Raw genomic sequence first — 72,089 nt, 5'->3', positions numbered from 1 at the left:
AGTACTGTTTAGTTTTGATTTGGCGGATTACGAAATAGCTTAATTTAATTTTCCATTTTTTTTATTTTTTTTCATTTTAATGCAACTTTTTATGCTACTTAATGGCTTTTTTTTTATTTTATCTTTAACAAATAATTTAAATATTTGTGGAACTTTTCATTCTTTTTTGTGCAATAATGTATTTATGTGGCGAAGTTTCTCCCCTTTAAATTTCCTCACAATGCGTAAACATTGAAATACCGTTTACTTTTTTAACAGGCTTGTTTTTATTTTTTAACTGTTATTATTATTTTTATTTATTTATTTTTTCAACAAGCAAAAGTTTTGCTCAAGAAAAAAAAGAAGGAATTAATATTATTATTTTTTTAAAGGCTGGAATGTATAGTTTTATAAAAATCTTTGAATGAAAAGCTGCCATGTTTTCCTTTTTTGAAATTTTTATTGGCATGTTTTTCCGGGTGAATTCATTTTTGTTTCAATGTACTTTTAAATGATTTAAATTTCTTGTTTTGTAACATACAACGTACTTCTTTATGATATAAATTGTAATTTTTAATGATCGATACTAACGATCAGTTTTATGGCAAAATTTTTATTTGATATGTTTTCTACTTACTTTTCTTTAGAAAAATTGTATCTCTATGCATTTTTTGTGCATTTTAATAGTTCTTATTGTAAAAAACTAAAGATATCAAATTGAGCTATTCACCATTTTCAGAATATGTTTTTAAGAAATAACTAATTTTGAATTAAACTTTAAAGTATAAGAAAAAAAAAATACTAAAAGCTCTTTGAATGTTTCCATAAATATATTTATCAACTAACAAAAATATCCGGCGTTGCCTGAGTTAGTAATAATTATGAGTAATAATCGCTACTTTCATTTGTTTTCTGTTTTAACTGATAAATATATTTATCAGTTGGGCTTGATTAAGCATATGTAATTAATTTTTGCATAATAAAATCAAAAAAATACTTATTCTTGATACAAATTATTAAGCATTGTTCATACGTTTAATAGACAGTATGGTTTCTTCCATAAGATATAATGTTTAATTATATAATATTACGCATTATTTCATTCAGAGCCAAATTTCCAATGTTTGTTTTTTATTAATTGGAAGCAGAAATTACCCCCGCCCCCCCCCCCAAAAAAAGAAAAAAATAACAGTATTTCCAAAACATTTATTTACATACGTTTTCGAACAGAAAACTTCTTTTTAAGCTCGTTTCAAATTGTTATTCAATGTATAAATTGCAATAAATGCTCACTCCTACTTATATTTATTGAAGGTTTGCAGTTACATTACTCAAATAATTTTGAAAATGCTTATTGCGAAAAGTTGGAATAATTAATCACAACATTTTTTCATACACGGAATTTACATTGATTTGTCTTCCTCAGCTTATATTCATCTGATTTTGTTTCCAAACTTAATTTTTCTTGAAAACAAAGTTTCATATTTTTTCACTTTTTGCCTAAAATATCTTTTCAAACACTTTTCCTCAGGAACAAAAAAAAAAAAAAAAAAAAAAAACGCTTTTAAATTAACTCAAATACTTTTTAACTCAATTTTGAATAACTATTCTCTTTAAGAATAATCTTATCTGTTGTTTATATAGTTAAAAGTTGCTACAAAATCCACCAGATGTCACTGGAGTCTGACCAGGTTTTTTTGTTTGATTGATTGGTTTCATACTACATCTTTTATTGAAATGACTGAATCTGATAAGACGCGTATCAAGTGAAGCCTTGGTTGCGTAATCTAAAATTAATTCTAAATGATGCAAATGATAGTATTATTTCTTGTACCGTATCTTCGTTTTCATTTCTTTTTTTTATTTGTTTTTATTGTTTCATGTTTAAAAAATATTAGATTACTATTTCTTCTATTAATTACATAAGGAGTGATGAATAAAAGTATCTTCAAATTATGGGTACTTTTAGAAATTGTAAATATTTTTTAACGTATAACTTGGTCTTCAAAAGTTTAAGTACATCATGTTTCCCGAATTTCTCTTGAATAGAAATGGAAGTAACAATAAAATTTTTTTTTTTTTTCCTTTCTAATTTTTGACTGTCGAGTAAGACTAAACCAATCTCCATAAACCTAAATTTCTGAATAAATTCCGGAAACAGCAGTGGATATCGGAGGTTTTCGTCTTAAGTAAAGCTCATATAATGTAATGCCGTGAGCTCTCTCGATCCGAACACTCTCTAATGTGAACATCCCGATGTTCTGAACACATTTTGATAGTCTCGGCGAAACTCCATAGACTTAACATAGGCTGCCCTCTCTGTACTCTGAACACCCTATAATGTGAACACCCCAGTATTATGAACGTTTTTTCTTAACCTCGTTCAATTATAATCTCTCTACATACTAAACATGTTTAGAATCGGTACTCAGAAATTCCTATTGAGCAAACTGGAGAGCCTGAAAACATTCACATTTTTATCACAATAATTGAAGGGCATTAAGTAGAAGGTGGAGAGAGGGAGGAGAAAAATTATTTTCTGGAAATCATTCGGCTAAGCAATATAAGCCTGAAGTTTCTGCCACTCATGTCAAGAGGCCAACCGTTGTATCAATCAATATTCAAGACCGTTAAAGCATGATTACCTTCATGCATAATGCTGCCAAGAATCACCCAGAAACATTTTTGACTTGGATGACAAATGAGAATACGCAGATAAAAAATAAAACATATAAAAAAATTACTTCTTTTTTCCCAGGTATTGTATCGATAGCTGTATTGTAATAGTTTGTTGTTGAATGTAATGTAAAACTTTTCAAATTGAAAGAGAAATAAATAAATGCAGATCCTACAAATGAATTAGACATTACACCAGCCACCAATCCAAAATTCAGCACTTCTATCTCAGTAACTGGGTATAGCTCACTAGTCAAAGTACTGAACACAGGCGCGGATCCAGGATTTGTCTCTGGAGGGGGCAAATTTTTTTCCAATTTTGGCGCCCCCACCCACTTGGCGCCCTCCCCCCGGGCCAAATGAATTCATAAGGAGGAAAAATCGCATTTTTGTTTGTTATCCACATCGTCTTTACTTTTGAACATTCAGCCATTTTTTTCGTTAGGGGAAAAAAATACAATAAAACCCCTCCAATGCAGACACTAACGGGACAATATTTTTTGCCCTCAATAGAGGGGTTTAATAATGTTACTTGCCTTGGAATCGGGGAATTAAAAATTGTCCGCATAAGAGGGGTGTCCGCATTTGAGGGGTGACCGTTAAGAGGGGTTTTACTGTATTTAGTGAAAATGTATTGCTACTGCAAGGGAAAAAAATTAAATAAACTAAGGGTACATAATAGAATTGTGTGTGTAGGACATAACACGATTGTATAGTGGAGTTTCCCAGAACGGGTGACACCTCGGATGTTAATTTGTGCCCCCCTCCCAACTCGCCCAGCCAAAAAAAAAAGTAGAACAAGGTATTGTGATTTATTATTGCAATAAAATTGCGCATAACGTTTTCAATGTAAACAATTGTTAAAGTACAGCCTTAATAACAAAATGCAAGCGCAACAATAATGCAAAAATGCAAGCGCGGATGCAAGGGAGAGGCGATAGGGGTGATCCTTTGAGGAACTGTCCACCAGCTATAAACGCAATTTCAGTCGATTTTCGGTGAAGTTAGCGGAGGAGGTAATGGGGATTCTTCAAAGATGTTTCAAAATTGTAGTCTTAAAATGGTGATTGCACTCAATCGTTATTGACGTAAGGGAAAGTAGAGGGTTCAGAACTCTCTCCGGAAAGTTGAAGTTCCAAAAAGAGCAGGTGCACAACGTGAAAATAATTTTTTTTTTTCATTTAAAAGGAGGGGAGGAGGGAGAGCATTTTTAAAAATTTTCCCTCAGACATATAGTATATGTAATATATACACACATACAAAAACTAACAGGTCCGTTCGGAGGTCAAAACTGGGAGATGATCTTTGGTTATGTTAAAGGAAGCAACTGTTCGGGAATTTTTTGGAAATTTATGTCGAAAAACGGGATTATAGAATGCATTTGTGGACGTTTAAGAAAGAACTGGGGTTCAAGAATGTCGCCTATGCAAATAGACTATTATCAAACTGTAAAAAACACACTAGAATACCCAGAATTCTTGAACTACTAGAATACCGATTTTTTTAGTCGATTTACGACACTCACCCAATGTTTCAAAATTGAAGCTCCAAAACGAAATTTTTGACAATCTGAAGATATTAAGGAGAGGAGAGTTCCGCGGGGGGGGGGGCACTCTCCTCTGGAAGTTTTTTGAAAGTCCTTAAAACAAAGGTTTTAGACTTTCTTCAATGATGTTAGAGAAAAATTCAGAGGTTCGTTCCCTTAAAACTAGCGAAGTTGCAGCTTTAAAAACACAATTTTCTTCATTCTTTATTGATATTAGAGGGACGGATTTCGAAAGCCCCTTTCCATGAACTTTTCGAAATTGAACTCTTAAAAATGCGGTTGTAGGCTATATTTGATAAGGTTAAAGGCCTGGTACTTTTTCGAAATTGAAGATTCTAAATCGCTACTTAGACGATCTTCGGTGCTGTTAGATGGCAAGGTGTTCGGGGCTCTTCCACCTAAATAATCTACAAAATTAAAGACCAGGAAACAAAATTTGAGACATCTGTAATAATTTTCGATGGGGGCTGGGGGGGGGGGGGGGCTTCGCACACAGCATTGTTTTTTCAGAAGGGAGGCGGAACAATTTAGCTGACCAAGAGTCTGCAACTGTTAAAGGTTTTTAACTTAAAGATTTGGGGCCGTGGTAGCCCGATAGTTAGAGTGTCGGATTCGGGGACGGAGGGTCCTGAGTTCGAACCTCGATGGTCGAAGACTCACCGTCGTCATTAAAGGGGACTGGGCGACGTTAAACATGCTCGTAGTCTCAATGTCCTCCAAGTGAAACGATACCTGTGGGGGTGCTAGCACCAGGTAGCTATTAGCTCCTGAACTAGTTCTAAATCCTCATTAACTGTTCGATAAAGTGATGGTGCTGCCATCTATCGGTATATAAAATAATGGAGGCAAGGCACTTAGTATGCAGTCCTCGACATAAATACAGTTGTAGTCAGTTGTGACTCTGAATAGGAATAGGAATAGAACTTAAAGATTTCTTTTGAAAATAATTAAGGTTTTTTCCTAACATTTCTTTTTCTTGCTAAAACAACTTTTCTTTCTCTAAGGCATGTTCAAAACAACTCTTCTTTCTCTAAGGCATGTTCATTTCTTCCTTTCAGTAAGAAAGAATGCTTCTGAAGAAAAAAAAAATACAACTCAGCATTCTGGGGTAGGTAGGGGGCCTGTGGACTCCTCCACTGGTTGCGCATAGGAAAAATGTAATTAAAGGCAAGACTGTCTTTGATGATATTAGGGGAATGAGTTGTTCGGCGTCCTACTTCCAGATATTTTCCAAAACTTAAGTCATAAAAACGCTATTGTAAATTATCTTTCGTAATGTTCATGTGCATTTTTTTTCAAACAGTTTCATGAACGCAATTTCAGACGATCTTCGATGATGCTTCGCAAAGAGAGGTTAGGCTCTCCCTTGGAAATTTTGTCGAAATTGAAATTCTAAAGAGTAATTGTAGTATCTCTTTGATGACGTTAGACGTTAGTGGAAAGGTTTGGATTTAGAACTTTCTCCCGAACATTTTTCGCAATTGAAATTTCAAAAACGCAATTTTTGACGATATTCGGCGATGGCAGAGAGGGAAGAGGTTCACCCTTTATTCCGGACATTTTTAAAAACTAAAATCATGAATAAAAATACAATCGCAAGCCAGCTTTAACGATAGACGAAAAAATGGAATTCTGAAACTTTTAGAAAACCTCTCCCGAATTCCCGAGAATTCGGGAAAAAATTCCGAAATCTCTCTTCCCGAAATTTTTCGAAATTGAAGTCCCAAAAATGCGATTTTTGCCAATCTTCGATGATGTTAGGAGGATGAATGAGGGTCGCCCCCGCTAGTAGTTTCCTCCAGCGCAGTTTTTTTATAATTAAATGTTAAAAAACGCAATTTTAGGTGATCTTCGATAATAGTTAGGGAAAGGGGGTGGGGTGTCAGATGTGTCAGAAATGTTTCAGAATGGAAGACCTAAACCTTTGTTATTAACATGTGTAACCAGGATATTTAGTAAAGGTTGAATGATTAAAATCAATCGCTCCTCACTTGAAAAATTTCTGTATCCGCTGTTGAGCACAAGCAATTCTCATGATATTGCGCCCCTAAGGAGACGCAGACGCGCCCCACTCTTCGCTGGTTGAGGAACGGTGAATGAAGTAAAAAAAAATTAAAATATCTTTCCTTTTCACCCAGTTCCAAAACTGCACCTAAATTTAGAGGGTCACTCATAAGATGCAGATATGCGCCCTCAAGGGGGCGCGGTAGCGCCACAGATTGAGAATCGGTAAATGAACCAAACAAATTTTCCAAATGTCTCTCTTTCTTTTGTACCCAATTCTAAAACTTTCTCAGTAGATGTATAGAGAAACTCATAAGTTGCAGATATTGCGCCTCCCGGGGAGCGCTGAGAACCGGTGAATGAATCAAATAAATTTTCGAATCTTTCTTTTGTACCAAATTTCAAAACTTTTTCCCCAAAATTTAGAGCGAAGTTGCGAGTAGTGTGCCCCCTAGAAGGGCACGGAAGCGGCCCACTTCCTACAGGTTGAGAATCGGTGAAAGGGACAAATAAATTTTCCAAGTATCTTTCTTCTGTATCTAATTCAAAAACTTCCTCCCTAAACTTTAAAGGAAAACTCATTAGTTGCGGATATTGCGCCCCTTAGGTAAACGCGCCCCACTTCCCACAGTTTGAGAACTGGTGACTGAACCAAATAACTTTTCTGAATGTCTTTCTTCTGTACCCAATTTCAAAACTTTCCCCCGAAATTTAGAGGGATAACTTATAAGTTGCTAATATTGCGCCCCTAAGAGGGGCGTGGAAGCACCCTACTTACTATTGGTTTAGAACCGGTATATGAAACAAATAAATTTTCTAAGTACTATCTTTCTTTCCTTTGTACCTAATCCCCCCCCCCTATATATAGAAGGAAAACTCATTAGGTGCAGATATTGCGACCCTAGGGGATGCATCCTACTCCCCACACATTGAGAACTGGTGTATGAACCAAATAAATTTCCCAAATGTCTTTCTTTCTTTTGTACCCAATACCAAAATTTCCCTACCAAATTCAGAAAGAAAGCTCATAACTAGCGGATATTGCGCCCCCTCGAAGGGCACGGGCGCTCCACTCAACACAGGTTGAGAACTGTGGTGAATGAGACAAATTTTCCAACTGTCTTTCGTTCATTCTGTTTGATATTAAATTATTCGTCCGGGGGCGCCGAAGGCGCCCCCTTCCTACTGGCGCCCCTGATTTTTCCGGGGAGGGGCAATTGCCCTCACTGCCCCCCCCCCTTTGTATCCGCGCCTGACTGAACATAGTCCATTAACGTAATAGAATGCATATAACATGCATTATCCAGTTTCCCTCTATAATGAACACCCGCATAATCTGAACACTTTTGTTTCCATGTGTGTTCAGAATAGAGAGAGTCCACTGTATATGGGGGGAGAACGTGTCAGCAGCACTCGAGTGGCAATCGAGGAAAATCTTGTGACTCTACTGATAAGTTAGGGCTTATAAAATTAAGTTATATGCACTTTTTAACGAAATTGAATTTTTGTCTCAGGGTAGTCATTAATAATTTAATTTACCTACATTTAATGTTTCTTGGTGATTTCATAATGCGAAATATTAAAAAGAGCCATAGAAGAAAGTGGTATCTGCTCATTTTTAACCGACTTCAAAAAGGAGGCGGTTATCAGTTCATCATATGTATGTTTTTTTTTTTTTTGTCTACTCACAGCGTCTCACCTAGTGAACCGATTTTGATGATTATTTTTTTAATGGATAGGGGATGGCTCAACTTAGGTCCCACCACTTTGTTTGACCACATTTGTCCTTTAGAAAAAAAAGTTATGGGCAAAAAACAATAAATTTCAAGCAATTTCCCTATTAAATGATTAAATTTAAAACCCATTGTTATGAAAGTTTGGTGCCTACGACAGTAACATTAATAGTAACTGTAATGATAATTTTGAATGAAGACTTCTCTGAAGCAAGAATCAAGTTACTTCAGGGGGATATTTCGATAATAATCGGGAATTTGGCGCTGTCGCCTCATTTTTGGCGTAAATAATTTTATTTTGGTAACCTTGCTGATTTATACTAACACGATGTGATTTATCGAAATCTTCCCTTCTTCGGTGCTATTGCTCCATAGTGGGGGTAAACCTAACCTGGAAGCGAGGTGATGCAGTGATTAGGATTTGCTTAGCCTTCACAATGCTACCATTAGATTTGCCTCAACTACAGTAGTATTTTTTTCGTTATCATCTATGCCAATAACAGATGATGGGGGCTAAGTAAGAAAATACAGAATTGCATCATGAGCAACTTAAATGCTGTGAAATGTAAATTAGTTAGGAAAAACGTAATACTTGAATGGTTATAATTAAATTAACTACACATTAATTCCAAAGAGGAACAAAGATAAGTTTTTAGTGCCAATCGCTTAAAGTTTAATGCGTGTTTATAGTTTTTTTTTTAGTATGGAGCATTTTTATGAAAAAAATAAGGTGAAGTTTCGTGATGGTAACTTCTTACTATTTTTGAACTACCTACATTTACACTAAAAAGAATGAAATAAAAAAATTAAAAAAAAAAATAAAAAATAGAACCGACTTCAAAATTGCTCTAAAATGTGAAAAATAATTTTATTCTTTAAACACCATCGATAATGCTTTTAAACATAATTTTTGAAGTTGGCGCAAAAACGATAGATAAAATCATTCACAGCCGTAACTCAACTACAACTATAAATTTAAACAGGCCCAGTTTCTTCACTATCACATACATTATGCATTGATGACAGCATATTTGAATAATGATATAAATCTTTCATTCGTAACTTTGGATGCTTTTCTGAAAAAAATATGAACGAAGCATGGTTACACTGGATTTTACGTTTTGTTTTTGCACCAACTTAAAAAATTATGTTTAAAAGCATTATGATGGTGTTTAAAGAATAAAATAATTTTTCACTTTTTAGAGCAATTTTGAAGTCGGTTCTATTTTTTTTTTCAAAATTTTTTTGTATAATTTCCTTGGGATATTAGAGCGTAAATGACATACTAAGCATTTGAAAAGGTATCTGTGTACACTTATCTCTTCTTTTCTTAGCAATCATGTAGATAGATATTTTATACTTTAGTAACGCTGCATTTAATAATGTAGTTGTCGTTTATTGTAACAGAGGGCTAAAAATTACTTAAAAGTTTTGTTTTAGCATTATCTGATGTCCGAATTGTCTTCAAGTTCAAGTAGTAAATCTAGAAAAAAAAACATATATATTTGCTAATATAAAGGCAATATGCCTTTTGTCTGCCTTATTGTTCTTTAACAAAGCATATTTCGTTAGATTTGTGTCAGTGAAATAAAACGATAGCTATGTCTGTAAGTAAAAGAAAGATTTTTTTTTTACTATTAATTATTAATGCAGTACTAAGCTATTTCTGTCGTCTCTGAGCAGATACCACGAAAGATAACTAGCAATTGTTACTTACGGCTAAAACAGCTTAGTATATAAGACCGTTTTTAAGTGAAAATTTGCAGTAACTGCATTCATTAGTTTTAAATAAAAGCTTTTACAAAAACAGTTACACACTATTGTAAGTTACACCAATTATTTACAAAACGATTACATTGAATTCAACAATATATTAGATCGCAAATCAAAGAAACGAGTTGTAAAACTTTAAATAATGAATTTCTCAATTTGAGCTTATTTGCAGACACCACATTTGTGCTTAGCAGGCAGTGTAGCTACCACTTTTATTTTACAGAAAAGAGCAGGCACGAGTGAGAGAAATGTTTACAAAAACACAGCTCTTGTAATTTCGTGTGTAAATTTTGTTAATTTTCAACCGTTGTTGGTGGATTTGTTGACAGGTTGTCAGGATTTGGGTTTGTCAATGATTTGTAGGGATTTGTCAGTAGTTTCTAGCAATATCTAAACAGGTGATGTTGTTTGTCCGATTTGTTAAGGCGGCGGACGATCCGACGAATGGGAATGAGGTTATTGCAGGCTAATACCGATAGATGGCTCAATGTGACTCACAGTGCGTTCTAACGACTAAGAAACTAATATCAATCAAAAAACTCTGTGTATGGAAGATCTGTTCCAGGCCGACCATGAACTACAACACTTACATTAGACCGCTGTCTTATCTCTTTCGGCTCGAAGGATAAGTGTCACTACTGTGCTGCAATTCTCTGCAGAAATTATTCTAGCGTCTTTTTGTGCACAAGAGAACACATTTTTTTGACCGAAAAGCAATGAGCTTCTGTACTCTTCACACAAGAGTCCAGTAAGAATGCGGGATACATCAATGTATCACCAAAACCCGGTTTGGATTTCACACCAACAACCCGGTTTTGAATGTTTCTCTAAAAATCTATGCATCGATTCTACTCCGATGTACAGACACCAGTTCACGATTATTGCCGTTTTAATCTCTGATTTTTCTCACTAATGTTAAATTGGTTTAACGACGAAGGTGCAAAGAGTTAAATATTCACTTATCCTAAAACATGCAAGAAATGCACATTTGTTTAGCTCTTGGCGAAAACATATTGATAAACGAAGTCTATCTCATAATGACTTGACAGAAAAAAAGTAAAGCAAAAAAGCAAAAAAAATTTAGACATGTATTTTGGTGTTGCAAACAGTTCGCAAGTTTATAACATTTGCTTGCAATCGTTCCTTGTGACTTCATAGTAAAAAATTAATTTACGCACGATCCCTGATGATAGCCTATCCAAGAGTAATTCAAATTCGGTTCATTAGTTTGTTGATAACTTTCTAAATTTTTGAGACATTGAACTGGAGTTTTTTTATGAGTTGAGGAATCTAGTTCGGTATTAGATGATGGAAAGTTAAAAATTGCTATCTTTCGCGCATACACAGTGATAAATTTATTGCTTTATATGTCTATACGTTATCGAATTTTAAATATTTTAACTTCAAATTTTAGTATTATGCTTCTCTTGTATGCTGTCAAGTGTTCTGAAAGTTTCGTAAGCTTTGTTGAAAAACTTTGCGTGTTATAAGCCAAAAACCTTCAAATAAAATTTATAATTTTGAAAGAAATGCGTATATTTTCATGAACATCAGTGATACCTTCTCAAAAGTATGAAAAATGATTGTACATAGTAAGCTAACTTATTTCTGAAATTTGCAGCTTATTCTCAGGTATTGTAAGATGAATAACAATTAAAAAAAAAAAAAACAATTTTGCTTTCCTCAATTTGTTACTGACACCTGAAACGCAAGGGTGATATAATTTTTATTGCAAAATGACAGCTGAAGTATACTTTTTATGTGACAAGTGTTTCAAAGCATTTGGTCTCTTATTTCTTGAGAAACAATTAAAAATGTGAATGTTTGAAAGCGTCCTAATACTTTTGATCATATAGTGAAGATGCGTAAAAATATCTCATTTGTGCAAATGAATTGATCATAATATACATAAGGCCAAACTTCAAAAACCGAACTCAGAAAAAAAAAATCACACGATAAAAAAAAAAATAAATGTAGAAGATTCTCATATTAATAGTTATTATGCATATGTGAATCTTCTTTATTTTGAAAATTTAAAAAAGTTAGTCCTTAACTATATCTTTTTTTTTTTTTGAAATTTTACTTTTACGTACTTTCAACTGGAAACATAATTCTTAGATATTTTTTTGCCTAAAATTAATTTTTAACATCCATGATTATTTTGTCAGCACTTTAGTTATGAAGTGCTTTTGTTTTTTTTGAGCAAGGAAGCAAGGCATTTTTGATGACAATTGCTTTTTATTTTAATCTTGAAGAGTAACTCTGTTCTCATAAATATGTTTTCCTGTAAAAATATGACAAAACAAAACAACGAGGAAAAATTGAAGTACTGGAAGTGAAAACTTGGACGAAAAAACGATGGATTATTTCGAAAAAAACACTTTTTTGTTAAATAATCAAGCTATTGATTATTTAATATAACTAAAAAGCACTGATCAACTTCGCTTCATATAAGTTAATGTATTTTTACTGTTTTCTTTTACTTTTTTTTAAATGGAAAAAACCCTTACGTCGAAGCAAGTTTTCTGTTCTTAATTTTTTCATATAAATTCTTAAGAACAGTTGTTCTAAAGATAATCTTTTTTAAAAGTAGTATTTTAAAGTAAAAATAATAAATGAGAAAAAAAATGAAAGAAAGGTACGATTTTTTAAATCACAAATATTTACTTTGCTCCTCATCAAAAGAAGTTTCAACTGACAAATTCAGAATGCGAAAAACACTTCTTTCATTTCACCAACCACTTTTACACGCAATAAATGCGCGTCTTTTGAAAGTTTTTTTTTCCATCATTTAATTTAGTTACTTTTTAAGCATTTTCGTTGTTTTTGGGGTTGTTTTTGCAATAGATAAAATTTTAATTAATTCCATTAATTTTATTTAAAAAAAAAACTTTTACGGGGAAGATAGGCTAAAACGTAGTTTGAAATACATTACCATTTAAAACTTTTAACATCATTTTCACAAATTTAATACTTTATTCATTTCCAGTAGGCATGAAATAGTAAATGAACTAGTAATAAAAACTATCTTGCACTATAAAAGGAAAGAGAAAAAGAATAAAGAAATTTAGATTCATTGTAAAGAGCTCTACTTTGCTGCTATTTACTTTGTTTCGAAAACGTGCGTGAAATACTATATTTCTCAATGAGCGCAAATTTTAGAGCCCTTTTAAAATCGGCATAACTCAGAAACTTACTGTAGAAATTTAAAAAAAAAAAAACACTTATCCATGAATCAGTAAACAATGCGCCTGCGGGTGACAGAAAAAAAAATGTGCTAAAACATTTAAGGCAGAAGGTAAAACATTAAAATCGACGACTATTCAAATCCCTACGAGAATTGTTGTAGCTCTGGCGAAACGTCTTCAGAGAAAGGTCGCAGTCACGTGGTCTCTTCTTACTTCCCCCGCGAAGATTCCTGCCTCAACAACCACTCCCACTTGCTTTATCTAGGTCTCAATGATCTAAGCAGAATTGTGGGGGTGGGGGACTGTTGTTGGGTTCTTTGATAAGTGAGTTTTCTACAATTCATAGAAACTTTTAGATTTTCTTTCATTATTTTTAGGCGTATCATGAAATGGAACTTTTGCAAGCTAAGCAATCATAATGAACTAGATGACTGGCAAAAGAAGATTACGTCACAAAACTTATCTAAATGATGAGAAAACTCAAGCTTTGAAGAATAAAGTTAAACAGAATGTTAAGTTAAAAAACAATAATACGTTTTTAAGACGTAACAAGACGTATTAAACTATTTTTCTCTAAATATTCCAGAATTTACTGAATTATTTTTTACTGTAATATTCTTTAATTGAAAATCAAATTTTATTGTTTAGTATTTTTATTATCTGCGATTTATTTTCAGTTATTAAAGACATCGTGAAGTAGTTTTAAATTAGTTTCAGTAATTTTAGAAGCTTTAGTACCCTTTCATTAAACATTCTTTAAAATTCTTTAAACATTTTTTACTCGTTACAATTCAAATTTAACTCATAAGTTAATTTAACAACCTTAACTTAGTTTATATAGGTTTAAGTTTTACAAAACATATTTATCTTTAACGAGAAAAAAATCTTATTTCAAATCATTTTTTTGTTTTCATTCCTTTTCGGTCAAAACATAAACGGTATTTCATGCTTTTCAGTCTTTTTAATAGTTTACTAACAAAAACAATCCACCTGAAAATTACTCAATAAATTGATCTTCAACTAGTTTTTGTAAATTAAACTTCGATTTCTCCGGAAGAAAATAAATAACCTCAAATTCAATCAGCCAAAATCAATTTTAATTCCACAACTAACTTGGGTGAAAAACCGATATTGGAAAATCGAAACCCTCACCCCAATAGATTTTTGCACAAAAAAGAACAGAAACTCTTGATGCTTCTTTTTTTTTTCCCTTTTCACCCTCGATAAATAAAAAAAGTGAGTCTCAATCAGAATATAGTCAATAAAGTTTATTGTAAAAGGGTATTTTCCATGTAGAAAAAAGATTCAAAACGGGGGTAAATATGACAGATGAGATTCCAGAAACGTGGTTCATCACATGTGAATGTCAGGAAAACGCACTTCCACCGTCTGAATGTGTCGAACAAAATCGTCTTTATTTTTCTTTTTCTTTTTCTTTATGCTGCCGCTCACCATGAAAACAGGCGATGCATTTTGGAAATTCTTGCTCCCCACCTCTCTGCCCTGATTGTGTTGGAGGCAGTGAGGGTGGTGCTCAAATGTTGTCGGATGAGTCCTTTGAATACTGTGTCTCTGCTCAGAGTACCTGCGAAATAAAAAGAATACTGCAAGGCCTAGTGCCATGCATGCAACTAAACAACCAACTGCCACAGAAATGTATAGAGTCACTGCGTGTTGGCAGTTTTCGGCGGATTCATCGAATCCACTGTGAGGACAATGCACTACGCCGTCGCACCATAGTTCTGGATTGATGCAGGCACTAAGCTCTGGGCACTCAAAGAGACAGTTGACATTTCTCATAGTCCTGCCTTCTTCAGTGTGCATTTCCCCATTTCCAGGCTTTAACGATGGCCTGGTTACCTCTAACCACCTAAGTGTCAATCTACCTTTCTGAAAGGCTATAAGCTCCACAATCACTCTGTCCGCTATGGAATGATTTTTGTCAAAAAGCCCATTCGAGCTCAAAGTGTCATCTTTAGCGAACTGTTGAGAGTTTCTGGAATCATTATTGTGCCAGGATGTAGAGAAAAAATCAATGATGTCACTTTCAGGCTTTACCCCAGCATCGGAGTTTGAGGCAAGACAAAGTACCGATTTGGGTTGCATCAAGCCATTAGCACCACTGCTATAAAGAACAACTCTATTTAGTTTGTCAAGCTCTTGTTTACCATCACATATCCTGCCTTGAAGTCGAAGGTATAAGTACGCATCTGGTGAAGATGATTGGAGGACCCACTGGCAGCGAAGGAAGTTTTCGCCAGTAACTGGCACTGATGGCACTGCTTGGAAAGTTAACTCTCCTCCATGAGTTCTGTTTTTCTCCAAGCTTTCTGGGAGAACAGAACATTCTCCAATTGTAGAGTTTGGGGGTAAAAACCTAAAACGCACCATGAATTGAAAATGATTGAAATCTTCGAATGAAGTCATTCCTGAAACTCGGAAACTTAACGTTGTTAAAGAAGGGACATCAAATGCTGTTGATGTGAATTTAAGTCTTGATGAAGATAAAATAACGCTATCACAAACACACCCAATAAACACCGAAGACGAAGAAGATGACTCGACAAATGTTAAATAAGAATATCTGTTTAGGGATGTCACAGGTAAAAAAGAAGGCTTTGACATTATGTCACCATCAAAACGGCAGTTATATCTTCTCAGAAGAGGATCAAAAACAGTAGTACAAGAATTAATTGATGAATAAAAATGCGCGATTTCAAACACTATTCTTTCTTTAGGAGACAGTTCAAAAAAGTAATCACATGATAAGTGTTCTTTTCCTCCTCTCCCATACAAGAATATATTTCTTGAAGATTTAATTGAACCCGAAAAAGCAACAGAAGAATTAAAACTTGACCCACATGGTCTCAAAAGATTGGAATCTGATTTGTTTGTTTCGTCAGGTGTATCTGTGTCAACAAACTCGTACTTTATGATAAAGGATGTAGCAGAGAGTGATGAAACAACATCAGAAGCACGCATAAACACCGAGTATTTAACAAAGACTTCAGAACTGAGGGAAAGGTAACTTTCATTTGGAGGCAAGCAAGGCCGTTTTGGAACGAAATTAGAATAATCAGATGCTCTTGTGCACATGGATGGTAAGGTCTTTTCACAAAACTTATGGGTATTGTTAGAAGTGGAAGATATTCTGTAGCCCGATGTATTTCTTTGTACATCCAAGAAAAGTTCTAAAGAACTAATATCACAAGTATCTTCATTTATAGAGCCACGCTGATATTCTGTGCTTGAGGGATGGAGATCAAAACCTAACGTTTCGTGATCTTGTACAAAATAGGATACAAAATACAGCCATATTTTCTGTGATTCTTTGCCGATAAGTCTTGCTGTGCACGTGGTATTTCTTGGGACACTATGTCTTGGACTTCGGATAACACCCGATCTCGTATCTGAGCCATACACGACGATGTCACAATTTGCGTCTTTGTAAAATCGAAACTCGTCAACGGATTCATTTGCGTCAGTAAACTCGACTCTGATTTCCAGCTCCAGTCGGGATTCGTACAGCAAATTTGCGGGTGCACTGTACAGCTGCACAAGCATTTCCGGTCCACTCGATACCACGTCGCTTAGTGCTCCAGATTCACAAAACTCCGTTAGCAGTAAGCGGCCTCCATTGCTTTCAGAGTTGATTTTGTCGAAAATGCGGACAACGTCTCCAGCACAATCCGAAGATAAACCGCCGCTTCCTGAAAGAAGAGGAAATATATGTGAAAAACAAATCTGTAAATTTATTTTAGTACAATTGCATAATCTTGGTTCTATTTAGTTACAGAGACGTAACCTTCTTTTAGTAACAGAGTTGAAATATTTATTTTTATTCTGTTTAGGTTTAACATTATAATTTCGATAGGAAGGTAAATTGAAAACAAACCGTGAATGTATGGCACATGTTGTTAAAGATTCATAGAGTAAAATAATTGTTAAGAAAAAGAAATTCTTGAAAAAAATTCAATTTATCCGTTGTGGTTTTTATTGCACTTCCGCTTTTGTACATAAATCTAAGTAATTCTCTTTATACAGTGATGACACTTTAGCAAACCAAAAAATTGTGACTTAAATTTAAACTAGTTTCGAGTCTGAATTGCAATCATTCAAAGCCTTGAAGATATAAAAGATGTAAGGGAATGGAGAGAAAATTGACAAAGTTAAGATGTATTAAATTTTCAAAGTGAAAAAAATTGGAAACAAATAGGAAACTTAGTTTGAAAACTCCAGTGAATGAAGAGGAAACGCAGTATTTTGTAAGCATATTGCAGCTGTTTCATGGAGAAATAGAGGAAAAATTGGAAGCGGAAGCAGAGTATTTCATTTTGTAATAGGTAGGATCCGCGAGAACGCCCAAGCAGTTAAGTTACTGCTTGTGCGACTTGCCAATCTTACCTACTACAACATATAGTGTTCTGTTTTTGCTTCCTGATCATCCACCATACCTCTGTGGACCATGTCCACTCAGTGTTAAACTCCGTAGAATAGAGCGAGTACACTCTCGCTTTCCACCAGGAGAATAAAAATTAACCTTCACAAAAATAAATAAATAAATAAATAAATAATATAAAAAATCAGATGGCACGAGAAACGAGCTGTATCTAGAATTATATAACAAAGTCTGCAACCAAAAAACTGCATTGTAATTCTTTACTGTTTCATATAGATTTTCACTCACTGAAACCGGAAACCATAGTAAAAAAATTCCTTCACGTCTGCTCTTTTTTTTTTTTTTGAAAAATTCATATATTCATATACTCATATTTAATTGATTCATCGAAAAGGAGCCTAAAAACAGGCTTGACGCATAATCGAAATACATTTGCATCACTTCGTATGTTACATTCGGCACATTTGGAAGAAAACTATAACGCTTCGGCTATGATTCGTGAGAAAGTCGACTTTTAAAGCATCAATGGATGATTTGTGAATAGTTCAAAAGTCTGCTTTTTTTGTTGAGCCAGCAGACAGGTTATATAAAACATCCCGGCTTCTTATGTCTGTGGGACAGTCGTGCCAGAGACCCCCATTGGACAAAAAACTGTCCGTCATTAAGACGACCTCGGGACCACGTGAAAAGGTTTTTTTCTTACCACCTCCGCATAATAAATTAGAACTTATGATGTAGTTTGTAAACTTACTGCTAAAAAGTGGGTAATGTTTCACATCTCTGTGTTTCAAGTTTCCGAAACTATTAGCAGCTGTGTTAAAGGAGGAAGTTTTCAATGGTCCTGGCATTCGAAAATTGTTATCCGTTCTACTCTTTTCAAAAGCAATGTGGTGGGGGGGGGAGGAAGAAGCATCGGAGTCTTTCAAGACGTTATTCACAAGTTGTTGGGGAACACTAAAAGCCCTCTCTTCAAAACAATTGTGCAACGCAAGCTGGCTGCATGCAAAGCTCAATGTTGCAAGATGAACCTAAAGGACCATTTCTTGCACTCCCATTTCACCTATTCTCCCGAAACATTGGGACCCTATAATGAAGAGCAGGGTGAGTGATTTCACCAGAATGCCCATGATATAGAAAAACGCTACCAAGGAAAATGTACTGTAAATATGCTAGCTGACTACTGCTGTACGATCAAGTGAAAAACGGAAAATGGAAAGCGAAAGCGTGTTCGGAGGATCATCAAAGATAAGACGAAAAGGGTTTATTGACAACAAGAGTGAACCCTGAATGTTAAATATATCATGAACAAATCGTTTGTTTATTCTGAGATATAATATGTTTAGCTTAATGGTAATAAAAAATAGATCTATTTAAAACAAATCTAAGAAGGCTCTTCTGCCTTTTATATAATAGTTTAGTAAGACCCCATTTGGAGTATGCTGTGCAGTTTTGGTCGCCTTATTTGAGGAAAGATATTTGTGTATTGGAAAGGGTTCAAAGAAGGGTAACTAGACTAGTAAGGGGACGTTGAGATTTAGATTATGATACCAGACCTAATAGGTTTAATATGTATAGCCTGAAGAAAAGGAGGATCAGAGGGGACATGATCCAGTTGTTTAAATATATTAAAATGAATGGATTTAATTAATGGATTAATGGATTAAATTTTTGCACCGAACGTAGGACGAGGGGTCATTGTTTTAAGCTATTTAAATCTCAGGCTAACCTGGAAATAAGGAAAAACTACTTTTGTAGGGTTGTGTGTGGGCACTTGGAACAGCTTACCGGAAGATGTGGTAATGAGCAAGGGGGTGGATAGCTTTAAGAGGGTCATTGATCTTCATTGGGAACTAGTAAAGTGACCAGGACCAGTCTAGCGGGGCCAAAAACCTGTTGCTGGTCGTCACATTTGTATTTTTATTAGTATAAATTTAGAGTATTTTTCATCGCTATTATGATATTTTTAATATTTTGCACCGTTATAATTTTCTAGGAAAATGTTTTTTTTTTTAATTCAAAATCCTTGAAAACTTAAAGTTTGCCAAAAATATTCCATGTAGCTGATTTTTTTTTGTTGCAGATCTCTGTAATTTGTTTTGAACAAAAGGCCCACACATAGAATATTGTTACGAAAAACTCTTCGTATACCATTTGTTATACCAAAGGGCCATAACCATAAACATTGGTCCTTTACATTCATGCATCACTTATTTTGATATGTGCCGTTGTTCCAAAAATATTATTTTTTGAAATTGAGTCCATCATTTGTGCTCATCCTGAATTGCATGCTATAATACAGACCAGAACAAAATAATGTCCCAATGTTAAGAACCATACCGCGTTCTTGATTTACATTTACTTGATTGTTTGAAGAGAATCAAACAATCAAAATCATGGTCAATAGAGTGCAAGTTAGAAAGATTTTGTTAGTGTTAGAAGAATATTGAAATCTAAAGAGCGATTCTTGAAAAAAGATCCCGTCCGTAACGCCAAGTTTTTTATTTGATTCAAGTAACTATTAATTCAATATGGGATTAACTGTTATGCTTTGACAGTGTATTAAAGCATGTATTATTCCCCAACAATATTATCTTTTTAAAGCTTTGGTTAGCAGGAAAAAATAAAAAACACTTGGCATTACACACGGGACATTTTTTTGAGAATCGCCCTAAAGTGATTATCTAAAGTAATTGGCATACTAATTGTTTTCCACACATGCCTGCTACATTTAACAAACTAGCTGATGTGTGCATCACATGACTTCCTTTTACTCCTATTTAATCTCATTTTCTCATTATTGGCAGTTTTAATGTGATTCAATAGTTTACTCTCTAAATATCAACAACAGTGGCCAAATTGAAACCAGTTTAAAAAAATTGACAAATTAAAACAATTGAAACCAAAAAGGAAGGTGCACAACTAGACCCCACTAAGAGTCTACGTTCCAAATTTCAACTTTCTAGGATATTTCATTCTTGAGTTATGCGACATTCATACACACATACGCACATGCATACGTACATACAGATGTTACGAGAAAATTCGTTGTAATTAACCCGGGTATCGTCAAAATGGATATTTCGGGTATCTGTATGATCCTAGGAATATTTCCACGTGTGGTCGGGTTGAAAAAAAACCCCAACATTCATTCGGGGGCAAGTAAAATGGAAATTAAAGCCGATTTTTTTGAGTGAAAATTTTTTTGCGTATACAATACTTCCTTTTTTGTAAAAGGAAGTAAAAAGTAAAACAATCAGTTTAATTATGATCTGTTAGAGACTGATTTAAGATTGGAAATATGTGACAACAACACGTTCTCTAAAGCCATACCCTGGTTTCTACTTTTCCTGGGATCCAACCGCATCACTGACGATCCTGTATTTACTGATATCTTGTACTCGTTCGGTTGTGAGACGACGATTTGAGCCCTCTTGCCGTAAGGAATGTGATCTTGCCTCAGGTAGTAGTTGCAGGTGAAATTCCTCAAGTAGAGACCAGGGAAGTTAGGAGATCGTATCAGGCAACGTTTCCTGTCACAGTTAACGAAGGCTTTGTCACAATAGGTATTTGCCACTGGGTTGCCGAGATGAACAGAAGCTTCATTGTCGATGGGTGCTTTTGCTGACGATGAGTACAGAAACCTAAAATGAATAACGGAGTTTGAAGATACTTAGGATATTAGGGGGGGGGGGAGATGTACGTATCTACATCGAACTTAAATTCCTTGGCACTCTCTCTACTTTGGAACGGCAAGAGCTATATTCGCTAAAGTGGTGCTTAGTGATAGTAAAAAAGTCTGGCTAACACTGTATAAAAGCCCCAATAGAACGACCTGGTGGAAAATACTGTCCATTTTTCACGAGAAGGCATTTCGCACCGCCTCCTCGAACGCAGAGTTCCATTTTACACGGGGGTGATCGGTAAGCAATCCACGCGCTTCTAAATGAGAAAGTCAGACACCTTAACTTGGGCGTGCTTTTTAATGTGCAAAAAAGTCTTAGTGTCCTTCACATCATTTGCCTCACTTGTCTGTTGTCATTTTAGTTATTCTTACATATTAAAAACTTCTGCTTTTGCAACAAAATGCTATGATCCGAATATACCTTCTGCCGAAAGCAGCGAAATAGAATCATTGGATACCACGTGACGAGGGAGAAGTCAAGTGCCTTCTCGTGGAAAACGGAAAATAGCTTAGTTGGAATTCCTATCCTGAAAATGGCATGAAGTTTTTTTTCTTCCTTTTAATCTCCAAACCTTTTTTTTTTTTAAAAATATGTTTAGTTTTCTGAACTAAAATAGTGACATAAATTGTAGAATAAAGGTATCAATGAATTCTCGCTCCCCTTAACGTTGTATGTAATTCGAGAAGTCTATTTTTAGCACAAGATTAAGTTTGTTCCAACTATCTTAATTAATTAGAACAAGAAAAAAATTGTTCCTAATTTAGTGAAAATCCTAAGCTAAACTCAATTCAAAGCACAAGCTAAAGAGCAAAGCATTACAGGAGCCCACGAATTTAAAAATGACTTTTCAAACGTTCGGTAAACGTTTTGATATGCTCCTTACCACCTGTAGCTGCGAAATCCGGATCCAAGATAAGTTCGGACCTTGGAGGTGTGCCCTTACAAGTGGTTTCTTTTTATTTTTTTTATAATTTCGTTATACTTATTTTAACTGAATTCTCTTTTCTCCGACTAGGAGCTTGATTTTCTTATTATTCTGATTACAACGAGTGCATTAAATTATATTTTCAACGGTAGGAGAAGCGATGTTTTCATTTTGTCATCCTAATACGTATTTTACTGAAATGAAGCGCTCGGGGCAGAAATGTGATAAGACACAAGGAGTGATTTTTCGAGCAAATTTTTGTTTTTCATAACCAAAATTGAAATAAACATGACAATGGAGTATGCCATTTGGAGAAAAACTTATCTGGTTTTAGCATTGCAGAATTTCGAATGTATAATACCTTTGAAAAAGTCTATAAATATTTTTTATGAGTTGGAAACTAGCCTACTGAAAAATTCACATCATGTGGCAAATCACATTTTTGTCCCGAGCCCTTAAAATTATTCCTATAGGACGATTTAACTCTTCACGAACCAAATCAGAAAAAGGTGATCATCAAGGGTCAGTGAGCGTTAACGGATAGGAGGATGGGGAGTACTCTATAGAAATAACCTAATAATAATATAGGTTATTTCTATAGAAATATATAAATAAAAATAATGTAATACTAAACTGTTTGTCTTTGACAAGAAGTTTTGCGAAATTTTCTTTAACGTTGTTTCATGTTTGACGAATAAATAGGGTTTTAATTTTTCACTGACAATTTTCGTGATTAATTGCATTACCTGTAAGTTAGATACAGTCCAAACGACGAGCCCATCATAGAAGTCGTACCAACGGTAGATCTTGGCGGTAAATGCACAGACAACGTGACATTATTCCCAGTGGAGTAAAAAGACACTCCAAGGTTTGAAGATATCAAACTCCCACAGAAAAGACCGAAATCTGGCTCCAAATTAACGGTTAGGTCATACAGAGTGGACAGCTGTCTTGTTGGTGGCTCTTTAAAAGCTGAGATGAGTTGCGAAAAACCACGTGTCTGCTGACTCCTCAACGTTGAAGCAGGTTTTCTTGACCCATCGTCTGCGAGGAAGAAATCTTCATGCGATTCAGAAAGGCGAAGATAGCCCCGTTGGCATTCCAGTTTGTCCTCGCTGCCATTCCTGTAAAACAAATAAATATTTCTTTAAAAATCATAAAATCGGGTTTATATTGTGGTGCCTTATAATTGAGGATTTACTAATTTAGAACCACACATGTCCACTCTGAACGATGTTTGAATTCACGAAAAACGTGTCTCTGTATAAAATTTTATGGAAACATGTATTTTTAAATGTATAGTATAAATTGATTTAGTCTCATTAGTATTTTAAGAGGAAGCTTTTAAATGTAGGAATACCAATTTACCTGTAATTAAATGTTTAAATTAGGACATTTCTTCATTTGATTGGGTCTGATGGACATGTTATTCTTTGATCAAAGTTGTACTGAACCTGTTTGTTTTTGAACGGATTAACAACCAAAAAACATTCACAGACGTCCACGGTAGCCTCAACAGCTAATAGCATAAGTTTTGAAAGGGTAGATCAGCTCCAGGTCACTTGACCAAAATGGAGGCCTCGTATTGACTGAACGGACAAGTCGTTTCTTAATTTAAACAAGCATATGGACATGTTTGAATTAGGATGCTTAGTTATAAAAAAGAATTAAAATATGAGATTTCCGTTTACTAAAACTAAAAATACAGTGTTCCAAACACCGTCCTGTTGTATTTGAATCAGCTGCATATTTACTTTTTGCTGAAATTGGACATGTGTGGTTTTGATCAGTACTTCCTCGATTAGAAATACAAGTTTTATGAGGATATAATTGTGCATTTTATGTAAGGCAGCCAACTGATTTATTTTTTGACCAGTACAATGCTAAATACTACCAATAGATTATGATCTAGAGAATTGATAGAGAGATATGATTATGATAGGCAATAGAGAATGATTGCATATCATAATCTATCCAATAAATTATGATATGCAAAATAATTTAATGTAAAAATTAACTGTAGAAATGGTAATTTTACAACTTACGAAGTAAAATTAATACTATTTTACTTTAATATTTCTCTGCAGCATTTTGCGTTTACTCTTACAAAAGAAAAGGATAAATTTCCATGGTTTGTGTCCCATACGTAGATAATATTAATACTTTTTGTTATCCTTACAAGTTATAAACACATGGCTTCTCCGTAATGGAAAAGAAAAAAACTGTATACTGTATTGCTCTTTATTAAATCATTTTTATATTGTACAAATGGCTATCCAGATTAACCGGTTGGGAGTTCCTTTGCGGTTCTTAGTACCTCCACGTAAAGGTCGTACCTTTCTTTAAAATGTCTAGTTGTTAGTAATTTTGATGACGACATCTTACCACTAGCAAATCCACCCAAGCGACTCAGCTGAAAAAGAACCTAACTACTTGTATTTCAAAAAGTGGTAATGCTGATAAACCAGAAGGTGCATCCAAACTCCTTTGCGACAGCGACAAAAAATGCGCTGTAGACTTTCAGTACATTTCTTTCGCTTTATAGAAGAATCCTCTTTTCGTGTTGACTAAATCGTATTTTAATTCTTTAAATAAACATAAATTTCTTCCGAAGAATTAGTTGCTCTTAATTATGCTGTGATATTACTTGTGGTAAATAAATTCTCTCAACTAGTTTGTTATCCATAACAAATCTGTTCTTAAAAACAAAATCAAGCATTAATGAAGTATTTCTCTTAACGCGCATAAATAGCTAAAAAAAAAAAAAAAAAAAAAAACTTAATTGTACTTTAGTAAACTGAACAGTGTCTCACCCTAGGTCGATTACTCCGACAAATATAAAGGTTCGGCGTTTTAACTAGATTCCGGTTAATCTCTAGTATTTGGTACATGGTAGTTTTTCAAGAATTACTTTATCCTGTAGAGATATTTAAAAGTAAATTATACTTGAACCATGAAGTTAGTTCAACCTTTTAACAGTTTCACGGTAAATTCAAAATTGTATTTATCCGAAATTTCCTGCAACAAAGCATCAAAAATGTTATGAAAGTCATTTATACAAAATAAAAATCGAGTTAAATTAAATTTTAAAGCATGTATCGAGTTAAAGTATGAAATTTTATGAAAACTCGATGTTCAATTTTCTTTTAACTCACTTAAGATAATATTCCATCACACGCATAATCATATTTTCTTCAATTTGATAACACAAAAGTAATCTCGTAATTTTTAATAAAATTTACTAAGTCACTTATGAGAAAATTGTCTTAATTTTACTCACTAAACCTTTATTGGGGAAGACAAAATGCGACGTAAATATATTCTGAAGAAACTTTACGGCTAAGCTTCTTCCTTAGATTAAAAACATGTAAAAATAACAGGACGAGGAAAAGTTCTGACGAATTTCGTGATGCGATCGTGCATGCTAACAAGATTGTCTATAATCTTATTCTTGCCAAATCTAGGATGCCTTGGCTTCGGAAAGAAAAATCCTTGGAAGACGCAATTGATTTTTACTGGTTCTTCAGTGATAAGAAATGAACGTTTTTATATGAAATTTGTTCGGAAGAATGACTTTAATAATATTATGTTTCGAAGTGTGTTTAATATTAAAAAAAAATTAAATGTTTTACAAATTGGAATGTCTCTAACTAAATGCAATAGAGTAGGTAAAATATATTATAAAAGTATATTTAATACCATGTGTATTTTGCTGTCTTTTTTTTATGTATAGAGTTACATTTTCAGGTAACATAAGCTCTTTGGAATGCACATTCATAAAATCTGACTTCTAACACTAAAAAAAAGGGAAAAAAAGTTATTTTATTTAATTTTCTTTTCTTAGTTGAAAAAAAAGGCAAACAAATTACGAGTGATTCTATGTTTTGGAGCTATGCTAGGACTTTTCAATAATATGCTAAAATAAAGCATTTTGTACATAAACAAAACTAACAATAATAATTATTATTATAAATGAATAAAAAATAAAGGCAAAAATCAAGTGCAGTGACTAGCACATACTGAAAATCTCAGGATCTAAGTTCAAACTAGTTTTAATAAAAACTTGATTCAGCATTTACTACAGCCGACATGTTTATAAGCAACAAAAATAGTTTTAGGCTTGCAAAAGTAAAAATTATGTTAAAATATTTCTCACGTACATATTCTGAACAATTCAAAGTTAGATATATCAACTTAGTAGGGTCCGATTTTTTTAATATCATTGGGGATGTGAAATTCATCAGACTGTTACAGACCTAGTGCGATTTCCGAAATGACATCCAGTGCTTTATGTGACACCTTTATGGCGCATGTGCAAAGGACACGAATTACTTAGACACCCAGTTTCTTCAGTAAGTTACCGCCCTATAGCCAGGGCTAAGGCGGAAATACATGAAATACACCGCCAGCTCAGTCAATTCCAGCCGAAGACTGCAGTTTCGTGCTTATTAGCACTCAACAGCCCGACATAGGACTAACTGAGCTGGAGGTGGAAAACCTCTTAAGGAAGCCAAGAGTGCCAAACAAACTGATAGCTAACATAGATTTAGCACTGACCAGAATAGACCTGCTAATAAGCACGAAACTGCAGTCATCGGCTGGAATTGACTGAGCTGGCGGTGTATTTCATGTACCCAGTTTCTTGTCGGAAATTGAGCACCTGATCTCTGAAGATGTAAAATTGTATTACGAGTTTCATTCTGCCGGGAATGCCTGAGGTAAAGTCTTCTAAATGATCTATTTTGATGCCACTTAATCATCGAAGGGTTTATGCACCTCGAAAATGCGCCGGCAGACCACTTCTACCGTTGGCCAAAGGCATTCATGGGCAACGCCTAATCACTATGCCAATCAGCTGACACAGGTTCAGATGAATTTTTGCAACTATGTATTTAAGTAGCCGGAGCACTGACATTTCAATTGTTTTTACAAAAGAGGACCACATTTCAATGTGCTCTCTATGTCTGCCATAGTCAGTTTCCGTAAAGAAAATAGAGTTACGCTCACAACTATTAATCATCTTTTTACTCGACTGCGCGTGCGCGACGCAAAGGAGGGTAATGTGTTTATCAGTCTATGTATATATGAATGTTTGTTCATATGTGGCGTTGTAGAGGAGGAAACGCCGTGTTAGTTATTTTATTAAGCGTCATTTTTGTGCTCCTGAATCCCTCTAGTGTTCTCACTTCACTTCTCAGTGTTTTATCACAAAGAGGCGCAATAGCAGTCTCGTTTTAAGAACTACTCTTACGTGGTTTAGCTCTAGGTCAGATCAGGTAGCCTTTGGAAAACGAGGAGACGCTTAAAAAGGTTCTCCATATCCAAGCCGAGACAAACTAGATGATAATCAAGCTAGGCCTGCGCAATGTAACATATAGGCAGAGCTGCCAACCTTTGAAAATCCAAAGTCGTAGCTGTATTTTGCGGCGGGGGGAGGGGGGAGGAGATGTGGTCGCTTCTTCAGAATCAAACATTGATGAATTGTCAACAGTATAATGAACAAAATAATGATACAAATTAAAAAAGCAGAAAATCGTAGTTTTTGGACCCGCTTTCGTCGATTCGTAGTTTAAAGCTGTAACTCATAGAAACTACGATTTTTTCCTAGCAGCTGGCAGCTCTGCATATAGGGCAAATGAGGTTGTATTCCATGCTACAACCTACATGTATAAGAGATCTCATGTGGCCAGTGACAGATCTCGAGATTGACAGTTTTCAGAATCATGTCATTAGCAAAGGTAAAAGCACCACCGGGTCGCTGATATACCAATCATAAACAGGAGGCGTTCTCACACGTTTCCAGTGGATGTTTGGCTAGATTTTCATCAGTTGCTCTGGGAGTGGTACACTTTGTGTGCAAGGGCGCCTCTGAACCAGGTTTAACGCCTGAATCCTCAGCGTCAAGAGTTTTAAGTTTTTAGGAACAGTTCTATAGGAAAGCAGTGAGGTGATCACACACCTTTTTCGGGATGGAGGGTGGGGGGAGATATGAACAGCCCTTGTTGGTATGATTCCGTTGGTGGCAAGGGACGGAAACGTCGTAACGTTGACAAGATTTGAACCTCTTGCAATAAGAGTCTTAAATTGTCTGTCGACTACTTTTTAAGAGATGAATGACGGTGACGAGTGATATTTTTCTCACTTTTTATCAACACTGAATTTTCATTACCTTAATTTTCAGTTGGAATTGTACCGTTATTGAGCTAAGAGAAGACTCATTTCAAAGAATTGTTCTATTAAACAGGTTAGAGGGGGAGAGGGAGAGGATTGTGGAACGTTTTTGAAGTATGGTATAGGATTGGTTGGGGGAAGTGTGTCACCCCCTTAAAACGGAAATATGCATATGGCTTTTATACGTTTTAACACTTATCAAAGCATATTTCATCAGTGATTGGTTTTGCATACATTTGGGTTTAGTGGAGTTTTTTCTAGGTCATAGAACTTTGTGAAGAAAAAAAGAAAGATTCTGAAAAATATTTTTTTGCGAGTTCAAGCAACATTTTTCAAATAAGTGTTTCCAGGTTATTTTTTATTGTTTTTTACGATTATTAAAATAACATGTATTGTTTAACTTGAAGTGATGTTGAACTATTACAACAAGAATTTTTGCTTAAAATGTTACTGGTAAGTGTTAAAGAGAAGAGGTCTCACTTACCCCCGTAAATTTTTGCGAAAAGGGATAAATGGGACCCCTCACTATGGGGTAAGTGGGTCCTCTCATTATGGGTTAAGTGGATCCTCTCATTATGGGGTAAGTGGGTCCTCTCATTATGGTGTAAGTGGCTCCTCTCATTATGGGGTAAGTGGATCCTCTCACAATGGGGTAAGTGTGTACCCCCATAATAGTGAGGATTTTAAAATCAAAAGCAACTCTCTGATGAAATATTTGTATTAGTGAAATACTAGAGAACTATGATGACCTAGTAGAAATTGATATTTCAGCTACAAAACTACTAAAGCTGGTAATTATGTATTTGGGAATTACATCAATGAAAACCATAAAAGTCTACTGTTGGAAGTTGATAAACAGACAGAAATAGTGACATTTTTTATTGGCCTGTTGCTGGTGATTTTGGAATTATTACTGAGGGTGAAGTGATAATAACTCTTCCTTAGCTAATTTTAAATTGGCGCAGTCATTCAGAATTTTTAATTTCTTTTTCAACTTATAGTTTTGGCTAATTTAAAAAAATTGATCTTAATCAACAATATTACGTTTATTCAACGCACTTTTATACGTAAAAGTAAAATATGTACCAATAGGCTTTCAATACATTTCACAGATGTATTTTTTTTATTTTTTGTTTAAACATTTTCTGTCATTAAAAATTTAAAAGACAGCAAATATTTCATAAATGAATGCATTTACAAAAAATAATTCATGCTAAAAATTTACATACTTTATCAAGTAAAACCCCCCTTTAACCCCCCTTTTTATATTTGCTTGATTTGAATTTAAATAAAAGAGGGTGACCCACTTGCCCCTTATTATGGGGTAACTGGGACACCCATCTGATTTTTTAAAAAATATAATCATTAAGAATATTTAAAACATTATTTTAGAAAATAATGAAGAACTTTTGTTATTAATAATGTCCAAGATAAAATAAGTTTCAATTGTTTTCTTTTAAAACTTTTATATAAGATTTCAAAAAACAACTGTTCTCAAAAAGGGTCCCAATTATCCCAACCAACCCTACCAAGATTTCATCTCTGATTGGTTTTTCAATCACGTAGGATTATTATAAACTATGCGAAAGAGGCTCCTATGATGCAATGCAGTGAAAAATGACATCATGTTGTTTACGTACCGTACCTTCCCAATCGAGCAAAGTATGCTTTGTGATTTTCAAAAGTTTTTGTTGATGATTTATTCACTTATTATTTAATCCACTAGTGTAAAAACGCTTAGCATCATATGTACTAAAACAAGGGTTGTTTCTTAGACTTGGATTGTGGTTTTAGCTATCAATATTTTTTACATCAGTTTAAAGATTCATTTTCCAAGACAGCGGGAAAAATGGAGTGCTATTCATTCCTTAAAGTAGGACGTAACCCTTTTCTTCCAAAAGGGTTGTCTTTGATGCATCTAGGACTATGAATTTTCTCCTACCAGTACACTACCTCCTCCTCTTTCTCCACCAAAAAAAAAAAAAAAAGACGCACAAAAAAACAGAAATCAAATGGAGGAAGAAAAACTGGTTTTTATTAATTTACTCTCTGTATTAAAAAGAGTTCAAGGATCCACTTTAAAAAATGGCCAAAGGGAAGAACCAGAAATATTAAAACAGCCAAAGAAACTGAATATTATGAATTCCATACAGAGTGAAACTTCCCATTTTGTGTTACCAGACTATTTCCTTCACACCCCCAAGTAACCTTTTCCAAAAGTACTTTTTGATAAGTTAGATTTTTATTTTACAAGTGACAATTTATTATAATTAGCTGTATTTGTCCATAATGATTTGAGGATTTTTACTCAAAAACCAGACAAGTAATGTAAATGGTATTACAAAACTGCCATCGTCTCATCTATTTATTTACATTGCGACTATCTACTAATGGATCTGTAGACAAACGATTAAGGTCACTAACGCCATAGACGAAGTCATACATCTAAACTTTGATAAAATGCTTAGCATGTATAATATGTTTCTACAACATTGAAAAGCAAAAATGTTCTAAGCCAAAAATGTGCTAAAAAAACTAAGCACTGATACTAAATGTAAATGACTATTAAAACCTGTTTTGCAATGCAGGTTAATGCAAATTATTATTTCCTGAACAAATATAGCTGTTTGGTGCTGCATAAAAACCCGGCAAGGAATATAAAAAACTATGTATCGTAATTGAAAAGTACCCTCCAAAATTAGTGTTTACTTCACAAGGAAAAAAAAAGTCATTGTTAATTCAAGCTTTAAACTTATTCGTGGTTAAAATGTTTTTCTATACAAAAGAAAAAGGAAAAAGTGCTTAGTAAAAAACATATATAAATGCACTTGTAATTAACTGCATGCTTTTGTATTTTTTCTCTAGATCACCATAATGTTTTTGTTTGCTCAAAATTTATTTTTTTCTTATTCTAAGTCGAATTTATTCCTATGCTAAAAAGCTCTTAAATGTCGATTTTTTTTATTCCCCCTTCTCAATTTTTATTTTTATTGAAAGGTAGGATGATTTTTTTTTGCCTAATTCCTTTTAAAAATACATGAAATTAATTCAAAAAAGTTCTCTTTTCAAATGCTTTACAGAAATACATTATTTTATTTATTTGATCAAGTAATGTTTGATATCCTTGCACGATTAGAAAAACTTTTTTTACTAAGAAAAGTAAAATATTCATCATGGAATTTTCTTTTATTTATTTTGTAGTTATAGTCAAAGCTTTTTTTCTTCTCTAACAAAACGAGCTGCAGAAAAAGAAGAAAAATCTTTAATACAAATACGTGTGCGTAACTATTACGCGAAGAAGAAATTAATCTTCTTGCAGTCGTGGAGAAGAAATCTTTGGGGAAAAAAACGCATAGGTTTAATATGAAAGTACTTAAAAGAAAAGTATAACTTCGATGAATAAAGCTTAGAAAAAATATATAACTCTATGTGATACTACTCCTTTATTTTCTATTGTGCATTTTTTTAGATAATATATTCTAAACTACATTTTACTTTTTCTGATTTAACCGAAATAAGTTCAAAAATGTCGTATTGCTTAAATAAAAAATTTTTCAACTTTGCATTTCATTAAGATTTTTTTATAGAATTTAAACTACTTCCTTACGTTATTTTTAATTTATACCGCATCAATGTTATACATTCATGCAAATATAAGGCTCTAGATTTATTTCGGTTTCAATCCAAGAACTTTAGTAACCGAAACGTGACGGCATGCAACCCAACAATAGAAATACTACTTGAGGATGTAGTACAATGCAGTAAGGGTGTCACATTTGGCAACCAATAGGGCTCGATTATCTTATGAAATGTCATTCTTTGCCGGAGCGCCTGGTTTTCAAAATATGTGATGTATGGATAATAGAGATTAGTTACTGATGTCCTGATCGTCTGCAGATACTTTTGGTGGTCATCAAAGAAATTTTCGTTGATCATCCTCAGGGCCCAAGCAAGCTCAAGCGGTGGCAAGGGCCTGGTGAAGTTTGGTGCCCCATTCATGAAAAAAATCTGCACATTTTCAAAGTAATACTAAAAAAAGGGAAAAAAGAAATACATTTACCCTATTTTGGCGCCCCTGCAATTACGATGTCCAGGTTCACGGACCTACCGGATCGTGAGCTATTCAGACCCTCTGGCAATCCTATATTACCCATTGTGAGGTGGTGTGCCAATGTAAGGGGTGGTAATCGCAGTAATCTTAGTTATCTCAGTCCAAGTTCGCTGACACCTGTATTCACAAGACAATTCCACTTTTTATCAGACAGCCAAACTAGTGGTTGATTATTCTTTGATCAATAAGACTATCGATAAGAATATTTTACAAGTTTATTTATTTACTTTTGTTGCAGGAAACTAATTCCTGCAACAGTAAAGGATCGTATTTTATTCTTGTTTTGCTATTTTTACTTTCCTTTCTTTCAACAAATAAGTATATACTTAATAAATTTTCGAACAAAACTCTGAATATTTATTTTTTAATATGAATTCTCCGTTTTACCTAACCTGTTAACCAAAACTGGAACTTCGCTCATTTGCTAGAAAAATACTTTTCTGCCTCATGCTACTTTTTCTTTTGAACTAAACACTTTGCTCTTTGATAGTCCAAGATGTATTCTAAGAAGAAAATGGTTTGAAACGGTTTTATTTTTAAAATATGGTTCATCAGGGTAAAATGTGTCAGCTTTCTCGTTTTGAACAACATTTCCCTTATTTAACCAATTTATTGTTCTGTAATAACGCCAATTTACGACACATTTTTTTTAGTATACTGAAAGATATTTCAATAGCTTAGACTGCAATAAATCTCCTGACAGAAGAGGTTGCCTCATGTAAATAAAACCCATTGCTTTATATTTTATATCTAGAGCTAACCCCCACCCTAGCTCTCCCATTTTACTAGTATGAAAAAGATCGAATATAGAAAAAATAAAGCAGTGAATTTTCGCGCTAATTAGCGCTTTTCTAAAGAATCTGATGGTTTGAAATGCTTTCCCAAAGGATGTTATTTAAAACTCTTCGCTATTTCGCTTATTAACGTGGATATGTTTCTTTGTTAGTATTATTTTTAATTTTCCTTCATCGTTGAAAGAAAATATTTTGAAAAGATTTTCATACTCGAAGGAAAGAATCACAGGATTTTATAATATCCAAACACGAGTTTATCAGAAATTATCTTTTCAAAGCTCATTAGTAGTCTGTGTGAATGAATATGCTATAGAAACATCGGAAATCTTTTTTGCTGTAGTGATGCCTTTAGGGAATTTTTTCCCGTCTGTTTTGAATGTGAGTCAAATTAGCAGTATGTGAATTAATAATTTTCTGACTTTGCCTGATGTGCATTTTTGGTGCATTTTTTCCCTTGAATTCTCGCCTTTCATCGTTCCTTGACACGTCTCGGAGAGATAAGTCTCCGAGGAGAAATGTAAATTTCTTTGAAATTGGAATTTTCTTAGTAAAAATTATAAAACGTTTACCTTTCTGATTATGTTTCAAAATTGGCTGGGATGCTTCAGAACAGGTAATTTTGATCTAATATTTAAAGAGAAAAGAAATGCAAAATGTTTTAGGTTTTTTATTCACTTTTTTATTTGCATGATTTTACTTAGAAATTAGCATGGTATTTTTTTCTAAATTGCAATCCATTTCATTTAATGGTGAGAAACAAATCGGCAAGAGACCGAATATTTTCGGTGAATCACCGGGTAAAGTGAATTCCTCATTTTTTTTTCTTTTACGGCAACATATATTCATCCATAAACACACGTATACTTACATACAAAAAGAAGCTCCTTCAGATATGTAAATAATTGGTCAAATAAGCTATAGTTAGGAAATGTGGGGCAAAGAGGTAAATGGGAAAAAATATTTTTACAGTTTGTTGCATTAACTATCTAGCAATATTTTAAATATGGGTCTTAAAACACTTTCAGAAGTGGCGTCCGGTAAACCGGACATGAACTTTAAACAGCTGCTAATCAATTATTAACTGAATAAATTACTCGATTTTTTTCGTGGTTGACTCTTTACAGTCTGCTTATTGTCATCTGTACAAGAATTTTTCATTTTGGGATTGACAACATAAAGAAATAGGGGTTGGGAGAATGGGACTGGTTCATTTTCCCAACCACGGATTCTCGTCACAAAAGCGAGTTTTTTTTCTGATTTTTAAAAAAAAAAAATTAATTATTTCAAATACCTATTTTATGTTTTATTATTGTTTAGAGAATATTGTACAAAGAAGTTTGTTTGAAATTTCATCGTTTTATTATCTGAAATATGTATTTCAATAACATGTGACTGGATTATTGGACGTGTCATAACTCTTTTAATTTCTCACCTATAAACTTGAAATTTTGTCTATAAGATACTATTTACCATAGTACACTGTCCACTAAATAAAAACATTTTTGGAAAAGTGTTTCAAAATTCCGTCTAAAAGGGTAAACATATAGTTGGTTGCAGTCAAAAAATAAGAGAGCAAAATTAATAATTATAAACAGCATCTTCATAAACTGATGCCTTAAATAATAACTGATGCCCTAAATCTGATGTAACTAGCATTTTCAGCATTGAGATCTATGTGTGTCCGATGGTATGATTTGGTTCTAAATGTTAAGTATAATGTTCAAGGGAACGCGAAGCAAAGGCATGGGAATGGTGCAAATTGAAATCTTTTATTTCATTTATTTCTTTCGTTTACTTATTTCATCCCTTACGTATTTATTTATTAAGGGGGTCCGGGACACATTTTGAAATTTTTTTTATTATGTACTTTAGAGTTTTGAAATTTTTTGAACTGATTCATCATTTATTTAATAAGCAAAATCATAACATGAATATGAAAAAAAAATATTTTTTTATTTAAATTTAATTAGTTTTTTTCAAAAAAATGGGGTTGCTTTAAATTGCTATAACTCAAAATATTGTTGGTCAATTTTCAATTTTTTTTCAAAAAAGTATGCACAAATATCTAAGCTTTAATTTTTATTCGGCGATTTTAAAAATATTGATTCAATAAAAAATAAAAAATATTTGAAGAAAAATTTCGAAAAATTCGAAGATACTTTTTTTTAAAAAAATCATAATTTCTGCAGTAAACGTTTTTTTCAAATTCGCCGAATAAAAATTAAAGTAAATTGCTTGAAAAAGATATGCTCCAAGTTTCATTACTTTATCTGTATCGGTTCCTGACTTATAAGAGTTTGAATGCAAGAAATTGGGAAAAATTGCATCATGGAGAAAAACGCGTTTAAAGTTTCAAAGTTATGTACACATTCGTTAGATGCATGCAACAAAAATAACTATAACTTTCGTTCTATTTAAGGTAGAAACAAGATTCAAACGTCCTCTTAAGCAGAAAAAAACGAAGCAATTTTTCAAATTATAAAAAAAAATTGCAAAATTTGAGGATTTTTGTGTCCCGGACCCCCTTAATTCATTCATTCATATTCCTTCAATGATTCATTTGCGTATGTATTCATTCATTGAGTTATTTCCTTATTCATTCGCTATTTTAGTCACTCCTTAATGTTTTGATTGGTTGATTATATTTCAAAATTGGCTGGGATGCTTCAGAACAGGCAATTTTGATCTAATATTTAAAGAGGAAAGAAGTGCAAAAACGTTTTAGGTTTTTAATTCACTTCTTGATTTGCATGATTTTACTTAGAAATTAGCATGGTATTTTTTTCTGAACTGTAATCAATTTCATTTAATGGTGAGTAAACATATTAAAGACACACATATAGACATTAGTTAATAAATATCAACTTTCATATACTAAACAATTTGGCAAGAGAACGAATATTTTCGAAGAATCACCGGGTAAAATGCATTCCCCATTTTTGTTCTTTTACGGCAATATATATTTATCCATAAACACACGCATACTTACACACAAAAAAAAAACTCCTTCAGATATGTAAATAATTGGTCAAATACTATACAGGGTTTGTATAAAAAGTAACCGGACTGAGCTTAGAAAACATATTTATTGGCAAAATTTCTACACTTTTTCTCTAGAAATCTTTGAAATAGTCCCCATGGAAGTCGATAACCCTTTGGTACCTGATTTTCCAGTCCTTGAACGCCCTCTGGAAGTCGGCAACCCGTAAAGCTTATAGAGCCCTCGTCGTAGCGAGTTGAACAGCTTCCAGAGTCCCGAACCGCGTCGCCTTTAGTACTCTCTTGACCTTGGGGAATAGGAAGAAGTCCTGTGGTGCCGTATCCGGCATACGACGCTCCTTTTGCTCGTCTGTCAGGTGTTTTGGCACCAGCTTTGCATAGATCTTCCTCATGCCCAGATCGTTCTTGTCCAATGTCGTGAACAGTCATCTTATCGATCCCGACCTCTTTTGCGACTGCTCGGATGCTCAGACGACGGTGATGCCCTAAATCTGATGTAACTAGCATTTTCAGCATTGAGATCTATGTATGTCCAATGCCGTGCTTATTCAATTAACGTTAGGTATGGTTTAATTCTAAATGTTAAGTATAATGTTTAAGGGAACGCGAAGCAAAGGCATGGGAATGGTGCAAATTGAAATTGTTCGTTTCGTTTATTTTTTTCACTAATGACGTATTTATTTGTTAATTCATTCATTCACATTCCTTCGTTGATTCATTTACATATATATTCATTCATTGAGTTATTTTCTTATTCATTCGCTATTTTAGTCACTCCTTTAATGTTTTGTCATACATTCAATATAATATTTTATTTCTTCGTGTAGATTTTTACTGACATTACTATTATCTCTTTATATATTTTGCATGTTCTTCAAGAAGATATTATACGTCAGTTTTTATAGTACTAAATGAATGATATTCTGCAATTATTTTTGAAAATTCTTTATGAGGTCACTTTTCCCCCCTCAGCATATTCTCATCCCAAAGATAGAAATAGCAAGATTTCTTACAAAAATTGAATAAAAGTCACTTGGCTTACTATTCAATAAATGGAGCATATCAATTATTTTGCAATTAATATTTCAAGAAGAATACCATAAAAAATTCTTTATTTTATTAGCTTATTTGTTCTGCTGCAATACGTAGAAAATATAAATTTTAGCTTTTGGTGTCAAAACAATTGTTTGCACTGTTGTGTTGGTTATTTTAGGGTATATATCGAATCAGTGTCACTTCAAGAGCATACATGTTTTTTAGAACTAGAATATCTTCATTTTTGACCGATTTAGGAGGAAGGCAAAAAGTATTAGTTGGCAATCTTTGATCCACAAATTTTGGATGGATGCTCTCTTACAAACTTAGGGGACTTTTTAGGATTTACTCTACGTGATATTAGGAACTAATTCTGAAAATATTTCTTAGTTATAAATTTGTAGTGCAAAAAATCCTAAATTTACAGGACTATATACAGTGGACAGACAATTCTACACAGTAGTCTTTCAGTTCTATTTTTATTCCATGACAATTGCATTCAACTTCACGACCTAAGATACATTAAAACTTTTAGTTTTAGCACTATGAGTATTCTATGATTTGTGCACACACTGTTAAAAATTTAAGAAACTTTTGTGGAAAATATTACTGTAAAACGGAGTGCTTACAGTACAGAAAAAAATACAGTAAATTGTACCGGAAAAATAAACGATTGCAGCGGCAATTGATACACCACGTGACTTGTAGTGTAAAGCAGATAACACCGTATTTACCCCTCACTCTAATAAGTGTCCCAACTCGTATGGTGGGCATCAAAGCCGTCTGCCAGTTCGAAGGTTCCGAAATCGAAACCGCTGCTCGCATTTTGCGTTTTTCAACTCTCGTTTAGTCTACCGTAAAATTTTACAGTACAATAGGATTTTATGGTAAAAGTTACTGGCAACATGAATGCCAGTAACTTTTACAGTACAATTTCTGGATTTTTTTTTTAACAGTGCAGTGATCGTACGAGAAACTGATGAGAACAATTAAACCAGATCGAGTTACTACCAAACTATTAAATCAGTTTTGTGTTGTATTGCAAGAGTAATTAGCAAAACCACTAGCTCTACAGTAATTGAGCGGGGAACCCTTAATTAACATCAAAACATTTTAAGTAATGTTTGTCTTTAAGACGAAAATCAATTATTTTTTGGTAAAGAGTAAAAACATGCTGATTAATCACAAATTTAAATATGTTCCAAAAATACAAATGGATACGAGTAACATATTTTAACACTAAAAAAACCCCTTAACATTTGATAAATAATGTTTTTTCCCACTGGAAGGTAAGACTATTTATTTGCTAAAACTGCCTTATAGCATTGCTTTTGCCAAACCTTAGAATCGATAGACCATTAATTAAATTTTCTACTGTAAAAATAGTCAACAAAATCATTAGCTGTTTTCATGCGCATTAAGACACGGGGGAATATGGATTTATTACTAGCGATTCATTTTGATTAATGCTTACGTCCGACTAGAAATTTATTGATGTGACCTGCATTACTTAAGTTGTAACGACCAAGTCCACTGCATCACATAAACAAAGGAATTTTTCAATTTATGTCAAACAGCGAAGTCATTAATCAAATCTGAATCATTAAGAAACATGTAAACTTCTTTTGTTCAACGACCAGATTGGGAAAAGAACGCCACCTGAAGTGATTTCGAAGTTGCATTTTTGTGTACTGGATGGGAATGGCTGACAGAGAAAAATGTTTCGTGATTAAAATCGTGGCGCTCAATCAGGAAAAAAGGTTTTGATGAAATAAGGGCTTTTCTGGCATATGAAAGTAAATTTTAATCTTGTTGCCATTTTTGTTACGTCTGTTTATATAATACTAACTTCGTTGCCTGGCGTTGCATCGTCTACCTCTAAAGTAAAAGCTGTGCGAAGTGATGCATATTCAACAATCAGGCTTAACTAATAAAATAACAAAAAAAAAAAGAAAAAAAAGTGCAAAATTTCACGTCAACGTGTTGAAAGGAGAGGTCTTATAAGTTAAAAACTTACATTTAGACTCTTTTGAGTTTTTTTAGAAATTCCAAAATTCCGTCATTGCCATTGATAGGCGAAAATATTCTATTTCAATTATATTCAGACAAAAACCTCCCCACATAAATTTTTGAGCATCAAAAGACCTATGTGCCAGTTTAGGAAACCAATAATGTACCTATTGGTTTAATTGGAAATCAAATTTCGTAAATGAATGACATGTAATTAATTGGAAATCAAATTTCGATTTTGCAAGAGATGACAAAATTTTAGATCAGGAGGATTTTATCATTAGGATTGACAATATGTGTTAAAATCAAGGGCGAAGAACAGTTTGACGCCTAAATATCTCTAGTTTTACTCCTGGAGAGAGATATGAGCTAGAATATCTGTAGTTGTCGGCGACATTGCATCTATTATCATTCCTTTTAATGAACTTGGGACTGATGTTCAAACGCTATGCCACTGACAAAAAGCCATACGTAAATGAATGCACTGGATCTTTTCCCTTCTTTACCGCCGTTTTCAGTTTCCGACATACACTTTGGCCACTACACTGCACTTATAGCCAGGGCCGCGCCGTCCCTATGTGCAAGGTCGTGGAGAGCACGACGGCGCCAGAGTCAAAACGGCGCCGAGCTCTTACCAATCAGAAATGCTCCAAATGAGTGGAAAAAAAATCACCAACCAAAAATATAAAATTGAACTTTTCATTATATCTAATAGTGATGATGAAATTATACTGCTCATTAAAACAAGCAATCCTCCTCGCTGCCTTTCTAAAAGGAAAAATATTGCCTTATTGTGTCCAAACATGCTATTCAAAAGCGCAATCTTTTACTCTGAAAACACATGATGCTAATTTATGCATACACTAGTGGCACCCGCACGGCTTCGCCCGTAATAGAAAAATTAAAGGTCTTTTGGTTCGCTTGTATATTTACAGATAATGTATGGTGAATTTTCTCGCCAATTGGCTTGTACCGACGTTACAGTTCTACGTTATGATAATTTCGTATCTCGCCAATTGGCTTGTGCCCATGTTACGGTTCCACGTTATGATAATTTCGTAATTTATGATAGTTTTGTTTCTTAAAATTGGAATAAAAAAAGAACCACATCGAATTTTCGAAAAATCGCTTCGAAGTGCACACCCCCATGCTACATACTAACTTTGTGCCAAATTTCATGAAAATCGGCCGAACGGTTTAGGCGCTATGCGCGTCACAGACATCCTACAGACATCCTACAGACATCCAGACATCCTCCGGACAGAGAGACTTTCTGCTTTATTATTAGTAACTAGTGGCACCCGCACGGCTTCGCCCGTAATAGATAAATTAAAGGTCTTTTGGTTCGCCTGTATATTTACAAATAATGTATGGTGAATTTTCTTGACAATTGACTTGTACCGACGTTACAGTTCCACGTTATGATAATTTCGTATCTCGCCAATTGGCTTGTGCCCATGTTACGGTTCCACGTTATGATAATTTCGTAATTTATGATAGTTTTGTTTCTTAAAATTGGAATAAAAAAAGAACCACATCGAATTTTCGAAAAATCGCTTCGAGGTGCACACCCCCATGCTACATACTAACTTTGTGCCAAATTTCATGAAAATCGGCCGAACGGTTTAGGCGCTATGCGCGTCACAGACATCCTGCAGACATCCTACGGACATCCTACAGATATCCAGACATCCAGACATCCTCCGGACAGAGAGACTTTCAGCTTTATTATTAGTAAAGAAGATGAGCATTTTTCTTCATATGTGGAGCCGTGAATGCTATTTCGGAATGTCTATAATTTCACAAGGTTAAGCATACGAAGCACAAAAATTTTGCTATTCCTCATTTTGGTTTTTGCAGTGAATATGTTGTATTATAATTTATGCGCCTCCAGAATGCTGAATTAAATGTTTTTCAAAAATATTCTTTATTATTGAAGAGGAAAAAAACACGCGTCGCAGGAAAACAAAGTGATTTTGATAAGAAAAAAATAATGGTGTTGGGGGAAAAATTTAAGTTTCAATTTAAAAAGAAATAGTTGAATTAAAAATGTTCAGTAGTTACAGCTAATTGTTAAGCTACTCCGCCCTCCATTTCTTTTCTTTTTTTCCTTATATTATTTTTCTTATTTCCTTATTATTTTTATTTTTTCTAGTTCGTCTGAAAGTAAGAATGTCTTCAAAATGCTACTCTTCCGATTATTTCCCTCTCCCGCCGCCAAAAGCATTACGGAGCATCTCAAATTTCGTTTCCAGATCTTCAATTTCGTAAAATTTCCAGGGAAAGTCCTCGAATACTAAACAACATCGCTTGAAAATGCATTCGAAAATCACCTAAAACTGCGTTTTTAGAGCTTCAATTTCGAAAGATTGCCGACCCTAGTGTTACCAAATATGGTCTTACAATCGCGGTTTTAAGACTTCCAATTTCAGAAAACATTCGGGCAAAGGCCTCCAAACCGCCTTCCTTTAATATCATTTAAATTTAGGTTTTTAAAACATGACTTACGTAAAATTTAAGTGAAATAGCCTCTGAATTTCTTCTAATATCATAGAATATTGCTTAAGTTTTCAGAACTTTAATTTTGATCAGGACCTTATTTTTTCCAAGGGGGAGATCCAAAATCTCCTTCTCGTAAAAATCTTCAAAGTTGTCTACAATTGCGTTTTTGGGAGTTCAATTTCAAAAAATTGGAGGGGAGAGGAGGAATTGATTTCTATCTGTTTTGCAAAAAAAAAAAAAATAAAATCGGGTAGAATCTCAGAGTTTTATCTCTTATTCTAAAGTTAGTAAATATGGCCTATAATCGCGTTTTAAGGCTTCAACTTCTACAAATTTCCGAGGAGCCCTTTGCACCGATTTTCTCCATAACATCACCAATGACCGTCTAAAAATGCGTTTTTAAAACTTTTTTTTCAATGTGTCCCCCTAAAACTATTTTCTAGTTGCGCCACTGCTCCTGTTGTCATGTTTTGACAGGCATAACTGTTTTATTAATTACTAGTGGCACCCGCACGGCTTCGCCCGTAATAGAAAAATTAAAGGTCTTTTGGTTCGCTTGTATATTTACAAATAATGTATGGTGAATTTTCTCGCCAATTGGCTTGTGCCGACGTTACAGTTCCACGTTATGATAATTTCGTATCTCGCCAATTGGCTTGTGCCCATGTTACGGTTCCACGTTATGATAATTTCGTAATTTATGATAGTTTTTTTCTTAAAATTGGAATAAAAAAAGAACCCCATCGAATTTTCGAAAAATCGCTTCGAGGTGCACACCCCCATGCTACATACTAACTTTGTGCCAAATTTCATGAAAATCGGCCGAACGGTTTAGGCGCTATGCGCGTCACAGACATCCTACGGACATCCTACAGACATCCTACAGACATCCTCCGGACAGAGAGACTTTCTGCTTTATTATTAGTAAAGATTTATCACTTAGAGATTAGATAGATACTCACAGTGGCGTGAACATTGCTATTTCAAGCATTTTACTTTTTTCCAAAATGCATTATTAGCATATCAGAGGAGCTGCTGAACTCTAAATAATTTCGAGACATGAAGTAAAAACGTACATCATATTCTAAAACTAAATACTCACACATTATTTTTCTAATAAATTAAATGCCAAACGTATTTTTTTTTCATTATATACTTGGTTACAAAACCTCTTTCCAGGAGTTAACTATATATTCCCCGAACGCCAGTGTAAAAAGGCGCTCAAAAGACATTTGCACAACGGCGCCGATCAGGCTTGGTGCGGCCCTGCTTAGAGCAAAGAAAATGAAGAGCAAATAATTCATCCAGAAAAAAGGCAGGTAGTTGTTTTTCAGAGTTATTTTGCGCTAACTTATAATAAGAGCCATTCCATGTAAACAAACCTTTTCCCAATTAAAATAAAAGTAAAAATTATTACTAAAATTATCGGATTAAGTTTTTAAAATGGAACATTCTTAATTCAAGAAACTGAAATTTCGTTTTGCGCTCAATATTGTTATTTTACTCTTAACTAGTGGTAACCGCACGGCTTTGCCCGTAGCTGAATATTAAAAGGTCATTCGGTTCACCTGTATATTTACAAATAATGGATGACGAATTTCTCGCCAATTGGCTATGTTCATTCGCTCCTCCATTCCACGTCATGATAATTTCGTAATTAACTCGTCCATCTTATAAAAATTTTGCTCCGGAAAATGTTCTTAAAATTGAAATATATAAAGAACAAAATCGAATTTTCGAAAAATCGCTTCGAGGTGCACACCCCCATGATACAAACTAACTTTGTGCCAAATTTCATGAAAATCGGCCGAACGGTCTAGGCGCTATAAACGTTACTGTGATCCAGACATCCTCCAGACAGAGACTTTGAGCTTTATTATTAGTAAAGATCATTAGTTTAAATTTCCAAAAACAACAACTGTACTATATCCAAGATCATTACCCTATTCTTTCTTTGATTACCTTTCTACTTGAGGCAAGGTGAAAAAAATTCCTTCACATTGAGATTTTGTTTCCTTGTTCATGCTTTAAAAATCATTTTTCATTTCCTTATTTATTTTAAAATTTCTGCTTTTAGATAATAATAACAAATATTTTTTCGAGCAGCATTAAGTGAATTTAATTCAGATTTCAATAAGGTGTCGTCTGAAACTTGATCGTAAAATTTACATTCGGCAACAATGTATTAACCTAATAATGGATTTAATTGTGAATAGGTTAGATCGTATTCCTTAATGCCCACAGCAACTAAGTTTTGATAAATATCATAATTTACAGTTACAAGATGCCATTTACAGCTCTTATTATAAACGATATTGCTTTTATCAAGAAACACACATTAAAAATAACGCACTTTATCTAATCTATTATTATGTGACAGCACTCGATTTCACGTATGTTATTTCCATCAAGTTTTTTGCCGTAATTTCCCAACCTTAGTCTTCTTTTATAAATTCAATAACATAGTCCATTACCAAGAACGTTTCTAAAGAAATGCAACGAAAGCAAAATTTTCTTTTCTTAATGGAAAATTTCTCAACATGCCTTCTTCATGTAAAAGACTCGTTTAATAGTTTCTTCTTTTCATCACAACTCCTGAGTAATTATTATAATTCTACTTCTTCTCTCAATTTTCTCATGGCGTTTATTAACAAGACATAGGCCACAAAATTCATAAAACTCTTCGAAATTCTTAGCGAAACTATGCGTTAATGTATTTCGTAAATGTTTGGTTTTCTCGGGATGAAATGGTGTAATAATTTGGAAAACGGCCAAATGTAATTAAGGGAGTCATTTTGCCGCAGTTGCTAATTTCGATTATCAATGTATAAATTAACAGCCTGCATGTCTTTGTATACGTTGTAACACATTCTAGCAAAGCTTAAATTCATGATGTAGACACAAATGTAAACTTTAAACATTTCAAGTAATTTGTAACTACTGCGACTGACTTTTTTTAAAGCATGGAAATAAATGTAGCAAACGAATTTTTTAGGAATGTCCTATCTTTTAATTCTTGGGGGGAAAATGAATAATTGGGGTTTTTAAGTTTTGTTTACTTGGAATTCGCTTTTTGTTCTAAATATACCAGCTTCGCTTGGAAAATTAGTATGAACACTGGTAATTTTATATCCGGCTATTCAAAATTTGACTTGCTCTCAATAGATTTAAAAACCGAATCATCTTGAAACATCGTTGGAAATCTGTATTTGTTACCAAATAAATAAATAAATAAATAAGTTTTCTCGGAAAAAAATACTTAGGGGTCTTAAGCTATTATTTACTACCATCGGTAAAGAAGAAATATCGATAATGAAAGGTATTATGAATAAAAAAAGTTATCCTTGTTACAAATAACTCATGGTTTAGTTATTGTAATTCCTAGAATCGGTGCTTTCAACCTTATTATAATAAAGGACCTTTTTTTTTTTATCATGGAAAAGCTTGGGAGCGCATTGATCAAATTATATACAAAGTGTCACAATTTCCCCCCGGAGCTTATAAGGCTTATTAAAACACACATACATAAAACCTGTCAACAACGATACTGTTGAGACCTAAAAAAATATTGTTATAGGCAGGTTATCGTTATGGAAAATTTGATTATTCATGCTGACATTTTTCTGGGACTGAGGAAAATATCTTTATTGACAGGTTTATTGTTGTAGACAGTATCGTTATACACAAGTTTCACTGACTTCTTTGGAGAAAGAAATGGCATAAGCTTTGTTCTCAAATGTCCGATGTGTGTACCTTTCGTAAAGCGGCAAGTATCAAGTCTAAAATCTAATTCTTGTATCACTCGCTGTAACATGTCACGATCGATGGTCTTTTATTTTCCAAAAAGATGTCCCCCCCCCCCCCTCCTTCCTTTTATCTGACAGACGGTTTTTTATAAGGTTATAGCAAAGATCAAGTGTTTGATTTGCAAGATTTTACCCAAATGATCACACCCGCATTTGCTGCCATTAATCGTGATGTGTTACTGCGAGTGAAACCAGAGTTAGACTTTAGACTTGATATATGTAGCATTAATGAAAGATTCATAGATTGAACACTTAGGAAGTAAAACTTGCAATTTCTATCTCCAGTAAAGTGAACGTAGTTGCTGAGTTGGTAATATATTTTTCTAATAAGCTTTCTAAACCCCGGATTATGTCAGACCTTGTATATACAGATTGAAGGGAAAACATGTAAAATTTTCAAGTATTACTTTGTTTAGTTTAAAAATTACAGTTAAAATCGATATTCAACACATGGTGTAATTAAAATGCGTGATTTTAGAAAAGAAATACTGAAACTTGTTGCAAAACTGAGTTAAAACTACCAATATGGTGACCTTTATTTTAGTTTAATAAATAAAATCTGACATTTCCGTATTTCCTAATCGGTCAACATTGACTTTTATGTGTGATGAAGGAATTTGAAGTGAATTCTCGTGATCACTTAGAAAAATGATTCCTCAGTTTTGACTTTACCTTCTTCACCTTGGAGAAGAGGTTCTCGCAGATGTACAGGTAAGTAAGGGGTACTGCCGAAAAGGGAAGATGAGAACGGAAAACAAGATCTGATTGCTGGACTTTGATCTTAAAAACAAAAAAGTAAAAACAAATAGTCCAAAGTTTTGAAATCTGTCTAGCAAAACGCTATTACATTGAAACACAATAAGTTCGATTTGATACACTAGTGGTTATCGAAATACTATCTATTATGGAAAAAAAAATATTAACACTAAATCGTTAGAAGGGCCAATGAAATCTACACAATAGGCCGCTAAAGGCCTACGGCCCATGAGTTGCAGATCACTGTTCTAGATTTAAGCCGAAAATATGCTTGCTTCACATACTGCATTTTGCAGCGTCATCTAAAAAAGAACGGACTAACTACACTTGAAGATAGCCTGAATCTTAAACACCCATAAAAGTAAGATATAAAAAAATACCTATGCGTAGAAAAATAAAAGGAAATATTACACTAGTTTAATTCTCTCAAAACAGCTTAGAACTGCATACATCAAAGCCCTAGATCTTAGCTTAAGTAGCGACGGGGCCGCCATCTTGGGGCTTAACTTAACGCAAATTTCTTCCTATGTCTGCTGTGATGAAGTAGCGTGCTTTGTATCTTCATTGTGGAGTAACATGAAGTTAATAAGAAATCTAAATCACGAAGCAAACATGCTATTTCTCCGTAGCAGATGTAGGAAGAAAGTGGTGTTTAGCTCCAAGGTAACGGGCGTGTCTCTACGATCCAGGGCATTAGCAAATAAGTGTTCCGGAGATGAAAGAAACCCTTTTTCAACGCAAAAGAAACGAACTTACTTCTTTTGCATTGAATAAATGGTAACTTGTAACCCCGATGTTAGTTTGCGAAAGAGTGTTCATTGTAATAAAAAAATAATTAAAAAAGAATCCGTTAGTTAAGTTCCTTCACAGATGCAACAAGGCTAAATGATTTTATTAGGAAGTTTCTTTACTCTAGAATTTACTTATTATCATTATTATCATTTTGTTCTTAGGTTGATCTTTGGCTCCCGGCTGTTTTCGAGAAGATTGTAAGGAATTTTAATTTATCTTCCAAGTTCTTTATGTGTTCGAATTGCTTGATTCTTGATTAGATAATTTAAAAATCGAGTTGAGATTTTAAGAACGAGAAAATTGTGCGACTGTACCACCACTAGGAGCGTGTCATAGTGAAAATGAATCAGCCAAAAAAAAAAAAAAAAAAAAAAAAAAGAAAAAGAAAAAGAAAAGAAAAATAATACATTAGGATCTGCCACTCAACTAATACAGTTACTCAATAGTTTATGCCGTTGAAATTAATTGTTCTTTACATGAAATGTAAGTGGCGGCATCTGTTGAGAAACTAGATTTCTTTAGCGATAGATTGCACATTGAGATAAAACCCAGTTTTGAGTTTGCGTCCCTCTATTACTTCTTGAGATATACCAGTCACATCCAAAGATGGTAACAATCGTCTGACCCTTTTAGCAAACTCGCAGCAAGAAATGAATAAACACCTGTTTCTGGGCTCAGTATGTGTATCAATATGCTCGCATTACTTATTAAGATTCATCAAGCCAAATTAATGAAAAAAATTGACCAATTGCACCCCCCTCGCTACATAAATTGCTTGTCTCCGAAACGAAATCACCCTTTTCCTTCCACCGGTCTTCCATTGAATACTTTTGTTCTGCATCCTTGCACCACACTTCCTTGTGAATAGCAGGCACACTGAAGGAGAAAATCCCCTCTTCACATTCCGGAGGGATTTTGCTAAAAAAATATTCAGCACCATTCTAATGGGGGCACAGACGTGCATCAAAATTAGATCTATTTTAGTCAGTATTTGTTTAATTAATATGGCCACCCTAATTGTTCTCGTACATGCGGTCAAAAGCACAAAAATATAATACTTTTTAGACATCTATAAAGATAAAAACGAGTAAATCCATCAAAAATCAACAATTTTCACGAATCCAGTACGTTTGTCTATGCACTTACTGCAGAAGATAGTAAAAACTCAAAAATAAAACAAAAAAAAAAAAAAAGAAAAAAAGGTGTGGCTATTAAATGACGAGACTTATGCTGCTACAGAAGAATCATGCATGCGCCAAATCCGAACGATCCGACCCTTAACTCTGTAGCGTAAAGCCTTCTCTTTCGATTGCACCGCCACCCGTGTCTGTATAGGAATCAGTCTGGCCGTAACCATCGATTATGTAAGAGGTGTTTGTTTCGTTTTGCCGGAAAAAATAAGTGTAATAAAAAAGCAACGAATTCTAGTGAAATTTCACATGAAACTTGGTAAAATTGCTACTCAAACTTACCGTTTATTAAAATAAGTTTTAGGTATGAATGTTTATCACGTGCCCGAGTTTTTCAGGGGTTCAAGCGTTTTCTGATATAGCCAAGAAGACATTGGAGACGGGGACCGCTTGGGTCGCCCTTCCACGTCCAAAACGGACGAAAATATCCAATCCTAATATCGGGTCAATCAACATTACTATCGAGAGGTGCTTGCGCAACTCCGTGAAAGAGCAACGCAAAAACGACCCGAATTGTGGAAGAGCAAGTCTTGGGTTCTCCATCAAGACAATGCGTGGGCACATTCTGCATTGTCTGTCAAGACGTTTCTAGCCAAGTACAACATCCCAGTTTTAAACCATTCGCCTTATTTACCTGACCTGTCACCATGTGACTTTTATCTATTTCCTAAAGTAAAATCTGTATTTATAGGAACAAGATTTCAGTCCTTTGAAGCTGTGAAAGAAAAAGCGGCACGCGTCATGCAGGAGCTCACAGAACAAAACTCCCAGCTATGTTTCGAACAATGAAAAATTCATATGGAGCGTTGTAAGGATAGAGAAAGGTTGTATATTGAAGTTGATAAAAAATATATATGTATAAATTAAAAATAAAACATTTTACAGCAGTAGTCTTGTTATTTAATAGCCACACCTCGTATATAAAAGCTACTGCCAAAAACGCATGTTAGTTTTGCATTGAGAGAGGATATTCTTTTTACCCCGAAACGCGTGCCCAAAATTCTTAATTGTATTTCTGTATTTTGTTCCTTTTGCATTTTATTAAATACTGTTAGACATAACGACGAACAGTCATCTCACAATATGCGTAGAAACACAAAGCACACGTTATGCTTCACTCATGATACTACACATTACAAGGACCATATTGTTACTTTATTGTTGTTTTATGTTCATTGGTGTTCAGATAAGACGAACATAGGTTTAAGACGAATTGAATTTAAAAAACACTTTGAGTTTGTTTTGACGAGGTTTAAAAGTATATCAGATTTTATATTCTGAAATGATTTCGTATAAACTAAACAATGAGTTTATTGGAGAAGCAAATTACATTACTAAACCCAAATATTATGCATCATCAAATCGGCAACCTTTCTTCTCTTTTTGCGGAGCACCAAATTTATCACAACTTTCTAAGAGGAATAGTTTTATCGCAGTTGATACTTTGTGTTGCTAGACCACTAAGTGTGGTTCTTCAATTATTGTTTTTCCAAAACATTGTTTCAATCCGTTAAAGAAAGTAATCGTAAATTGCATATCAACTTAAAATGATTATTATTATTATTTTGGAGTTGGTACGCAGGGTTGCCCACCTGGGGAGCAGGAGTCATGGCGCAGACTGCACCGTTGAAATTTTTAGAAGGGGGGGGGGGCTTTTGGGTGGCTCTTGTTTTTTTGGGGGGGGAGGAGGGATCTTTGCGATATTTATGAGCCATTGTTCTTAAGTGGATGGGAGTCCCTGTTGGTACGCAAACTTTCACATAAAAATTAATTTCAAGTCAACTGTTATTTTTTCTTCATTTTGTTTCGACTATTTTTTTTTCCCTCTAACTGGAGGAGTTTAATGTCTATTAATTATTTTTTATTCAGTAGACGGCGTTACTGGTTTTTGACAAACTGAAATTATTTTCTGTTGAAAATTTCCGTAATCATTTTAGATTTTCATCCCAAGATTTAAAACATTTTCTGCGCTATCATTAAGCACTAAGAAGGCTGATGAAATAATCTTACCTGCCCAAAGAAAGAGATCCAATTTGAAAGGAGAGAAACGTGATTTCCAGCCTTTCCCCGAGCGTGTTTCCTCCTCCGGCAACCAGATGGAGCTGGCATACAAACGGGAAATTCCTCAGGAACGGTTCCGTAATCCGCAGTGGATATTTAGTTCCCATTTCGCCCATCAAAGTCTGGTTGCAGTCTGAAAAATGAGCAGCCTATGTATTTATGTTCTCTTTATACTTTTCTCGTCTTAAAAGGCAATCAAACTGAGTTTAAACTTTTGAAAGAATGGTTTCATCACACATTCTGTGGAGTTTATGGTAGATGTTTTGCGCGTGAGAATCTAGTTTTATTGCTCACTAAATAATAATGCGATTTCTGTAGATGGACTTTTGTAGAAAATGTAATGTTTTTTTTTAATTTAAAGGGAGTAGACATTTATTTTAATAAGTGTACATATGAGGAAGTGAGAAGCTAAGGGATGTAAGTGGACATTTTCAAGTTTCGAGTAAAACGCGTTTAAATATATGATCTTATGTAGACTTTCATTGAAAAGATTTCTAAATCATGCTGTATGACAGAACCTACCAGGGATACTGGTACTATCTCTTGCCCAAAGACAGAGGAGAGGTTCACCTACCATTTGTACTGGTTATCTCCAAATTTTTAATTTTGCCACTTACATTCCTTTACTTCTCACTGCCTCACATGTAGAAAAAAATAATGATACATCCCATGTGAAAAATTGTGAAAATTAGTTTATAAATACAAACCCCCATAAATCAGGAGAGCCAATTTGTTTTTCTTTTCCGTGCTTTTTAACCTCTGATAATTAATACTGTTTTTGGTGATGGTTTTGAAAATAATTTCTTTCACCACGGTCTTATTTTCCGGAAAATCAAAATGCTGTGAGTTTCTACTTAATTTCTTTTTTTTTCTTTCCATTTCCATGATTAACTATGCAGTACTGCACTTAAATAGGTCTGATGAAGAGACTTTTATGCTAATGCGTGGTAAACAAAATGGCCTAAATTTGGTTTTCAGAGCATTTTTGAATCTGTTTTTTAAACAAATTTTTGTGAGGTATGCCATATCTTTAGGAACTTAATCTCTCTTTTCCCAGCCTTGGATGACAAAGTTGTATAAAACAGTTAAAGTTTTGCTTTACAGTGCGGTTTGAAAATAATAGGTTTACGCTTACGTATGAAGTGCGTAGCTTAAGAATAAGAATCCTGGTTTTGACTCAATTAGAATACTCTTTGGTATGAATATTTAGAAATAAATTATTTATATATAATCAATTGAATTTTATGTGATTTCAAATTTGAGTTTGAGACTGTTTCAGAAATAAAGATCGATCTTTAAAATAATTTCGAAACATATTTTTATTTTCTCTAAATTTTCAATAACCATAGGCGAGTCTTACCGGGGCGGCCGCGAAAGTAACGGAGAGCTGCTCTCCGTTACTTTCGCAGCGGTCCTGGTCTTACTGTGGGGGGCTACGCTGGCTGCTTTCCTCTTTCGGGAACCTATTTCAACGACAGGTTGTAAGTAAGCGAAATGAGTCGTCGTTGCAGTCTTCTAATTCTTCAGCAGAGAAAAATTCACGCATTGCCAAAAAATAAATAAATAAATAAATAAATAAATAAATAAATAAATAAAATAAATAAATAAAAATACATAAAAAAATAAAATAAATAAATAAAATTGAACTTTGACATCTTGAATTCAAATTATATTTTTCGCAATCGCGAGTGTGTGTGTATGTAGGCGCGTTTGTGTGTGTGGGGGGAGGGGTATGTTTGTTTGTGTATGGGGGGCATGTGTATCTGTGTGTAGGCATGTGTGCTTGTGTGTGCGGCAGTTGTGAGTATGTGTGTGTGGGAGGGTATGTGCATGTAGGCATGTGTGTTTGTCTCTGTGTGCAGGCATCAGTGTTTGGGTAATTGTGCGTATATGCAGGTGTCTGTATGTAAGGGTGTTTGTGTGTGTGGGTGTATGTGTTTGTGTGTAAGTGTAGGATATTGACGTGACCTGGAGACGGTTTTCGCTAGAGGAACATCATCGTGAGGCGGTAGGCCGGTCGACGGTGGTGCTGCAGAGGGAGGCAGAGGGAAAATAAAATCATAGCACAGCAAAACAGTCAAGTGAGAACAATAAGCAATCGTGATTGCTCAAAAAAAAACTGAATTTTGACATTTTGAATTCAAATTATGTTTTTCGCAATCACGAGTGTGTGTGTGTGTTTTGTGTATGTGTGTGTGCGTGTGTGTGCGTATGTGTAGGTTTGTGTGTGTATGTGAGTGTAGGTGTGTGTGTGTAGGATATAGACGCAACATGAAGACGGTTTTCGCTAGATTAGCAGCATCGTGAGGCGGCAGGCCGACGGTGGTGCTGGCGGGGGAAAAATGAAGTCATAGCACATATCAAAACTGTCAAGTGAGAACAATAAGCAATCGTGATTGCGCAAAAAAAACTAATTCGAATTTTGAATTCAAATTATTTTTTTCGCAATCACGAGTGTGGTGTATATGCAGGTTGAGTGTTTGTGTGTAGGCATGAGTATGTTTATATGTTTTTGTGTATGCAGGTTGCGTGTGTGTGTGTAGGATATGGACGCAACTTGGAGACGGTTTTTGCTAGAGGAGCAGCATCGGGAGGGGCCGGTCGATGGTGATGCTGCAGAAAAAGGCGGAGGGAAAATAAAATTATAGGAATTAAAAAGACCCAAATGAGAACAATAAGCAATGTGATTGCTCAAAAAAGGAGCGCATGAGGGATAGTAGAAAGTATTTTCCATACCTCTTCTTCCAAAGCAAGTGAACGTGGGGTCCGTTTTCGGAAAATATGACCTATAGGACCCATACATGGGTTTGAACCAAAAAAAATCTAGTTGAGCAATAAGACTACTTTCATCTTAAATTGAAGTAACTAAAGTCTTCATTTTGATCACTATTTTTCCTCACCACCTTATGCACTACTAGTTCATTTTTTTTCTTTTGAATAAAAATTTCGCCTTTATTGGCTCTTAACAGCCGTGCCTCATAAAAAGTCCTATAAAAATGATCATTTTTGGTATCAACTTGTTGAAAAGAGTTTTATAACTCTGGAAGTGGAATCTATCTAACGTTACGATCTTTCATAAAATAGAAATTGGGTAAAACTTTCCCAAGTAATAAAGTGCTTGTATTGATGAATCTGCACATGTTTTTTGGAGTGATTAAGATTTTGTTAGATCGTAATTTTGTCTGTTTATTTATGGAACGGCTGTTCGTAATGGAAGAAAAAATCTAGATTTCTAACAGTAATTCATATTAAAAGGTTCAACACAGTTTCATTACTTACAGGAACATTAGAGCTTAGCATATTTTCGGTATCATTTTTTTTGAGATTTTGTGCAAGCAATAAAAATGTGTCATTTACTACAATTCGAAATTCTAATGGAAGACAATGAAATTGTTACATGCACCCATTCAAGCTCGAAAAAATGTTGCTTGATGTGCAAACATTGCTTGAAAAATAATCAGCTATATATATGCAGTATATCCATTAGTTAACTTAGCACAGTATCTTATTATCGAGTTTTGAAATCGTATATCAGAATACAAATAGTTAAAACTTATTAAGCGAACATATAATTGAGAAAGTATTAAGCAGCTAGTATTTCTCTTTTAAAAGTACTATTTATTTTATTCAGAACATTTCTTATGTGGTCAAACCGCGAATAATTCTATATGTTTTAAAAAGTTGTTGAAAACTTTTCGACTTCGTCGAAACAACCGACAAAGTCAGTATTCGACTGTGTGCAAGTTGAATAGAAATGCACAAAGTCATTAGTTAGTTGCCTTCTCTATTCTTATTTCTGCTAATCAAAGACTAAAAAAAATTGAATGTCAGTTGGATCAACAGTTTTAGGAAAAGTCGAATTGAAAAACTGAAATGAAAAGAAAGTAAACTAGTGACTTAAAAACTATATTTATCGCTGAGAACGTATACTTATGAAAATATTGCAAAGTGTTCATTATAAGCATCAAATTTCCTTTGAACGGGTAGACGTCATTAATATTCTCTGTTAGACCTGGGAGTCAATGCTTATATTTATAGACAGCTTTTGCAACATTAGAGACAATACATTTGGGAAGCTACTTCCATCTCAGTTAAACTTGCTTATTCAAGTAACTACTATTAGTCATGGACGGGTGCGTTTACAGTTGCTCTGCTAAGGCTGCTCTGGGCAAAAAAAAAAAAAAAAAAAAAAAAAAAAAAAAAACTGATTTGAATTTTGAAATTTTGAATTCAAATTATGTTTTTTGCAATCATGAGTTCAGGCAGTATCCTACTCATTGGAGTTATTGTTTCTAGAAACGGCCCCTTTCCTCTCAAGCCTGCCCCTCCTCCTGGGCGGTTACGTGTGTATAGTTGCGTGTGTGTCTGCAGGCATGTATGTGTAGGCGTGCGTGCGTGCATATGTAGGTGTGCGTGCGTGCATATGTAGGTGTGCGTGCATGCATATGTAGGTGTGCATGTGTACGCTAGGCTTGTGTGTGTGCGTAGACCTGGTGTATGCACGTGGGCGTGAGTGTATGTGTGTTTCTGCGTTTACGTGTGTCAGTGTGTATAGGCGCGTGCATGTGAGTGTGTATGGAGCGCGCGTGTGTGTAGGACATGCACGCCACCGGATTCCGCGGGACAGTGGTCAGGACCAGAGGAGGCGCACCTGCAGAGGCTGATGGGCGTCGTAGCTGCAGTGGCCCCTTGTCCAAGCTGAAAAAGGAACCACAACATCAAGGACGGCCAAATAAAAACAATGAGCAATCGTGATTGCTCAAAAAATAGTAATTGAAAAAAGAGGAAAATAGACCAGAGCTGTACGGGACAAAAAAGTCTATCAACTGTCTTAGGGTAAACTGAAAAGAAAAATTTATAAAAATTAAGCATTTTATCTGTTTGTTTTTTTCTGATATCCTCATATATATAATAGCGAATGATCGAGTAACACTGACGTCATCAACAATGAATCTCGCAGTCATGTCATGATAATTTGATAATATTTTTTGGGCAATGCTTGAAATGCATTGAAAACTTTATTTGGACAGGGTTGAACTAAATCCAGTAATTAAACTATTTTACGCTATCGACTGGAATTTAGGATTAGTCCACAGGAGTTAGGGTTGAAATTTCAACTATCAAAATATCATCAAAGAAGCAATTGCACCGTTCAAATGTAGAAGCAATTTTCACCCGACATACCTGACGGGTGATTTTCTAGTCAGTACGAGTTTCTAATAAAATCTGCCACTTTTTTGAAACTTTATTTCTGGTTTATGTTATGTTCGCAATTGTTACTTTGTTTAAATGTGTTTAAATGTTTACATGTATTTCAAGACTTTTTATTTTAAACTACTTGAAGTTTTATGTCTCTTACTTGAAAAAAATACATTTACTTTTACTATTTCCTGTCTTCATGCTTATATGAAAATAAAATAATGCAAAATAAGCAATCGTTTGGCACAGTATAACTCCCATGGGCTCTTGCGCCATTAAATACAATAGACCAATTATCTTTTGAAGCAACTTTTTTGTGTTCTTTACGTTCTCTTGTAAGCCCCATGACACATGTAATGAAGCGTAACAAATAAATAGATACATAAATAGAAACATTTTTTAAATATTGGTAGCAGAAGCAAGTAAACTCAAAGCTAATTTAAAATTGGAGTATAATTGATTTTGACTCCAACAGTATTAAAATGACTAAATAAACATTTACATAAAAGAAGAAGAAAAGAAAAACTACCAATTTTCATAATGATCTCTTTGATTCCCTCTTTTTTAAAAATACCTTTTAATCTATCAGGTTTTAGAAATAACGCACAATTAAGCTCAAATTAAACGCGCGGAGTTAAAATCAACAGGTGCACTTACTGGTGCAACCGTTGACTTCATCCGAAGAGTCTCCGCAGTCATCCGTTCCATCGCAGAACCGATTGGGCGAAATGCAGCGATTGTTGCTACAACGGAATTCCCATGCTTTGCACGGATTATCCTTATCCGTCTTGGCCGGAACCATACATCCCAGAGCAAACAAGAGCACGATGAGGCATCTCATCGTCGGGCGGGAATCAAGTCACATCGTTTCTGGAAAGAGAAAAATAAAAATGATTATTTGATAGTTGTGGCATTTAGTTTTATCCATTATATGAAGGAAAAGGTGTTACCCTTCTCCTCCTCACATACTAATAACATTATCTCTAATTTTAGAACAGCTTTAAATCTTCAATTCCGTCGGAAGACAGCACTCATGTGTAGTTGTAGGCTTTGATGTCTCAGAGAGGTCATTCGGTTTATGCGATATTGTAGGATGATGTCCTCAGGGCATCATGTATTTCATGAGACATTGCAGATTTTCATGTATCAAGGATGTCATTCATTTTGTCTGCATTATAAATTTTTGTGTTTTACAGTCGTCAATCATTTCACGCGCATTAAACTTTAATGCCTTGCAACCGTCATTAATTTTATGTACATTGACCTTTTTTGTCTTACAGCCGTCATTCAGTTCATGTGCATTATAAACTTTAATGTCTTACAGCCGTCATTCATTTCATGTGCATTATAAACTTTTATGTATCCCAGCCTTGATTTATTTCATGTACCATTGTAGATTTTGGTGTCTCCAAAGCGTCATTCGTCTCGTATGATGTCTTCGTGACGTCATTTTTTGTGTATTGTAGACTTTGGTGAGTGCGGGACGTCAGTTCGTTCATGTGCTTATTGCAGATTCTATTGTTTCAGAGACTTAATTCATTTCATGTACCCATTGCAGACTTTGATGTTTCCGATATGTCATTTATTTCAATGTTTCCTAAGTGTGATTCATTGATGTCTCCGAAGTGTTGTGTATTTCAAGTGCCGCAGTACATTTCGATGTTTCCCTGGCGTAATTTATTTCGACTTCCATAATCGATTGTTTAGTGCTACTGATGAAACTTAAAAACGGTTAAAAATATATACTCAAAATGTCTACGTTTTTCTTCCCCAAAAAACTACGATGTTCATTTAAAAATTAAACACATCAAGAGATAGAGTTTCAAGCTATGTAACAACTAAAATATTTGCTGAAACAAATTTGAAATCTTTGCAGTCTTTTTGTCCATGAATTTAGCGTTTCTTGAAAATACCTGCAGCTTTCAAAAATACAAAAAAAGCCATTTTTATCATATGTACTTTAGAACCTCTCTGTTGCCTCCATTGATTCACTGAGTGTCTTGTTATTAAGCATTAATTAGCAAAACCGGTATAATTCATAAGAAACTGTCATCTTTATTTCTGTAAAATGATTGAGGAAGTAAATGACGTATTTTTTTATGGAATAACGTTTGTAAGTTAATTTCATTTTGTTTGATGACGGATAAAACGTGTAATTAACCACAATGTAATATAATCAAGCGGTTTAATCTTGTCAACGCAATGCTCTTTAAAGTATTACTTAAAAATCATTCTTATTTTTAAAATTTTTTCTATTTGTAATTTTATGTTGAGAAATGTTTTGCAGTAACTTAGTTTAATATAAAAAGATTTTAATTCTGCTTTTGCATTCATGAATGCATAATAATAATAATAATAAAAAATGTTGAACTTAAAATCATTCTCTTCAACAGAAAACAAGTATTTAGAAATTACTGAAATATGATGCCTGACACTTTGAAAGAATAAATTTGATTTTTACATTAAAATGATATTTTTCTTTCAGATAAAAGACGTTTTTTTCAAAAAAAAAAAAAAAAAACTACTAATCGTGTCGAAAAAAAATATTTCAAAAGTTCCTAGATGCTCTCATACACGAGCGTTAGATCGTTATATTCCTAGCCTACTCTTTGTAGTAAACTTAGTGCCTTTCCTGTCTACAAGCAAATAACATTACATTTTATAAATAATAAAAAACTATGTAAGCCATCCTTTTCATCTTTTGTTTCTTCATAACAAACGCCAAGCAAAATACAAAACTCAACCTAAAAATCCTACCCCCAAAAATCAAAACATTAACAGCCGCGTTATCAGGCAAAAAGAAATAAAAACGTCGGGAGGTGCAAATTAGTCAGAAAACGAGCTACACTAATGGTGGAATTCCCAATGGAGTATCCGTAATCTGAAAATGATATTTCAACTGTACGCAACTGGAAAGCTCATGATCTGGAGAAAGAGGAAGAGGTGTCAGAACATTTGCCTGGAATTCCAGTCACGCTTGCTGCACATTTGAGTGGATGACGGTACCCAACTCCTAAAAAACCTTTTCTTTTAAAACCTAAATATGTGCAGTTGTTGTTAAAGAAAAAATGCTGGTGAAAAAGTGTTTGACTTTTAAATAGGATAGCATACTTGAGGTGTTTAGTGTGAAGACCAGAGCAATTTAAGAACTTTTAATGTTTTGTTTTAAAATTAACTACGATTGTTTTTTGCTTTTATCTGACCACGGTTGATATTCCGTTGATTGTATTTTTTATGGTTATAAATACAATTTCCTCTGGTCCGCCGGCCTACACACACTCATCTTCTTTAGATAAAAAAGCATATAGAATACTACATCCAGCACAGAGCCCTAATAATATATCCCATTAATTTGAATTTTGACATCTGGAACTCAAATTGTAATTTTCGCAGATACGATTGTGGAGGGCCATTAATAGAAACAAGAAACTCAATTTTGAAAATGACTCGTATATTTATAGTATACCTTGGCCTTTAGAACTATTAATACACTGCTGGAATGTACATTTTTTTTCGCGGCAAATTACGGCAAAAATTTAGCATTTCAATTTCTCCGCTATTTCAGATTGCCCCGCAGTCCTCTTTTTTTTTTTTAGAATAGCCAATGGTAGCAATGGCAGATAAAGAATTCATAATTGGTATTCAGTATTTTAAATAAGTACCGTGTTTATACCGATATGACAAAATTTTCAAAAATGGTTTAGAAATAACTACTTGTTTGACACGTTTATTAAAGGCATGAAAAAACTTCATGGACTATGAACGTATGAATTTTGTTACGTGTGCAATACAAAATGCATGCCTAAATATTTAACTAAAATATTGTTAATAAAAGTAGTAAAATGGCAATTTATGACACCAAAGGAAAAAAAGATAGAAGAAAATCATTGCAGTATTGCTCATTATCTTTATCTTTGCTAATAATAAAGCTGAAAGTCTCTCTGTCTGTCAGGATCTCTGTGACGCGCATAGCGCCTAGACTGTTCTGTCGATTTTCATGAAATTTGGCACAGAATTAGTTTGTAGCATAGGGATGTGCACCTCAAAGCGATTTTTCGAAAATTCGATTTGGTTCTTTTTCTATTCCAATTTTAAAAACAAAAATATCACAAGATGGATGAGTAAATTACGAAATTATCATAACGTGGAACCGTAACATGGGTACACACCAATTGACGAGAAAATTCACCATACATTATTTGTAAATATACAGGCGAACTAAAAACCTTTTAATTTTTCTATTACGGGCAAAGCGGTGCGGGTACCACTAGTAATACAATAAAACAGAAGAATAGTAGACAACACTAGTGGTAGAAAGCAGAGTAAATACCACATCAAAATCTTTTGTATTCAATTATATATTTATTTTAGTGCAAAAAATAACTTACTTGATCGTGACACATTCTCGCACTAAGGGTGTAAGAATATTATCCAAAATTGCCTGGTTAAAAAAAGAAAAAAAGAAAAAAGAAAAAAACTTTTGTATGTTGCGTTTTTAAGTATGCTCAAAAATATTGAATACAAACCAGTCAAAATAAATTGAAAAAAAATTTTCGTAGTCACCATAGATGCTCAAAAAAAAAAAAAAAGCCTAACGAATTACTATTATTCTCGTATAGATGTTTTTTCTTTTCTCTGATTTTTGTATTACGTCCCTGAAACCCCACCACATTTTCCAAAGTACAGCGTATTGAAAAACAGTAAAAAATATTCCACAGGGAATACTTTCTACTTTTATATCTCTATTGACAGCTGCCGGCTGACTTGAGATACTTTCAAAACTTTTTGGAAATGATTGAACTGCATTTTTGAGGTCTACTATTGAAAATAATTTTGTTATAAGCACATTATTTTATAGTGTTTTTTCTCAGTTTAATATTTGTGTTTTATAGTATTTTTATGGTTTGAATTAAATCGGTGTAAAAAGGATAATCATATTTTTGTCGTAGCAACAAATGTGTCAAAGAAAAACAGTAACCCTAGGGAAATGCAAAGTTTAATTAATTGTAATATTGATCACGTAATTAATTCCTGAAATGACCTTTTAATTGTTTGCAATAGGCATAAAATTGGTTCGAAATAAACGAAACGTCTCACTTACAAAAAATAAAAACCAGAAAACTATACCGCAGTTCTAACTATATTATCACTTAAAATAATCATTTTGTCAGTAACCAAGAAAAGTCTCTGCCATCTACAAATTAGTCCGAAAACGTCTCACTAATGGAGATATTCCCAGCGGTTATCGAGAAATCTGGGAATGATATTTCAACTGTCCACTGTGGGAAAGCTCATAAAATCAAAAAAGGAAGGGGAAATATCTCAGCCTACATACTGGAATCTAGTCACGTTTGTTAAGTCCCAGTGCTTATCTGGCTGATTGCAGACAACTCGGAGCGAAAAGAAATGTGTCTTTTTGTAAGTGCATTTACTTTATTCTGCTTAACCTGTTCTGCAAATCTTTCTTATACGAAGAATTGTTTTGGTTTAGCCGTTATGATTAAGAACTGTTTTTTCTACGAAAGATGGATTATTATTTGATAATTTATAAGGAAGTATTACTGGTAATGCTCCAGTTCATATTGTTTTTTATTGAAAATGTGCTCTAAGACTAAAATATCATAGCTTTATTGCATGTTTAGGTATGTTGAAGGATAATTTTAACAATGAATTTCCACTATCCCAAAGATGTGACTCCCAAAAAAAAATATTTGAAAAATCATTTCTGCAGAACAGAAATAGTCCCAAAAATAATTGCCAAAACATTTTTTTTTTATAAATAATCACTTTATATCGAGGAAAGCTAATCTGGCAGTATTGTGAAGATTATGCAGATTCTAATCGCAGTATTGTACGAAGCTGCCAAGTTAGGTTTCCCGCAGCTAATGTAGTGCCGGTACTGGTTACGCGTTGACGTCTTATGCTTTAGTTCGTGGGTACAATATATGACTAAAGTCGATGGATAGAAATATTGAGATTCATAAATGGTCAGCCCTCATGTCGTGTGATTATGCGGCATGTTGAATATCCTTCCAAACATTGTTTGACATGGATAATCTTGGAAAAACAAGAAATTCCATGTTCAATTTCCCATTGTAAAGGCCCAGGGGTGTAAATCTGGTGTGCAATCTGGTCGATGGTCACACAGTAATTGTTCATACAATTGAAGTGTATGGCTTTAAAAGTAATTATCATCCCCCCCCCCTGAAAAAAAGGGGAAATAATCGCATATATGTTGCTACAAAAATCAATAAATGAATGAAGTTGTAAAATCTTTTCCTGCTTTGTTTAAACCATTTAAGGGACCATTTTTAAATATCTTATTATCTGAAGTAATCGGCAGTAAAAAAAAAAAGAAATTAAATTCATTTGAATTCTGACATTTTGAATTCAAATAATGTATTTCGCAATCGCGAGTTGCGACAGGGCCTTACTCATTGAAGTTATTGTTTCTAGAAACGGCTCTTGTCCCCCAAGCTTGCCACTCCTCGTGGGCAGTTACGTGTGTATAGTTGTGTGTTTATGTGCGTAGGCGCCCTTGCATGCATGTGTAGGTTTGTGTGTTTGCGTAGACCTGAGTGTATGCACGTAGGCGTGTGTGTATATGTGAGTGTGTATGTGTGTGAGCATGTGTGTGTACATGACATGGACGCCTCCGACCAGGAAAAGCGGATTCCGACGCGCCTGCAGAGGCCGGTGGGTGGTGGTGCTGCAGAGGCCCCTGGTTCAAGCTGAAAAAGAAACCACAACGCCAAGGACGGTCAAGTGAGAACAATAAGAAATCGTGATTGCTCAAAAAAAAAAAAAAAAAAAGAAAAAAAAACTGGGAAAAACAAATCAAAAAAAAAAAAAAAAAAAAACGCATTTGCGAAAAAATTATAATTAGAGGTAGCAATGATTGAGATACAAGACGATCGTCAGTAGAAAATTATTTATCAAGAAACTTTCCATAAACTTTTACTATACGTAAACTTTTTCTTGATAAAATTAGTGCTTTATTTACGTTGGTTTTCTGCTTCAATCACATTTTAGTACAAAAGTTATTTGATCATGTTTCATTTCACCTACTTTCGCACTAACACGGTTCACTTAAAAACACTTCTTTTTTTATTTTCAAGTTAATAAATTTGCCTTTATAGCTGTGTATCATTGTTTAATAATAAACAAAAAGAGACCCGTTCTCTTTTAAACGAAAATTCAACCGCACAATGTTCGATAGAAACATTAAGTAATTCGCAGCTTGTTATAGATTTCGCTTTCATGTCAAAAAACAAAAACATTTCTCCAAAGCAGAAATGAAATTTTTTACAAAGAACTCTCTCCCCAAAGCAATGGCTCTCACTTGAAAACTTTTACAAGTCAAATAACATTCGAGAAATGCCAGAGGAGAGTATTCATAATACGGACGGAATGAAAAATGTATGATGCCTGCATTTTTCATACTTTAGAAGTCATTTCGGAGTTCGGAAATATGAAAAAATATATTTTTGCATTTTGAAGAAACTTAAATGGAAAATTTATCATAAGAGATTTCTGCCTTTCACATACCATGACATCCATCTTAAGTTAGAAAAATATGTTTGAAATTTATTGTGATAGTTTTTATGGAACTCATCCTCTCTTTGAAATACATTTGAAGCGTTAAAGTCCCTTATAGAAAAAAAGAAGTGTATACAAAAATGTAGCTGTCAATAAAAACTTTGAATTGACGCCGGGAGTTTCAAAGCAAAATGTTAAAATTTGAAAGACCCTTTAAATGTTAAACAATTTTACATGTTTTACTTGCATTGTTTAATGTCAAAACAAATTTTAAATTTTTAGAAGCAGTGGATGGATAAAGTTTCCTCACGATGTCATAAGTATATTTAAATAAAAAAATGCTGCCTTAATGTGGCAGTTTGTTTTGCACAGAGTGCATGAGCTATACACTAGTACATTTAGTACCGCTATTTTCTCAAATATGCGTTTTTAAGCATGTAAAAAATGAATAAATGATTAAAAAATGCATACATCCATAGTACACATACACACATACATAATACATACGTATATAAATACATGGTACATACGTACATAAATACATAGTACATATGTACATAAATACATGGTACATACGTACATAAATACATAGTACATACGTACATAAATACATGGTACATACATGCATAATACATACGTAGTGCACACATAGTACATACGTACGAACGTACCTACATATTACATTCATACACAGTACATACATACAGTCTGAGTAAAAACTTTAAGTCCAGTGCACTGTTTTGAGAAATTTGACACACCTTAATCTTAGAATCGAAAAGTCATGTGAGTGATATATAATTATTAACCTTAAATACAAGTAAAAAAGACAAAAAAATTTAATTGTAAGTGTTTCATTATCAGAAAATATTAGAGATCAATATTTGAACCTAAGTAAAATCTTTAAGGGCAACATAGAAATAAGCATATGAGGACAAAAATTCATATATTTATAAGCTTATGTGAGAGTCATTCCTTCAAATTACTTCAAATATTCCTGTTTTCATGAACGAAACTAGTTTTTGACAAAATTCGGGATGTATTTTTTACCATTCATCTTCGATAGTAGGTTTCAACTCTATTGATGAAGTAAAATGTCTCTCATTTGCATAAGCTCCTCTTGCTAAGTCACCCAATAAGTTTTCTATTGGGTTAAGATCTGGAGACTTAGTTGGTATTTCAAAGTTTCAACACTGTTTACTTGGAGCCTATTTTTTGCACTGTTACTCGGATGGATAAATGCATTGTTTTGCTAATATTTTAAATTTTCTCCAGCAATAAATTCGGCATTTGGTAAAAGATGACCTGGGAGGACATTTTGATAAGCTTGTGAGTTCATTTTACCTGAAACAAACGCAACTGAGCACACACCATTGTAAGCAAAGCGCTCACAAGTTCTGACACAGCCTCCATCTAATTGGCGCTAGTAGAATATTTTTTTTCTTTTCTTAAATCATGCCAATAGTACTTCCATCCGTTTGGTCCATCCAAACTCCACTTCTTTCCGTGAGAAAACATTATTTGTATCCGTTGGTTATCTCAGGTCATGAAACGCTCTATATTGTGCATTTTCAATAACTGAGGTTTAAGCAATTTTGCAGCATTAATAAAATTTCCACACCTTCTAATTGTGTGATATATCATTTTTGACAAACATTTAAACCTATCGTCTGAACAAGTTTCCTGGTTGAGTATTTTTCAGGTAATGTAAGTTTCCAAACTCTTCTTCCATGACGCGAGAACAAAGCTTTAAGTTTTCCCGGGTTTTCTTTTTACCCTAATTGTGTTTAAATCATACAAAAATGTTGACTTCAGTCTTCGATCTTCCTATTTTTTCGCAATAGTACGCCTACTTATCCTTGTTGAAGAAAAAACTTCAATCTGCCCTCTTTCTTGAACAGTTAACTTTTTACCTTACGATATCGCCACAAGTGGAATAAAAACTTTGAAGAAATTAATCACAAAACTGCAAGTTGAAGGGTTTCCACAATCTTGTCAACTGAGGTGACATTTGTTACAGTAAAAGTACTTGCATTTTTTAAAAAATACTAGTGGCCTCAAAGTTTTTACTCAAACTAAAATGCTAACTTTGGATAAACCACTGCTTTTCTGGTTATTTTATGCTTTACAAATCCTGTCTGTTGCGTTATTTCTTACCAATGAACATTAATAATTAATAATACAATAATATTAAAATCTCTTTAATTTCATTTTCCTTTTTTCAAAGAAAGTTATACTGCCTTAAAGTTTTTACTCAGGCTGTACATATATATATATCGTACATACATACGTAATACATACATGCATACATACATCGTAGATACACACATACGCAATACATGCATACATAGTGCATACGTACACACAAACATAGAACATACGTACATACATACATATTACACACATACATAGCAAAAAAGTAGCTTTTACTAAACAATGGAAAAAAAAGTGAAGTGCAACTGTATTATTTTGATAACCCCAAACACACTGAATACTTTTTCTTGTTAAGCAGCGCTCTAGCTTAAGCAATTTATTCCACGACATTTGCAGTTGATTAATTATTTGCTTATAGGAAGAGTCTATTAGTGTTCAAATGAGTTAACATTAGCCTTTATGTAGTGTTATATCGAAAACAAAAATGCAAAATCTGGCAATAGCGAGAATTTTGTTTTGTTATTGAACTTATTACTTAATGTTGATAACAAGCAAAGTATATGGGCCATTCCACGGAAAACGGTAATTTTTGTCCCGCACGTGACGCTTCGTATATTTCATAAAAAATAATAATTTAAAAGATGATGAACAAAATTTTGTTGCTTAAGAAATCACAAACGCATGTGTGACTTCTTAAGCAAAAACTTTTGTCAACAATTATTTCTTTTTAATGAAATATAGGAGCCGTCACGTGCGGGACAAAATGACCATTTTGAATGGAATGGGCACATACATATTTTTTTTTCAATGGTTTAAATAATTATTTCTAAACAAATGAGATATGCTTCCTTTGCGTTGGAACCATAGCTTTCAAATTCTACAATTTGTTTCGTCATTGCTGTATTAATCGAGCAAAGATATTAGTTTATTCATGAGCAAGTTACCAGAGGTTGACTTCGAATGTCCCGCACGCGACGTATGTAAAAAAAAATCTATTTTAAATGACAAAATTGTTTAATAAAAATATAACTGTGTCAGTGGTATCTTTGTATCAAATGTAAAGATTAAAAAAAAATTGCTTAATCCTGCTTCATTAGAATATTAAGTGATATGACTAAATGTTAATAAAATTTAAGCGTATTTTTGTTCCGCACGTGACGGTGAGATGGCCCATATACAGTGTTTTCGAAAACGGAAGAAATATTTGTAGTAACCATGCATAGTGTTACTGATATACAAACTCAATACGTTGCTTTTTATATCTATTTTCTATGTAAAAGTAAAACTTTTGAAATGAAAAAAGGAAAAAAAAAATAAAACTATGTTTTAGTTACCTTAATTAGAAATAACAAATGTACAAAGTAGTTAAGTGATCTTTTTCGATGTTTTTTTCATCTTTGTTTAAAAATACTATCTAGGTGCATTGAGGAATTAAGGTTTTAAAATTAAGACTAAAACACGAATTGGCAGACGTGTGTTTTGGGGCTGCTGCAGAGAATCCTTTTACCACTGTACAATATTTTTGAATAATATACTTTTTTATTGAAGATTATATCTTAAAGTTATACTATTCTTGCTGTGATAAAGCGGCTACTTGTAGCACCAATACATGTGTTAGCAGACTAATTTTGCGTGTCTGTGTTTTAATCATTTTATTTTTCTAACTTTGCTTCCGTACAAAAGCAACGTTTTCAATGTGTAGAAATTTTATTCACAACAGACCAACATTTCAGAAAACATTATATGGGTCATTCTCCAGAATATGTAACTTTTGAACGCAAATATTTTTAAATTTAAAAACCTTTTTTTTCTTTTTTTTTATGCTTACATAAAAGTGTTACCTACTAGAGGTAACCATAAACAATGACCCAGCTAAGTTCCAATTATTTTACTCATAAATAAAAAAAATAAAAAATGCCTTGTCCACGGAAATAAAAAACGAAAGAAATTTTTTTAATGCTTAAAAATTGAGGCCAATTTAATATCAAAGCAGTAATTTGGTTAATTGTGCAAACAATCGGCTATTTTAATGATTAGTGGGAATATAATATTCATCTCTCTTGATTAAAGTACGGCTACGTAATCATTATTTTAGTTAAAATGTGTGTTAAAAATAGTATTTAATAAATTTGAGAATATTCCGGGTAATTTATAATTTTGGTGGAATTCCTAAGATTGATGTATTTTCCGTCCATCATTCACCTCAGAAATAATGACATTGATAAGGTCTGTCACGGAGGTGAGGAATTTACCATTAATATACGCCTAATGGATACATTTTTCAGGCAAATATTTTTTTTTCTTCGCTACAATCTGCACATGTTGAGCATATGAAAACATGATACCTTTTTTTTACATTAATTTACATCCGTGAAATTAGAGTTCACGGAGGTGAGAAGTCAGAAAAAACTACACTAAGTTTTTAAAGCAAAATCTATCTTCTTTTTTTTCGACAAAAAACTCAGAACTTTAATTATGGCTGAAAATTTACAAGGGGGTTTAACTTGTGTCATGGAAAATATAATTTGATGTCGTTACTGCCACGTGTTAATGAGGAATGGCATTTTGTGTTTAGGTAACGGAGGTGAGAATTTGTTGTGTGACATGACTCCTTGTCCAACGAAAACGAAACAAAACATTATGTCAAAATATTAAATATACTTAAGCAATTAGTATTTGAGACACTTGTGAAAGGAATAATAAATAAATAAGTATGTACTATTAATTAAACAAGTTATTGAGCAACATAAACAGTCACCCAAGGTGTGTGACATGTCACGGAGGTGAGAATTCACGTGTTGTGAACCAAAAATATACTTAACAAAAAATTATTATTGAAAAATTTTTGGCAGGTTTAAATTATTTCCGATGAAATTAAAAAGCATTGTTAAATAGATTGTTTCTTAAAATTTAGACTGTAAAAGGCGCGTGACAGAAAAGTTACACTTTTTGAAGAATGACCCTTATACTAAACTCAGTAGCTCTTACCGTAAATCTGACTTTCTAACACATGTAGTGCTACTGCAACGAAGCTTCACTTTTTAAAATTCATTATTTAACGTTACGTAGAGCATGCTCTGAATTGAATTGATAAACTTAACTGATTGAGTACTAGTCGTACCCGCACGGCTTTGCCCGTAATAGAAAATTAAAAGGTCTTTTGGTTCGCCTGTATATTTACAAATAATGTATGGTGAATTTTCTCGCCAATTGACTTGTACCCATGTTACAGTTCCACGTTATGATAATTTCGTAATTTACTCGTTCATCTTATGTTAATTTTGTTCTTAAAATTGGAATAGGAAAAGAAATACATCGAAATTTTCGAAAAACCACTTTGAGGTACATACCCCAATGCTACAAACTAACTTTCTGCTAAATTTCATGAACATCGGCAGAACGGTCTATGCGCTATACGCGTCACAGAGATCCTGACAGAGAGAGAGAGAGATCCGGAGATAGAGACTTTTATCAGCTTTATTATTAGTAAAGAAGTAACCTTTTACTGATAGACTCATGACGAATATTTTTCTTTTTACTTCCTTTTACAAAAATGAAATTACAAATCATTGTTAAATGAATTGTTCCTTAAAGTTTTTACTGTAAAAGGCGTGTGGCAGAAACGTTACACTTTTTGAAGAATGACCCATATATTTCATTGTATAAACGAACAACTTTAATTTTTTTAAAGAGAAGAAATAACATAAATATTTTAAACATTCGTAGCAGTATTTTTTCAGTTTGAGCTAAATTTGCATTTTCATGAGCAGTTCATGTCTAATTGGATCAAATTTCTAATCAAAGTAATAGAAATGAGCAAGTTCATTTTTCCGAAATGAAGAACTTTTTTGCTTCTTAAGAAAAGGTAAAAACGGAAGACGTAAAAAGAGTTTTATTGTTTGATCGTGACACAAATTTTAATTCATTATTCATGCAGATGGAGGAGCATGTTCCCGAAAGAAAAATAAATCTTTCTCTCCGAACCAGCTTTACATTGGAATATTTTTGAAAAAACCTCCTCGAATTTAAAAGCCAATTTCATTTCTTCAGAAATATTTTTCTTCTTTGAACAAGATGTTTCTTTGAAGAAAATGTCAAAAGAAATTTATGTTTCAAAATAGAAAGAAGTTAAGTTTGACGTAACATAGAATCTCTTCTTATTTAATGTACGTTGGTTTAACAAAAATAGTATATTTTTAATTTATGCACTTATTCATTTACACGTATGTATACGAAAAATATTTATTTATGTGAAAAATATATCATTTATACAAAAAATACATTTTAACAAAAAATACTAAAAAGATTTGGGGGGGGGGGGGGAAACACCACAAGCAAATAACATGCCAATACCTAGTTTATTTTAATTAATTTTTATGGATAATAAATATAATTAGCTGGTTAATGGTTTGTTTTGAACAATATGCATATTAAACTGATGTTTTTCACAATTATTATGCTTGAGTATTTCTAAACAAAAAAGAAATAGATAAATAAATCTTTACTAATAATAAAGCTGAAAGTCTCTCTGTCCGGAAGATGTCTGGATGTCTGTGACACGCATAGCGCCTAGACCGTTCGACCGATTTTCATGAAATTTGGCACAAAGTTACTTTGTAGCATGGGGGTGTGCACCTCGAAGCGATTTTTCGAAAATTCGATGTGGATCTTTTTCTATTCCAATTTTAAGAACAAAAATATCATAAGATGGACGAGTAAATTACGAAATTATCATAACGTGGAACCGTAACATGAGCACAAGCCAATTGGCGAGATACGAAATTATCATAACGTGGAACCGTAACATGGGTGCAAGCCAATTGGCGAGGAAATTCACCATACATTATTAGTAAATATACAGGCGAACCAAAAGACCTTTTAATTTTTCTATTACGGGCAAAGCCGTGCGGGTACCACTAGTAAATAACAAAATTAAGAGTAAATTGAAGTAGCTCGAATCAAAGGGGTATAAGGGAGAAAAATAACAACAAAACCTTGAAGATAACTAATTCAAATGGTCCGAATGGTAGGAGAATTTCTAATTTGATTTGTACCAAGTGAGTAGGATCTACTAGTCTTGGTAGGTGCTGCTATACATTTAAGATTTAGTCGAACTTTTCAATGAAAGCCGACTTAGGGTTTGAATTGTGCCCGAGTTTTACTCAAAGCTTTGAAAAGTTCATTTATCTCCCTTCACTACTCACTGCCTTAGTTACCATTTCATCAGCAATAGCAAATTAAACGCTTTTTTTGACTAGTAAATTTCTTCAGCCTAATTGTTTCTCCTAAATTTGGTTCATTAAATACAGTTGTTAACTTACCATGCGCTTGATATGAGCAGTTCGTGAGTATTTCTACCGTAAGTTTGACTGTTATATCATCCTCATATCGTCGCCTCAGAGCAAACAGTAAGATATCTAGTCCCAGAAATAACACTAAGATATCTTAAGCCCAGGTTTCCTAGAAGCGAAATCACCGAGCTTTGGCGTCGCTACTCGGCGTGACGCTGAAATCAAAGTCACGTGATTCCAGCGCGGCCACTCACGACGTCAATTTCGCTCGAGCGCACGCGCAGAAGAATCAACTCTTCCTCTTGGCGATAAGCGACGCCGAAGGTCGACGATTCCCTCCTAGGAAACCAATGCTTTACTGGTGCTCTGAGGCGACGACATATATCATAGCAAATGATCGAGTAACGCTCCTGGCGTCATCAACAATGAAAATCGTGCCACAGCATGATAATTTGGTAATATTTTTTGGTAATAGTTGACATGCAGGGAAGTTCTTTATTGTGATAAGGCTGAACTCGATCCGGTAACTTAATTGTTTTACTGGTAAGACTGTCCTTTCAGGGAAATGAAGAAACCAAAAAGTGGTCAACAATGAACGCTACCTAGTGAAAATTAGCTTTAATACACTGGCGTTAGGGTTAATCTTTAACTATAAAAATATTACCAAACAGGCAATGGTTTCGTTCAAATGAAGAAGCAATTTTCACCCGTCATTCCTTGACGAGCGATATTCTAGTTCACATCGGGAACCCCCCCCCCCCCACCTGAGGACAGTTGAAATTGCCGTCGATTCATGGATAAAAAGAGCATCCCAGTCTTCAGTGTGTAAAATAAATTAAGCTTTTCAGTATGTGAACAAAAACAGATTAATCACTTTACTTTTGCAATGTTTTTCATCATCTAACCGACATTTTCATTGTTTCAAATAGTTCCAACAATCTTCATTGGCAAGTCAGACATAGCACCAAAAAAAAAAAAAAAAAAAAATTGAATTTTGATCTCTTGAATTCAAATTATGGTTTTCGCAATCACGAGTGTGTGTGTTTATGTGTGTGTGGGGGGAATGTGTGTTTGTGTGTGGTGGGGAATGTGTATGTGTGTGTAGGCATATGTGTTTGTGTCTGTGCAGGCATGAGTGTGATGAGTGTAGGTGTCTGTATGTATGTATAGATGTCTGTATGTAGGCGTGTGTGTGTTTGTGTATGTATGTATGGATGTGTTTATGTATGTGTGCGTATTTGTGTGTGCGTCTGTGTGTGTGTAGTTGTGTATGTATGCGTGTGTGTGTAGGACATGGATGTAACCTGGAGACGGCTTTCGCTATAGAAGCAGCATCGTGAGGAGCCGGTCGACGGTGATGCTGCAGAGGGTGCTGGTGGGAAAATGAAATAATAGGAACGCCAAAAACAGTCAAGTGAGAACACTAAGCAATTGTGATTGCTCAAAAAAAAAAAAAAAAAAAACAGTTTTACATTGCAAGATTTGAACAGAAACGTCGTATGAGGCAGAGAGAAGCAAAGGGATTTAAGTGTTAAAATTAAAAATTTGGAGATAATCAATAAAAACAGTAGGGAACCTCTCCTCTGCCTTGGGGCAAGAGATAGTACTAGTATCCCTGGTAGTTGCTGCTATACAGCATTATTTAGAAAAAAAATCAATGAAAGCCTACCTAGGACGTTATCTTTGAATGCGATTTACTCAAAACTTGAAAATGTTTACTTACATCCATTTGCTTCTCACTGCTTCATATATTCTTGATGAAGGACTAGTTTTCG

The 72,089-nt window shown here is 33.9% G+C and overlaps 1 protein-coding gene across 1 annotated transcript; it reads right to left on the bottom strand.

The window, feature by feature from the left end:
• Positions 1 to 14,153: 14,153 nt before the first annotated feature.
• LOC129217642 (uncharacterized) lies at positions 14,154 to 56,174 on the bottom strand. Its single transcript, XM_054851971.1, has 5 exons — positions 55,991 to 56,174; positions 50,084 to 50,267; positions 22,653 to 23,030; positions 20,629 to 20,939; positions 14,154 to 16,609 (listed from the first exon to the last, which is right to left on the bottom strand). Exons 1-5 carry the CDS (start codon positions 56,172 to 56,174, stop codon positions 14,253 to 14,255), a joined length of 3,414 nt encoding a protein of 1,137 aa, XP_054707946.1. The 3' UTR covers positions 14,154 to 14,252.
• Positions 56,175 to 72,089: the final 15,915 nt, after the last annotated feature.

This window comes from Uloborus diversus, chromosome 2 (assembly GCF_026930045.1).
Source record: "Uloborus diversus isolate 005 chromosome 2, Udiv.v.3.1, whole genome shotgun sequence".
Taxonomy (NCBI): domain Eukaryota; kingdom Metazoa; phylum Arthropoda; class Arachnida; order Araneae; family Uloboridae; genus Uloborus; species Uloborus diversus.
This window is presented reverse-complemented; position numbering and strand designations above follow the sequence as displayed.

Excerpts from the sequence above, each read along its gene's own strand:
- LOC129217642 (XM_054851971.1), bottom strand. The coding sequence starts at position 56,174 with ATGAGATGCCTCATCGTGCTCTTGTTTGCTCTGGGATGTATGGTTCCG. Across the intron at positions 20,940-22,652 it reads GGACTGTATCTAACTTACAG|GTTTCTGTACTCATCGTCAG; the intron begins GTAATGCAATTA and ends TATTCATTTTAG. Across the intron at positions 16,610-20,628 it reads CAGGAAAAGTAGAAACCAGG|GAAGCGGCGGTTTATCTTCG; the intron begins GTATGGCTTTAG and ends CTCTTCTTTCAG.